Source organism: Phodopus roborovskii, unplaced genomic scaffold (genome assembly GCF_943737965.1).
Source record: "Phodopus roborovskii unplaced genomic scaffold, PHOROB, whole genome shotgun sequence".
NCBI classification, from domain to species: domain Eukaryota; kingdom Metazoa; phylum Chordata; class Mammalia; order Rodentia; family Cricetidae; genus Phodopus; species Phodopus roborovskii.
The window spans coordinates 3,692,928-3,760,960 of NW_026126563.1; the positions used below are offsets into that span (position 1 = coordinate 3,692,928).

General features: G+C 47.6%; 2 protein-coding genes across 3 annotated transcripts in view; one reads left to right on the forward strand and one right to left on the reverse strand.

Annotated features, from left to right (window-relative positions):
• Nucleotides 1-18,672: 18,672 nt before the first annotated feature.
• Dipk1c (divergent protein kinase domain 1C) lies at nt 18,673-36,986 on the reverse strand. The gene is made up of 4 exons (XM_051202106.1): nt 36,686-36,986; nt 28,083-28,742; nt 22,500-22,664; nt 18,673-18,892 (listed from the first exon to the last, which is right to left on the reverse strand). Exons 1-4 carry the CDS (start codon nt 36,872-36,874, stop codon nt 18,674-18,676), a joined length of 1,233 nt encoding a protein of 410 aa, XP_051058063.1. The 5' UTR covers nt 36,875-36,986; the 3' UTR covers nt 18,673.
• A 23,399-nt stretch (nt 36,987-60,385) lies between these two features.
• The window catches only part of Cndp2 (carnosine dipeptidase 2), a 16,493-nt gene continuing 8,845 nt past the window's right edge, over nt 60,386-68,033 (forward strand). The window contains exons 1-4 of one of the 2 annotated variants that reach the window (XM_051202029.1): nt 60,386-60,498; nt 63,632-63,721; nt 64,533-64,676; nt 67,913-68,033. The exon at nt 67,913-68,033 is cut by the window's right edge and continues 42 nt beyond it. In XM_051202029.1, coding sequence (XP_051057986.1) covers nt 63,662-63,721; nt 64,533-64,676; nt 67,913-68,033 — 325 coding nt within the window. In that variant the 5' untranslated portion in view covers nt 60,386-60,498; nt 63,632-63,661. Of the gene's footprint in view, nt 60,499-63,569; nt 63,722-64,532; nt 64,677-67,912 lie in introns of those variants that run through there. The other variant, XM_051202028.1, reaches the window with a different exon arrangement.

Sequence of the window (68,033 nt, forward strand, 5' to 3'; positions counted from 1 at the left end):
AGAGGTGATCCCTCAATTGAGTTTTCAACTTCCCAGATGACTAACCTGTGTCAGGTTGACAAAAAAATTCAGCTAGGACATTACTCTTACTGTTGTTAACATTCCTATTACTGTTACATTATTGATACTGTTACTATTTTATTAGTTCTGTCCCTGCTTTTACTATTACTATTGGTATTATCAGTATTATTATTACTATCTATTATCATTACTAGGGATTTTTGTGTTTATGTAGCTTAAGTAGCTACATAAGCTATTGGAGCAACCTAAAAGTCATCTTTAGACTCTAGAAGCCTAGACGCAAAATGTTGGTTTTACGGAGTAGTCATGAAAAGGTGGTGATGGATACTATACACATTATATTATGTTATATGCCATGTGGATTTCTGAACCCCCCCCCCTAAAAATCATGCTTTTCCTCCCAGGTGCTTTCCCTGGTAGCAGGTGATCGATCCCTACCCTTCATCTTCCTGCCCTCCAAATCTCTTAAACTCAATTACTCTCTACCCCAAGGTTTGATATTTTGCACACGAAAGCCCAGCAATCTGCTGAAGAAGGCAAGGCCATCGAGTGTGATGTCAGTTAGTACCTTGACAATGGATGTAGACCTAACTAAGGCACAGGCCTCCAGGCACACCTGCAATGGACTGTCTAGGTCATGTTAGCCTCTGGCTGCATCTGTAAGGGGATTGTCACCCTTTTTAGGTCCACAAACGTGGAGGTTTTGAGCAAATTGGCAGTAGATTCTATGAACGGTATGTTCTGTAGGATAGGTGTAATGAGTACATTTCCAACTCATGATATAATCACATCATGATGGCTTTATCAAGACAAGAACAGCTGTATAATCTCATTTACATACTTTGAGTGGCAGTCCCTCCTTCCTTCTACCTCATCTAAGGGCCCTGACTGCCTGGTTCATCTTTGTGTCCCTGTCACCCAGCCTAGCACCTGGCTCCCCAGCACCTGGGGCTCGTTGTTGAATGACAATAATGAGTAAAGTTGAGTCCAGAACTCCCCATGCTCTTTCTGATTGCCTCCCTCTCCTGCACCCATGCAAAGTCAATGAAATCTCACAGCTCCCAGCCAGCTAAAAAGTGTGGCCGCACAAGGCCAGGCTCCACACAGCAGAAATCTCCTACGTTTGATCTGCACAAGGTAGTCAGCATGTCACCTCCTTTTTTTTTTTTTTTTTTTTTTTTTTTTCTTAGATAGGGTATAGGACAGGAGGGACCAACCTCGAGGCAAATTCATTTCTAGGTTTCATGTTTCTGTGGTTCTGCTCTGTGCTTCCCTTGGCTTTAAACCAAGCCTCTTGGGCAGTTATTTTTGGCTCATTCAGAAATGGCTTCAAGCCAAGTTTTCATGTCCTGAATATTTGATGTGGGGCTTGTCTGCATGTAGCATTGATGGCGTTACTGCTGGTTTCTCGCTTTGTCCCTAACCCAGTTTCCTGCTCATATTCTGAGCAGTATGCTGGCCCGGTAGGGTACAGCGCAGAGATGAGTTCCTCGATAAAGAGAAATTTCTCAGCTCACAGATCTAGAAAATACTGTCTAGACTGTCCACAGTGTTTGATCTGTCCAGATTAGCAAAAGGCCTTTCAAATCCCTAATGGTGTGGCCGGCGGTGAGGCTGAAGACTCAGCTGTGTGTCCGCTTTCTGTCTCCTGTGGCTGCAGAGAGCTCATAATTGGGGCTGAAAATGCATCACCTTCTGTTTCTGGGCTGTGGCACTCTGTGTATTTGTTGGTATCTTGGACTTTTTTCCTCTGTTTGTTAATAAGAAAACAAGACACCGGAGGCTGGGGAGATGTGTAAGTGGATTTGCTGAGCAAGGACAGAGACCCGAGTTCTAATCCCAAGAAAACAAACAGCCAATGTGGACACCTATGCCTATAACCCAGCAGTGGGGAGTGAGAGACCTTCAGATCCCAGAAATTCTGACTTGCACACACACACATGCACATACAACACACACACCATACCACACAAATAAATAAAATTGGAGCATAGGCAAGTAACTTTCTATACTGCCTAGTTGTATGTCAACTCGACACAAGCTAGAGTTGTCTGAGAGAAGAAGGCTCCATAAGATCCAGCTGTAGACAAGCCTGTGGGGCATTTTCCTAATTAGTGATAGATGGGGGAGGCCCAGCCATTGTGTGTCATCCCTGGGCTGGTGGTCCTGGTTCTATAAGAAAGCAGGCTGAGCAAACCATGATGAGCAAGCCAGTAAGCAGCTCCCCTCCATGGCCTCTGCATCAGCTCCTGCCTCCAGGTTCCTGCCCTGTTTGAGTTCCTGTCCTGACTCCCTTCAGGGATGAACAATGATACACAAGTATGAGCCAAATAATTCCTTTCCTCCCCAACTTGCTTTTGTTCATGCCGTTTCACCGCAGCAATAGTAACCCTGACTAAGACACTAAGTCACCCAGCTATGCAGAGTTCAGATTAGGCTTAGATTGTAGAGGAGGGGCTGTGTGTGCTGTGTCATGAGCAGTGACCTAAAGTTAACATTTCATCATAGGAGGTCAATGGGGGAAACGGACTATCTAGGCCATTTGTTCCTTTTCCTGCTAGAAGGCATGAAGTTAAATCTCATATTGAGACCCATTTCTCCAGTGGAACATACATTTAGCTCAAGCTTAAAGGAAAGGCAAGTGGATTATACCCACTAACTGTACACACTTTTGAAGTGTGTTTTATTTTTTATTCTTTTCATTGTAGTAAAATATTCATGGTATAAAATTGCCATCTTAACCATCTCAAATGTAATTTAACGGTATTAAATTCAGCACGAAATGGCACCACCATCATGACTCTCACCCTGTACATCTCCTTTCAGCCTATAGAACTTAGACTCCATCCCCCACCTAGCACAGGCTAGCTCCTTACCCCTATCCCATGGCCAGCCCCAACAGCTGAAGTTCTACTTCCGTCTCTCACAACCTCTTTAACCAGAAGTGTTTCCAGCTTCCGGCTTTGAAATGCCAAGACTGGTATCAGGGAAAAATTAATTCCTCTGCAAGGTCATGTGCCACCTGAAGTCTTTCCCAGCCTCTGAGCCTCCTGCTGGTCTATGGGTCCTGCCTACTAAGCACAGGAACTCAGGAGGCAGGGAGAAGGAGAGGGGAGAAGGGAGGGAGGAGAAAGTGAGGAGTAAGGGAGGGAGGGAAAGAGGGAGAGGGGGGGAGGGAGGGGGGAGAGGTGGGAAAGAAAGGCATACTCCCTCCACCTCATAATCTGAGAAATGAACTCATAAAATTTCAATGGAAAGAGATTTCAAGTCATGACATTTTTGTGGAAGAGAAAACTGGGAGTGGATATGATCAAGATATGCAGCATACACAGACACTGTCAAAGGATAAAGAGAAACACTCTTTAAAAGAATGTCCGATTCCAATTAAAACATACAGAGTTAGTTGGTCCTGGGAGTTAGGATATGGGATGGGTGGCCTGGCCAGGGACATTGGAATGGCTGCCTGCTTAGCTGAACAGGTCTGTGCAGACTTTCCCACCCTCCATTCTGGGACTCTGGCAGGGTTTCCCATCTGTTCAAAGCCTCCCATTCACTGGACCACAATGCCTCACTTGATCTAACTGATGACCCAAAAAGCTTCAAGTAGCTCTCCATGGGTGGCCAACTAATTATGGAGGGTGTCTAGTTACAGCTGCCCATACTGGGTGAGTTTTCTATCCCATAATGGCTCTGGGAAGGAGTGGTAGGAGGTGTTGTCCTGATTAGGAACTTTCTCTAATAGGCTCTCTGGAGAGGAGAGGGGCAAGGCCCGTCCGTCCCCACCATGGGCAGTACAAGCAAGAGGAGGAAAACAGAAAGAGAAGCAACAGAGGAGGGTGGCTGAGCACCTCTACTAGGTTCTGCCGCCATTGGGCTGTTCAGCCTGCACACTTCCTGTCTTGGGGGAACAGTGCAAACTGGGAAGGGTTTCATCCACACCAGAAGATGACAGAAACAGAGAGTTTATTAGACATACTACAGTATATCCTGAGTATGCGAGGCAGGTAACAAAACCTGCACAGAGACATTCTCGGGGTGCTAGTATGGAGGAAGTGTCTACGCTGGCACTGGAGTGTTCCGGTATCACTGTGCTCTGGTTGTTTAGGCGTTACCATGTGGCACTCCTGTGCGAGCTCCTATCTGGACGGTTAGGTAGACATGCTTTTATGGAACGTGCAGTATGAGCTGTTTCTTCTTCTTAGAACTGGTTATCTGTAGAAGGCAGCACAAGAACCCAGAGAGCACACGATGGTCAAAGCCTGCCCCAGGGACAGTCTTGAAGATGGCAAGATGGCTCATTGGATGAAGGTACCAAGACTGATGGCCTAAGTTTTGTCCCCAGAACCTGCATGACAGAGAGAACCAACTCCCTCATATTGTCCTCCAGCCTCCATCCATACACCCATTGTGACGAGGGTGTGTGTGGGGGGGGGATGTGTGTGTGGTATGTAATAATGAATGTGATTTGTAATGATTAGAAATGCAATCACTACACCTTACGACAGACTGTATAAGGGTTTGTTAACTATTTCTGGTTCTGCCCAGAGGTTAACAGCAGCCATCCTGGCCATCCATCCTAGGATAGCATCCACACTCGCCACGTCCATGTGTGCCGTCAAAAGGTCCCCGGGCCAGAGGGGTACCCTGCCTGAGGCCTGGGAGGCAGACAGTGAACAGAGTCTTCTTGTCTTGTCAGGAGGCCACCATGTGCACTGCCCTCTGCTCAGGACCGCAGGCGCCACATACTGAGCAGCTGCTTTAACCCACACATGGCTCCGTTGCCGGGTTCCTCGTGACAGGGAGCCCAGGCTAGCCTCCCAGCTATCCCCGTGAGACTAGACCTCCCTGAACAGTACCCCACATGCGCCCCAGCTTTGTGTTTTGTGACAGGGTTGCTCTCTAAGCCTTATCTTAACCCAACAGCCCTGCCCTGGTTCCTCCCTGCCTGCGGTGCAACTCTATCCCAGAGGACCCTCATCTCTGTGCTCCCCTCCTCGGAGAGGAAACCCAGAAGGGGTTTCTCTGCTCCTTCCAGCGGATGTCTTCAGGGACCTGAAAGAACAAAGGAACTGAAATGATGACCTGTGACCCCTGCCTCCCTCAGCCCGTGAGCGACGAAAGGAGCTTCCTTTGCTGCTTCTATTGCCTTGAGAGCCCTGTGCCTGAGGCTCGCGTCTCATTTGGCTCTACCGTCTTCCAAGCCAGTAACAAAGTGGTTCTGTCCCCTGGTTTCCCCTAAAAGGGCTCCTTCCTGAAGAGGGCTCACGGTGCTTCCACAGACAGACTGGCAGAGGCAAGCAGCAGGGCTCCCTCCACCATGCTCCCCATCTGTGCTCCCCACAGGAGCTCCTCCTTGAGTGTTGAAGCTGAGCATTCTCCTGCCATCTACCTAAGAGCTCTCCACTAAAACTGGCTGTTCTGCTCTGCACAGGTGAAAATGCTCGCACCAACAGGAAAGGCGGCACGTGCCAGCACGACACGGGATTCCAGGGATGTGAGCACAGAGCTGATGCAGGCTCCTTTGAGGAAAAGGAGGAAACACGCACATCCATCCCTCTGCTGCATTACTAAATGTTACGTCTGACCTGTAGGCAGGTCACACCTGTACCAGGCTTTTTCTTTTGGGCCATCAACCGTCTCCCAAGTCATGACATGGAGACTTATTACTAGTTATGAATCATCAACCTTAGCTTATGCTTGTTTCTTGCTAGCTCTTATAACTTGAATTACCCTGTTTCTTTTCATCTGCGTTTTTCCCCAGAGCTTTTTAACCTTTCTTTCTGTATATCCAACTTTCCTGCTTCCTCCACTGGCTGGCTTACAGCTGCCAGGCTTCAGGCCCCAGGAATATTCCTCTCTTTCTCCCTCATTCTCTTCACTCCTTCTTCTTGATTCCTGCATATTCTTTCTGCCCACCAGCCCTGCCTAGCCCTCTCCATCCTAGCGATTGGCCATGTAGCTTTTTATTAGACTAATCAGGTGCTTTAGGCAGGCAAAGTGCAACAGCAACACATCTTTACATAACTAAACAAATGTAACACACCTTTGCATCATTAGCAGCGGCAGCAGAAACAAATGTAGCACACCTTTACACAGCTGAAGTAATATTCCCCAGCTTGAACAAATGTAACACATCTTTACACAGTTAAGAAATACACAACAGAGGCCTACCTGGTTTCTTGCATTTCTGTCATCCCAGAACTTGGGAGGCCCCTGGAATACAAGCCCCCATAAAGTCAGGGGCCTTGGTCTAGTTGTGGTGGTTTCCTCTTCTCTAGAGCAGCAGTTCGCAGCGTATGGATCAAGACCCCCGCAGGTCACATATGTAAGATATCCTGCATGCAGATACTTACAGTGCAATACACGGCAGTAGCGAAATTACAGTTACAAAGTAGCAATGAAATACTTTTACAGTTGGTTGGGGGTCACCACAGTGTGAGGAACTAAGTATTAAAGGGTTGCAACATCCTGCAGGTTGAGAAGGAGATGAGGAGGCCACCAGGCTGTGATGTTTGATCAAGGTCTGCTTTAAAAAGGCCAGAACGTGGCAGTCGAGAGGGTGCCTGCTGTGTAAGCATGGGAACCTCACTTCAAGCCCTCAGAATCCCCACACAAAAGCTCCCTGGTAACAGCTGAGACCTGGGAGTACATGTTCACCACCTCCTCCTACTTGCCACCCCAGTGCTGGTCACTCTGGTTTGGATCTGCTCTCTGAGGTCATCTGCAGAGGCATCACTCAAGTGGCATACGGTCCAGACTCGGGGACTCTTGTCTCCTTGTGAATGTGACTGAGCCCTACGCCACCTACACTCTGGGGCAGTGCCCAGACAGTTTATCTAAAACATTAGCAGCCCATGGCTGGGCACCAAAGACAATACACATAGGGGGCTCTGCCAAGAGAAATGGCTCTTCTAGGGCAAGAGGGTGTAATCACTGTCAAAACACAGGCACAGCTTGGGGGGGGGGGTTCACATAAGAACACAACAAGGAACATGAGCAAACAAAGAAGAAATCTATGTCAGATTTCTCAGATGCCATCCATCCTGTCTCGAAGGAATTCCCACCCGCAGTCAGACTGTGAAGCTCTGCAGTGTGGTCTTGTTGTCGTCTACCTATCGTGATCATGCTCATTTTTTCTACCAATTAATTAAAAAGCGGGGGAAATTCTCAGACACAGCAGGCAGCCACAGGCAACAGATTCATTAAAAGTGAAGATGCATACACAGCAAGACACACAGAGAGGAAGACGCCCCAAAGGCCATGGAGAACCAAAGGTTTTAAGTGGCTTTGGTGGCCCGGGATGGAACCCTCTCCCCTAACTTTAAATTTTGTACTGTTCAGCTTAAAGAAAGCGTGGCATGCTTAGAACCAGGTTCAACATGGCTTGCCAGCTAGGACCAATCAACCAGAAGGGAGACCACACCTTTATCTCAAGTCAGGAGGACAAGGAAAAAGCTGGAAGTTTGCCACTATTGTCTATCTTTGGTCCCTTTCCCTGTCTGTCTGTCTGTCTCTTCAGGGATCTATCCAGCTCCTAGCTCTCAGTCAGTGTGTAAATGCAAACAAAGATTATCAAGGAAAAACAGAACGACCCAGCAAGGCCTAATTATTATGAAGAGCTCACAGTCGTGTGTATGCTGGAAAGAAGTTGTACGTTGGAGGAGAAGAATCTACAGTACATGGACATTCTTTCCAGCCAGAAATCCCCAAATAATTGGTCTTGCACCATTGGAAAAACTTCTGAGGCACAAGCAGCATTTAAAACAGGCACCACCACCCCACACACGCACCTGCTAAAGGACCTAAGGGTTAGCTCCCACCAATTTCAACGTGAGTCCTGGCTGCCTTCTTCTTTGTGAGTGTGTGTGGGAGGGGGCACTCGCATGTGTGTGTGTGTGCATCCATGTGGGTGGAGTGTCTTCCTTACTCGGGTCTCTCACTGAAACCGTAGTATTTGGCTGGAGGGACTGGCCAGCGAGTCCCAGCCCCTCTGTCTCTGCCTCCCCAGTGCTGGGATCACAGCCATGTACCCCACACCCAGCCCCTCTCTGCTGTGCCCTTTTCTCACGGCTGCAGGACTCTGGGCCGAGATGAAGATCCTCATGTCCTTGTGTTCAGCACAGGGGAGAACTATCAACAAGATTAGAGTGGCCATTTTAAGTAGGAAAGTCAGGCTTGGGGATGTTAACCGAATTTTTATGTAGTGTGATCACTCTCCTCTCTCTGGTCACAGAGCTTGCTAGTTAGAAATACTGTCACATTCAATAACTGTGTGTGAGCAGCAGCTGAGACAGGCACCACACTGGATGCTAGAGACATTAAGTGATAAGATTGAGATGGCCCAGAAAGGACAGCATGACTCTAGAATAACAGACTCTAGAATAATAGGCGGCCACATCTGCCTCACAGACAAGGGACGTACCTTGTATAGCCTGCCAGTCTGCAGCCTTCAAGGCTAGCTGTGCCCTGGATATTTTCATTACACATCCCGCTGACATCCAAGCCCGTTGCAAATCGTCCACATTTAAGAGCAGATGAGGGGTTGGGGCAGCCAGGACAGGAGCTGTCTTCCAGGGGACCGCTGACACATGTCACTTTTCTGCCTTTTCCTTTCCAACAAGAATGCGAGTTGTTCTCTGAGACCCTGATTTTCTGCGTGGCTTTACCCTCCCTGGAGTTTCGTCTTGGCTACCCGAGTCACATGGATTCTTTTCCCTTTGGGAAAGCTTGCAAGGGAGAGAATGCATTCCCACACTCAGAGGGGACCCAGAACTGCATTTCCAAGCATTGGCAGCTCCAAGGGGTTTTAGTCTTAAATGACTGTATTTGGTGTGAAAGATAAACACATTACCCCGCCCTTGCTTTAAGGAAAAGGACTCCTGTTTGTAAAAGCAAGCTAGTTTTAAGTACCTTTCTATTAACAGTCTTGATGCACTTTCTAAAAGCTTTCTTTCCTCTGCGCCTTCCATCCAGCCCTTGTCAAGGCTTGTAGTGATTTGTTATCTGTGAGGCTGTGTTTTAATATCTGCAGCTGTGAGCCCCAGAAACGCCCCCCGGGTTCACGTTGGAGAGCCTTTCCTTCACAGGACAGGAAAGTTTCTCACAACAGTGTGACTTTTGCTTAAAGGGGGAAACAAGCATGTGAACACTGTTTCCTTTGGAATCCGGGTTGCCTCAGTGTAGACATGACCTTTGGGGCTTGGGTGACACCCACAGGCCTCAATGCCTGTCACTCCGGGACTCTGGATTAGACACAGAGACGGTGAACCAGGCAGAAGGAGGCTCCACCTTTCTCTCAGGTGACAGCCCTGTGCACTTTGCTTTCTCACACTGGGGCGTCCACTGATTCAGAGGATGGCGCAGCCTCTCTCCTCAGGCGAGGGCTCAGTGGCCTCCTCACTTTTCGGTGCTCTCACGGAGCCAGTAAAATTCCCTGCAGTCTGCACAGCTCACCCTGCTTATGTTAGGAGGTAAACGTCCATGGTGTGCTGTGTTACTCATTCAGACTGAGGTGTGCTGCCTGCTGACCAATGACCTCCGCAACGATGCCTGTGTTCGAATCCCTGAATCCCATGAGCGGGGACTTCCAGGGCAAGAGACACTTCGTAGACGTGATTGTGGATTCTTCTCTTATGTTCAACAAATGCTTACTGTCCTTGATATGCCAGCCCGGTCTACAGGCAAGCATGAATCCCTGCAGTGAAGATTTCTTTCCAAGTGGGAAAAAAGACAATGAAAATACCGCTCGTACTAAGAAAAAAGTAAAGCAGGGAATGATAGGGAGGTCCTGAGCTGTGTGAGAAAGCAGGCTGAGCAGGACATGGGAAGCAAGCCAGTGAGCAGTGTCCTCCACTGCCTCTGCTTCAGCTCCTGCCTCCAGGTTCCTGCCTTGAATCCCTGCCCTGGCTTCCTTCAGTTATGGACTGTGGACTATGTAAATAAACCCATTCCTCCCCCAGTTTGCTTTGGTCAGTGTTTCATCACAGCAATAGAAACCTAACTAAGGTACTACATTTATCCCTAACAGACTCCAGAGCCCTCCGGCCCTGAAAACTGGGGCCAGGCACAATTTTTCACATGGAGCAGCTCCACCTGAGAGGCTGCAATTGATCATGAGGTGTCAGACCAGAGTTGCCATCCACAGTTTTTGCACCCTGGGGCCTGGGAAAGACACGCCATCTCTGGTGAAAGGGTCCAGCGCTGCCATGAGAGTGTGCTTGCCCACTCTCTGTTCCTGTCCATTTTTACATGTTTAGCTTTCCTTTCCCAACCAATTCCTTTGTTTAATCCTCAATAAACCTCCTTGTATTGATTCCCATTTATCTCTTGCAAGGAATTTAAAGGCTTAATGTCAATATCAATTTCCGAAGCAGGTTAGCAATTGAGAAGAGAGCTTTCTTTGGATCGGTACTCCCTCTCAACTTGAAACTGAGCAATTAATAATGATTTGGCAAATGATTTCTCTGCAAAGAAGCGGGTGCCAGTAGGATAGAAAACTGGTCATGCTTTCCTCCACCAGGTTTTTGTGCAGACGTCACAAGTGCTTGAAGGGGCAAAAAGCTGCCCTTGAAGCTGTGTCCCACGAGCTGTGGATGGCATTACCGCTTTGCCAGGAACTAATGAAGCCCACTTGGTAAGGAGCCTATGCCTCCTCCTGCCTCTGTGTATCAACACCTCATCGCCCTCTCGCTGACTGCAAATCGACAACTCCGCTGTCCATCTGGGTGACTTAGAAGAAATTCACAGTTGCTAGCGGACTTGCTGGCAATCCCACCTTAGTTGATCGAGGAAGTCTTAGGCGGCTTCTGTTCCAAATGTGAGGGCCAGTGACTCCTCCTGCATCTCTCAGCTCACATGGCAACACCTTCCTAGCTTTAGGGACAGCTCCAGCAGAGGATGGCAGGGGCTTGTGATGACACACCACCACACACGGAGATAAGTAGATTTTCCTGAAAGGTTAGAAGAGAAGACAGGAATTTAGGGCAAATGGGACGGGCTGTCTTTCCAGGAGCCATGCAGAGCTTCCTTTGCAGAGCCAGCAAGCACTAGAGAGCGGCCAAGACCTTAACAGTGTCAGTTGCTCCCACCTGGAGACCATCAGGTGTTTTCTATACCCTTTCTGCTGCTGGGGTCCTCCTCAGGGCATACACCTAGGGTGCCAGGGTAATCTCAGCTGTGTGAGCTCCCCTACATGCCTGTGGCCTCTTCCTCTATCCCAGATGTTTATTTCCACGAAAACATCAAGCTGGCACTGACTAATTAAAAAAAAAGCACATCCACACACACTCACATTCTCTCTCATTCACACATGATCACACACTCAAACACACTCACATTCTCTCTCTTATTCACACATGATCACATACTCAAACACACTCATATGAGCTTCAACACTTTAATACACATTCATACATGCACACATACACTCTCAACCACCACCCACATTCATGTACATGCTCTTACACACACACACATACGTGCACACACACTCACGTGTGTGCACACACTCACACATGCGTGCACACACACGCACACACACCATGAAACATACTATACACTAGTAACCAACTTTAAAAGAACAGTTACAGCTCACCTCATATTCCGAACTAAAGTAACTGCAGCGTGTGAGATTTTTTTTAAAGAAACAACTCCCGTGGGAAGGAGAGATGGAGAGTGGGTATAATATGGAGGGTAGGTGATGTGTAGACAGATACAAAGAGGTGGATAGCTAGTGATGGGTGAAGAATAGATGGGTGGTGTCCAGCCCGTCGATGGAGAAAGAGTTAATAGTTACTCTCTCCAAAGCTGACATCCTCCAGCCTTTCTGTCAGAGCAGGCACCCAAGGATCCCTGCTTCCATCTTTCATCTTTCCAAACATCTGTTCTTCCCAGCAGTGAGAAGATGGCTTCACTGACAACTTCACTAGGGATCTCAGATCTATGTGTTCCAAGGAAAATCCACACTAGGATTTATTATGGTCCCATCTGGACCCTGGGGAGCAGCAGAGGGAGCAGCTGCTTTCTGAGGCCCTTGCCAAGGACCTGAAAATCAGCACACCCTTGACCTCACGTAGAAGCTTCTCTATTCCCCTACCCCAACACAAAGTTTCCAAGTCACCATCTGGCACTTCCTGTCTTCCCTGGTCCCTCCCATTTGGCCCCTGGTAGGGAGCTCACAGCCCTGGGAAGGTTTGAGAACACAGCAGAAGATGGGTCCAAGGACAAAAGGTAGAGCCAGGACACAGATGTGCTTTTGCTCAAGCTCACATCCAACAGACCTCACACCAGCTCAGACTGGATGCACGCTCACGCCACTCCTTAGTACAGACTGGATAGAGGTCACATTGCAGTCGCAGCTGTCCTCAGAGTCCAGAAACCAACACATTGTCTCAAGAGTCCAATGAGCCAAAAGCAAGCCGCAAAGACCCCAGCAACGATCTCCGTGGACGAGCGTCAGAAAGACCACCTCTTGCTTTCTTTGCCTGACACGCCCGCTTCTTCTGCCTGTTTCTTACAAGCCTGAGAACGAGCCTGCAGAAATCCCATGTCCCTGATCAGTCTCTGTAAGAGCAACCAAGCCTGCGCCATCTTTGAAAGTGGGGGAGGGATCATGTCATGTGTTTCTACTTACACTTAGCTCATATTTAAGATGCAGCCCTGTTAGTCTGTTTTTAAATTACATTTATTCATTTATTTATTCTGTGTGAAAATGGATGGAGTCGTGTGCAATATGTCGTACATGTTGGTACCTTGTGAGATCTTGTGAGAGTCAGTTTTCTCCTTCCTCGGGGTGGATCCCGGGGACCAGACTCTGGTCATTAGGCTCGGTGTCTAGTAAAAGGAGAACATAAAACTGCACAATGGGACCTTGAGGGCGGGCTCAGCCATGAAGAGCCCTTGCTGCTCCTGCAGAAGACTTGGGCCCCGTCCTTGGCACACACACAGTATTCCCAATTGCCTGAAATCCAGCTCTGTGGAACCTCGTGCCCCCCCCTGGCCTCTGGGAGCACTGCACACATGTGATATACATACACACACCCAGGTACACACATAGACACATAAACAAATTAGTCCTTTTGAAAAAGAAAAAAGTAACTCCTTAAAGCAATAGCAGAAGGCAAATTAAAAATCCTACCAGACGACATATTTGGGTAAGTTGGGTAAACAGCACCCCCGCTATTACACAGCCTTGAGAATGAGCGAGCGCTTGGTTCAAATATGGGGTTTTCTTCCACAGACGAGCACAGTGAGCCGCAGAGGCTTTGCTTCTGAGGGGTCACTCGCTCCAGGCTGTTCACAGACCGCACAGGTAAGGTGCCCACTCACACGTGGGGCAGGGTTCTTGGCTTCCCACACGGGGCAGTTTGACACTGATGACTAGGGCAAAAATAACCTTGACTTTTATAGACTAGGAATCTTTTTTCCCAAGGCCGTGGCCTATAATTTTATTAAACGGAATGGTTCAAAATAAGTTTCCCTGGGAAGCTGAGAACAGAGAGAGGCCAGAAAGTCCCTGATTTAGTTCCAACATAGCCCCTCTGCCGCTGCCTGCGAGTTCAACCCCGCACCCCTCTCCTGGAACACCCGAAGTCATGCTTGGATGTGGGCAGCCAGCTACACTTAGCTTGTTGAAGAAGCCCACATCTTCAGGAATGGCAGCCCCATCTTTCAGTTCTGGAGGTTGGAAAGCTTGGGAAGGTTCCAGAACTTCTCTCTGCCCACCATTAGCCCGGTCAGTAGACTCTCTCCAGAAGTTGTCCATTCATCAGGCATGCCTGGGAGGCCTGTTAAAGCCTTCAGCTCCATTCCCCACAGAGCTCCAAACCCTATCTCCTGGCATTTCATAAAAGCCCTGTGCCCAGAGGAACCCTTAGAGCTCCCTCACAGTCCTCTCTCTGCTCCTCACTGGTCACATGCAGCCCCCTCCCCCATTCCTCTCATGTCCTAATGGGCCAGCTTCATGACCTTTGCCTAGATGTCTGGACACCCTCCTCTCCAACATCCCCAGCACACTCTACTGCTTCCTGGCCAATGGCCACCCATCTGTCCTACCCGCTTCTTTGCAGAGTCCTCGGAATGCCTTATCATACATCCCCTAATGCTAATACACAATTCGCTATGCATTATGCTTGTTAATCATTATCTGGCCCCCAGGTACCCAGCCCTGCATGTGAGATGTTCCCTCCTCAGAGCCAGAAAAGCCAGTGAGCTATCCTGGCCTGGGATGCACTTTCTCTTGGCCATCTTGGTTGTAAATATCCCCCCCCAAAACAGCCCAAAGTTCTGCACTCATAAAATAGTTCATCATTACACTATTCAAGAATTAAATTTGGCCATTTGCCTTCAAGAGTCTGCATAAATTACATTATTGTAACAGGAACACGGTGATGGTTTCCAGGCTCCGAGCTGCTTGGGGAAGATGTTGCTTTTGTAACATGCTCCATCTCCTGGGGTCCCGAGTCTCCAAACGTAGACTGAAGTACATAACTCTTACGGCCCAGGCAAGTGCTTAACTTTTTATTACCAGCTTTGCCCCTGTACCCTTCTCCTACATGCTCTCCTCTTCTAAACATTTGTGACATTCCTCGGTGCAGAATTAGGGAGGAGGGTTGGTGTTTCTTTCCACGATGAGCCCTCCCCTGGTTAGGCGGGGCTTTACCTCTGTGTAGCATCAGCTCCTGGGTGCTCAGGTGGTACATGGAGAGCAGCGAGTTGTAACATCCCGAGTGCGGTCTCCATCAGGCATCCTGAGTCCCCTCCTTGCCCCTGCCCTCTCCAAGGCCATCTTTCATATCCTGCTTGAGTGATTGAGATTTCTTGCCACTGGGAAACACGGGTCCTCTCCAATATTGCCCTGGCTGCACACTCTCTGATACCAGGCAGAATCTTTCTAAAATCCTGTGGTCTATAAATGTGTTCTATGTGTTGGGCTCCCAAGCATAGACTAGCTGGTCTGGTAGCCCAACCATGGTGCCCGGAAGCTGACACAGGTCCCTGTTTGGGTTGTGTCCCCTTCTGTCCTCTGTAGTACCAGAGCTGCTGAAGAGGAAGGTGACCGGGAATCTCAGTGGTTAGAGCCTCCAACAACCATGAAGAGGCTGCCCAGTCAGCTTCTCTGGGTCAGGACTCAGAACTGACAACACATGTTTGCTTATCAGCGCAGCTTTCCAAACTCTGGGTTTTCCTCCTGGAAAATTGTAAGGCTTGAGCAACGTTTTAAGAAAATAAATAAATATATAAGCTGGGCAGTGGTGGCACACCCCTTTAATCCAAGCACTCAGAAGGCAGAAGCAGGTGGATCTCTGTGAGTTGGAGGTCAATTCGGTCTACAAGGGCTAGTTCCAGGACAACCAGGGCTACACAGAGGAATTCTGTCTTGAAAAATCAAAAAAACAAAGGAAAAAAAGAAAATAAAAAAAATAGCCAAGCTCATAACTCAGCAGAAGGAATGTTTACAATAAGCGAGAACACTGATCAAAAGCGCCAATTTAAAGAATGGTGTAGCTTTCTCAAAATTATACAACCTCTGATTTCGCTGTTCACTGTGGTTTCATCTCTCAGCCTTCAAAGAAATGCCAGGACACTGGACAGGATGAAAGGAAGAGTGATTAAAGAGAAGAAATCGGCAGCAGCAGCGGCACCGGAGGGCTCAGAGCCCCGCACGAGCCTGAAGTCTGAGGCTAGACTAGATTGTATTCCTGTATGTTCTCTCAGAGTTGAGCTCAACGCCTGGAAAACGTGCTTTTTAAAGAGGGGAAACTGTGAGCCTGCCTCAGAGACAGGAGAAAGCAATGAGCTCTGCCAGCTCTGCCAGGGGGTCACATGCAGACACCGGTGTCCTCAGCGACAGAAGGGGACAGATACAGCAAGAGGCAGGGGACAGAGCTTCCTGGAGGAACCCGGAGCTACTGAAAGGGCCCTGCAGTGTTTCGAGGCTGTGTGATGTTTCAGTGGGACACAACACTGTCGTCATCCGGAACGGAACCAAGAGATCCAGCTACCAAAAAAGAAGGCAGGAGTAATCTCATAGTTTTTTAACTTAAATTTATTTCTTTCGTTGACACTGGCCTGGGTCCTGCTCCTTGTACTTTCCAGGGGAGTGACCTGTCCTTTAACAAATTGCTGAAGCCAAGCTTCATTAGAAATGCTACAGAAGAGCTGGGAAGAAGGCTCAGCTGGTAAAGGTGCAGGCTACCTGCATAAACTGTCTACACGGCTGTTCCAGGGTGTGGTTAAAGGGGAGGTTTTTACTGTAGATATGAGGGGGAGGACAGCTGTGTGTGTCTGTGTGTGTGTGTGTGTGCGTGTGTGTACGTGTGCGTGTGTGTGCATGCGTGCCTTGTGTGTGTGCACATGTGTGCGTGTGTGCACACGTGCATGTATGTGTTGTGCATGTGTGTGTGAGTGTGTGCGTGTGTGCATGCGTGCGTGTGAGTGTGGGCGTATGCGTGCGTGTGTCTGTGAGTGTGTGTGCGTGTGTCTGTGTGTGCGCATGTGTGTGCATGCATGCGTGTGTCTGTGTGTGTGAGTGTGTGCGTGTGTCTGTGCGCGTGTGTGTGTCTATGTGTGTGCCTGCGTGCGTGTGTGTGCACGTGTGTGCATGCGTGTGTGTGTGTGCATTCCAAGGCACTTTTCTCTCATGCACCCCCATCCCAGCTTCAGAACCAGTTAGCATTTGCTTGCTGACTGCAGAACACAACAGTTACATGCTGGTTTTAGAAAATTTCAGCCAAACTCCAGCACATCCAGCTGTTCAAGGAAGAGATTCCCAGTTGAGTTTTAGAACAGCCGCCCTTCCAGTACCTAGAGTGATGCCCTGGTCATTCATTCTGGGTATTCCAGAAGAACCAGCAAGTGGGGTGTAATCACAGGGTAGGACGGTCGGGAGACAAGCCTGCTGGACTTGCAAGAGGAGGCCTGCCTGGGAACTGTTAGTGCCTCAATTTATGTGAGGGGTTGAGAGTTCCACAGTGTTAGTAATGTTTGCATTCTCGTTGTTATGTGATATGGACAAAACATCCACTCAATGTCAGGCCCTGAGCTCCAGAAACTCAAGTAGCCTGTGATGTTCATGGGAGAAAACAGGAAAACTGTTCATATGTGTGTGTCATCCATAAGTCAACAGGCATGTGAGCCGGGAACCTCTCACCAAAAGACCATGTTAGTGCTAACCAGGATAAACTCTGAAATCTGATTTGTGACCAAAAGATTCAGAGTAAAACAAGCTGGTATTAATTAGGATAAAACTCTTGACGACTGTTCTGCCTTTTATGAGTATTGTTAAATATTTTCTTCTCATGAGTATGGTTGTTGCTCAGTTGGGTTATCAGGGGCCAGTCTCATTTGTCACATTAAAAATATTAAGTATGGGGTGAGTTCATAACTCAGTGGGATAGTGTTTCCCTAGCTTGTCCCCCTCTCCTGTGACTTGTAGATATCTGGGTCATTGAGAAACCAGAGGTTCCTGATCTGAGCAGAAGTAAGATCCTGCTGGGTGCCAGGTTTGCTAGCTGCACAGAGCACTCACTGTCGGGGAGCAAAGAGGGGTTTGTCCTGCTTTGTGTGAGTCCTGCCATTACAGATGACCTTCTTCAAGTCCACCAAAGAGCACCTGGCACCACAGCATAGCCTGGTGCCCATAGTCTCCAGTCAGTCAGTACAAACCATCCATTCCCCAGCTGTTTGTGGCCAGAGCTCACCCCAGCCAGCACTCCACTTAACTGTCTACCTGATGGCAAGACACACTGCGTTCTGCAGACACGTGGTCCCTGCTCAGAAGGAAGATGCGCTGTGATGCCTGGTAAAGTGCTCCCCCTAAAATCCCACAAAATGAAAAGCACTAAAAGGTGCTACCCCACATACCCTCCAGTGCAAATCATGCTCCCAAAGACACAGCGTTTTATTGCATTTAATTACAGGAGAAAAGTGACGCTTCTCTGCCAGCAAGATTCCTAGGGGACACATTTAGAAAGCCACCCCTCCACACAGGCTCTATGTGCCAACACACTCACTTCATATGTGTACACCCGTGTATGCATACAGCCCTGCATGTACTCACATTGATTCATCCATGCGCACAGATTCACAGGCAGACTGACTCATTCATCTACACACACACACACACAGGAACACTCATAATTGTGAAACTATGCGCGCAACCCACTCATGAACACACAACCCATGTGTATTTATACATGTAGACATACTCATATATACACAGTACACATTCATATATACAGACAAGTTCACACACTCTGGGTGTACACATATGCGCACATTTATCTGCAAATGCACTCATCTGTATGCTCACACATTAGCTTGCTAATGGCTAACGGGAGCCTTCTGTCGCTAATGGCGAGGTGCGCTTACTCTCCTCAGAGGTTTGCACACTAGCAACTGCACAAGTCAAGCCCTCCAAATCCCCTCCATTTTGCTCATGTCTGAGGAAGTGTCAGGACAGAAGTCAGCACCAAATAAGACGGAACCAAGCTGGGCAGGAGAAAGGCTGGTCCACATCACAGCCAGGGAAGGGGAAGTCAATTGCACACATCAGGAGACCACGTCAACGGTGCAGACAACACATTTGCATGGCAGCTACAGAAGAAATCACTCAAAGGTCACTTCCCCTGTGCACCGGTGATGGCTAAGGCAGCTACTTCTCCACCTCCCGTAGCTCTCTCAGAGTGGCCTGCAGGAGCCATCGAAGCTTCCAGAACACACTGGAGGAGGCAGTCCTGGAGTTTCCCGAGCGGCCCCCGTGGTGAGCACACTCCTGAACAGCCTGTTGTAGCTGCAGCCGCAGCTGCGGGGAGACAGCGGGGCTCCTGTGAGCTGAGGAGAACCAGTGTCGAAATATTTTATCACAGATGACCTGAGGGGGGAAAGCGAGAGGTTAATTCATGGAAGCAAGCCATTCTTGGCATCTCCTAGGTCTCAGGGACACCCTTTCCTTGCCTCGTTTGGGGAACCCTTACAGAGAGAACCGTAACACTGAGCAGGAGTTTCCTGAAAGAGCCAGAGGCTTCCTCCCTCTGAAGCAGAAAATTCCATTTCCAGCCCCAAAGCAGAGGGAGAAAATTCTGGGTGATGCTTCAAAAAAAAGATTAAACCTATTTCCAAAGAAAAGCAGGAACCAATCACAGGCAGCTATTGCCATGTCAGAAGTAGGTCCCTCTGCAGATCTGGAGGGACCGGAACCCTCCAGATCTCCAAAAAGGAACCCCTGCAGAGCCAAAAGCAGGGGCTGTCAAGTAAGGAGTTGGCCCATGCTCGCTTTGCCCCTCACAGGAAGGACTGTCCCACTCACAAGGGCAATCATAACGACAACAGTTGCCTACAGCAGTGTCCTGAGACTCCACAGAACACCAGTAAAAAGTAGCCTGCAAATAGCCTTTATCTTGACAGTCTTTTGGAGGCCCAGGAGGAAACGGATATTCCAGGGGAAGCTGGACAGGCACAGGGCCCTGTAAGAAGCTTTTGAACTACTTGATTTTAGGGAAAGAAGAACAAAGAAAAAGCCACTGTTGCATAGGCTTTACTGCTAATAAACAGGCCACGGAATCCAGTGAAGAATCAGGGCTCCTCAGACTGGTCACATATTATTTGCCTACAGGTTTCGAGGTTCCCAACCCCTCAGTGGGAGCACTGCCTGGGAGCACGGAGAAGTGCTTAACTTTACTTTCTGTCAGGTTCATTTACCAAACTCCTTTATACAAAGCCAGTTCAAGGACAGCTGGGGCTGTTACAGGGAGAAGACTTGTTTCAAAAAACAAACAAACAAACAAAAAAAAAAACCAGACCTTTGATTTATACGTCCCAATCCTTCCAAAAAGGAAGAAAGAAAGGAAGAAAGAAAGTCCTCTTCTGACTAGCAATCACCCTTTTCCTGTGCAAACTTTAAATTTCTAGAAAGTTATACCTAGCGTTGGTCCTCCCCAGCAGTCACAGGCAGGAGCTGCTGAGTAACAAGTAAGCCCAACACGGGGCTCCCCTGACAGGGCATGGCTCCTCGGAATGCTCTAAGAAACTGAATCTGAACTTAGCAGTCCAGCAAACGGATTACATCTGAAGTGTGCCTCAGAGATCCATCTGCTGAAGGCTTGCCCACCAGCCTGCGTGCTATTAGGATGCGGTGGAGGCCATGAAGAGATATGAATGAGTGAGGTCATCAGTGTTAGCCTTGCAAGGGATCCTGGGATGGAGGTCTCTTTCCCTCTTAGCAAGGGAGCCTGGGATGGGGGTCTCTTCTCTCCCTCTTAGCAAGGGAGCCTGGGATGGAGGTCTCTCGCCCTTAGCAAGAGAGCCTGGGATGGAGGTCTCTCGCCCTTAGCAAGGGAGCCTGGGATGGAGGTCTCTCGCCCTTAGCAAGGGAGCCTGGGATGGAGGTCTCTCGCCCTTAGCAAGGGAGCCTGGGATGGGGGTCTCTCTCTTTCTCCTCTCCCTCTCTGCTTCCCACCCACTATGAGATTAAATAGCTGTTCTCTGCCACACAGCCAGCATGCTGTGGCCCATGGACTGAACCCTCTGGAATCGTGACCAAACATTTCCTTCATTATAAGCCCATTGAATTGGGCGTTTCGCCACAGTGACCGAAAGCTGACTAATACAACAAAGTGTCTTTCCAATAAAATACTATTTAGAGGACATGAGTGTGGAGTCATTCATCTACCTCCCTGAAGCTTCAACTATCAATTAGTAGAATTTTAATGAGTATTCCCAGCTGGCAAAAGCATACTGCTGTTGAGTTTTGATTAGCAAAAGTTCAATTACATCTTTTAATGATGATCCTTCAGCTGTTCTGTCCTCTCCGGCCAGTTTTTCTTTGGTTCAAGGTTCCACTTGCTTCTCAACCAATCTGTAAGAGCCCACTGTGTCCTGATGATATAAACTTAGTTATCTCTCTTTGTTTATTTTTTTAATATGTGCGGTGTGTGTGTGTGTGTGTGTGTGTGTGTGTGTGTGTGTGTGTGTGTGGTGTGTGTGGTGTGTGTGGTGTGTATGTGGTGTGTGTGTGTGTGTGTGGTGTGTGTGTATGAGTGTGTGTGTGTGTGTGTGTAGGTCAGAGGACAGTTCCCAGGAGTCAATTCTCTCCATTATGTGAGTTTCAGGAGTCAAAACCATAGAGTTGGGCTTGGCAAGTGACTTTACTACCCAGGGAGTCATTTTTGTCAGTCCGTAGCTTCTCTTAATGCAAGACATGTGGATAAGATCAAAGACGGTGGGACTCAGGTGAAAACCATATTGTCTTCGTGGCTCAAAGGCAGAGGTATCCCGGGTTCACCAAGGGGTAGGTCTGCGTGGAAGGGCACCCCAAAAGCCCACATCATCAGAGAGCCTTCTGGAGGTGGAAACACCCGGTTATTCTGACACTTAATGCATCAGTCTGCATAGACTCTGGCAGTAGAACCAGGGCTTTGGCCTGGCCTCGGTGGGTCCACCTGATTGATAGCCAAGCTACCTCAGTCTCTCGGTCTCTCGTCCCTGGCATGAAAGCCCACACTGTGCTTTTCTGAGCCCCCGGCTTAAACGGTTTTGCCCCCTTGGGAGGATGGACTAGAGGGAGGCGTGGCTGGGGGAGTAGACTGAATGACAGATTAATTAATAGGTAGAATTTATTAGGCAAGGGCACAGAAAAGAGGCCGCAGCAGTGGGGTGAGCCACCCTCGGAAGCAGCTTGGACATCCCTCTGGTTGACCTCAGCACTGGGCACTTGGGGGCCCAAGTTCACACATCCATTTGAAAGCTTCAGATGAGGGTAGAAGGGGACAGTTCTGCCAAAGAGCAGGAATGGTTTCCAACTGATGGGAGAGAAGCTCAACCCTGGGCTTGGAGTCTCCCTACCTCTGCCCTCTGACTGACAAAGCTACAGGCAATTCCTGCCTGTAGCCATCTGCTCATTTCTGACCTCTTGGATCCACATCTTTCTTCTCCCTGTGACAGCCCCTGCTGCCTGTCCACGATTGTGTCTGCCCAGCCTTACCTGTTGGCCTCCCACTGCCTTGCATCGTGGGTCTTAGCCTGCCTGGACTCTCCTTCTCTTCGTGTGAGAATTTACAGACATTGGCCATTTTGCTGAGAACATCCCTCCTCACCGATCACCAGGGTTGATGAGGCTGATCTGTCCCCTAGGCAAGTGTCCCCTTCCTACTTCACCACCCCATGTGCATCCTGCTTGCAGCTGTGATCTGGCCAACCTTCCCAGAGAGAAGGAAGACCATTCTTCGGCCGACAGCATGCAAGTAGCTGCATCCCTCTACTAGAACTTGCAAACAACCTTTTAGAGGCATCCTCAGGTAGAGCTGCAGGGGGACCTCCCCCCAGCAGACCCCGCCGGCCACTTGAGCAACCACCACCCAGATAGTAAGAAACAAAGAAGTAATGAATGGTTAAGAGCTCCCTCATCCCGCCCTGGTGGGATGCAATGAGCCCAGAGGCATGCAGAGGCAGACATCATCTCCTCAGCTCTCAGGGCCATTCACCTGCAGGTTGCTGTTGACACGCTGGGCTCCACACTTGTTCACTCGCAAATCACACTTGGAAAAACAGTCGAAGAAGTTGCAGTCTTCGTCCCCTGTGCAGTTTTGCTCAAGGATTTCCTTCATCTTGGGCTCAAAAAATGCCATGTCTACGTCGATAGCGACCACCTGAAATCAGAGACACATGGCAATAATGATGGCATGGGCACCAATCAAATAATAGCAGGGGCCCCCTTTCCTGTCCTCATGTGGAAGGTGACCGTGGAGCCCACCTGTCAGGCCGTGCCCTGAGAAATGGCTTATGTCCCCCAGAGCATTCCTAAGTGCTTCCTTTGGCACAGCTGGTAACATAGAAACCATCCCAAAGTTTTACTGTGAAACATCCCTTGATGTCACTAACTTCAGCCTAGGATTTGGGACAGTAACCATCCATATCACCTTCATCTTTGGACCCTCTCTGGACGTTAAAGGCAGCATACCTTAAAATGAATTTTCTTTGTTGCTTTTTAAAGGTTTTTTATTTTGTACTTATGTGTATGTGTGTGCTTATGTGCATGTATGCCACCTGTGTGCAAGTACCTGGGAGGCTAAAAGGGGACGCTGGCCCTCCTGATGCTGGGTTACAGGTCGTTCTGTGTTGCCTGACCTGGGCTCTGGGAGCCGAAATCAGGCCCTCCAGAAGAGATTGGCACCCTCAACCACTAAGCCATCTGTCCAGCATCCTCTTCTCTTTCTTTTCTGACTATGACATTTGCTAACGAGAATAACGAAAACAATCGGAGACGCTCCTCCAAAAAATACTGATATTTGAGAATAAAACCGCAAAGTGTTGTCACAGAAAGATACAGGTAAAATACTGGTGAGTTAATTTAAAGAGTTTGGGGAAGGGAAAACTCTGAAAGTCAAAAATGACAGAGCTGAAAAGGCAACTCAGTAACTCAGAGTTCAATCCCCAGAACTCACATCTAAATGTAAACAAGTAAAACACACTGCAATTCCAGAGCTGTGGAAGCAAAAACAAATAGATCCCCCGGGGGCTCAGTGGCCAAATCTACGGTATAAAATGATGATGATGATGATGATGATATAATGTTAAAGGTGCACAGCTCCTCAGGAATGACACTGTCCTACACACACACACACACACACACACACACACACACACACACACGTGAACAACACAACACATAAGACAAAAGTAAGGATCGTAACATCAGAGACTTTGAAACAATAATCCTCGGTCACAATGATTAACAACGAGCTTTCCATCTGCCCAAGGGCAAATACACAGTAGTGGGCCAGACGTCCTTGAGTCCTTGCAGACATGTTCAGCTTAAGGCTGTGCTGGCTTCTGTGAAAGACTGTAGGACTGACTGTAGGGTGACAGTCACTGTTGGGCATCAGACACAGCCCCAACCATCCACTTATTTATGTTTGTTTTGACTATGCTACGTTTCGCATTTCTTCACACCTCTCATGGTGGGGATTGTGAATGCAATGAGAGACAGATAATTGGGCCCCAAAACTAGGAGCAGTCACAAGCTGCTCTGTTTATGGCACATCTGGTACCCAAGTCACCTGACCAGCGGGGCGTGGGAAAATGGCAGTGGAAATGAGAACCATCTTGTATAAACCCAGACCAAACAGCATCAACCCCGAATTCCACTGTCAGAGTAAGAACTCTGGGACTGCTGGAATTTCAAGTTTATCCTTCTGGCTTCCAACCAAATAGGCTTCAAAAACCAAAAGGGAATAACATAAATTATGCAGATTTCCCTTCAACACCTGGATTTCCACACCCCCCACCTCCCAAATAAGTGAGCTCAAATCTGCTAGAATCTGGAGTCAGCCCAAGTTCAACAGCTGATTGCTTCAAGATAAGAAGCCGTTGTATAACGGGGCATCTTTGATGGAACTGGTGTCCCGAGCCCTCACAGGCCATTGTGAAAATGTCAGCCACCCCTCCCGCCCTGCCCTGTAGCATCTCAGAGAGGGCTCCTTTGCTGGTATTATTTGGCTTCGGGAGGCGTGATCACTGATTCTATTCTCTTGTTTTGCTTTGTTTTGTTTTGTTTTGTTTTTTTCACTCAGTGTCGATGCTGGAAGTGCACTGGCTTCCCAGGGATTGTCAATGAAGCAGCAGAAAAGACATCATATTATTTTCAAACGTGTACAGAATGATCAGAATAAAGCAAAGAGGATTTCTCCCTCTCTCACAGTCTCTGCCTAATAATGAACTCAGGCATGGCAAGCAATTGGTCTTTGTTTGTTTGTCTGGGGGGGGGATTGAATTTTTTATAACATCTTTTTATTTAGTCTTTGACAATTGCATGCATTTGTACTGTGTGTCTTGATCATATAAACCCCTCTTCTCCCTTCTTACACCCCCCCCACATACACCCTCCAACATTTCCCCTTTCCACCTGGTGTCCTCTCCTTTTGTTGCTATTTTGGGGGAGATACTGGGGAACCCAGGGGCATCAGAGAAGCCTGGTAAGCATTCTACCGCTGAGCCACACCCTAGTCCTAATTAAAAGTGGGTGTTTTCCTTTTTTTCTTTCTCGATGCTAAGAGTCAAACCCAGATCGGCGTGCGTGCCAGGTTTGAGTTTACCATTGAGTTACATCCCAAGACTATACAACTTATCCATCTTTCCTGTCTCATTTCTGGTCAAAATTAATAACAAATATCATCATTTAGCTTGGTTAAAAACTAAGTATGAATAAGAACTAGGGGCTGGAGAGACGGCCTGCCAGTTAAGAGCAACTGTTACCCTTTCAGAAAACCCAGGTTTGGTTCCCATCACCACATAGTGGCTCACAAGTATCCATAACTCCAGTTCCAAGAAATCTGATGCCTTCTTCTGACCTCTATGGGCACCAGGAACATACATGGTTCACACACATACCTGCAGGCAAAACACTCATAGACGTCAAATGAACCAGAAAAGATTTTAAGCGGTGCACAGGCATATATCAGCCAAAACATCCATACACATAAGTTAATAAAACAACTCATTTTTTAAATTAATGATAACAGCGCTAATGAACCCACTGCCTTTATAGTTTATTGCCAGGGCAAGAACCATGCTCTCCCTGGATTTCTGGCCTTCTCCCCAGCCTCTGTGTTCCTCCTCAGCCCCATTTGTGAAACTGTCCCTCTCCTTTCCCAGTGAGAGTCAGACCTACTTTTTATTTTATGCTATGTAGCCTAGAATGAACGGCAGCTCCTGTGTACCTAAAGTATGAACAGCAGCAACAGAAGCAGGAAGCCCTCCTTCATCTCTCTCCACATCAGGAGGATTGCTGACTTCATCTTGCACAAAATGACCCAAGTGGTGTCCTCTGCTCAAACCTCCTCTGGGCACTGCGCTGGAAACACTGTCGACAACCCTCTCTTGAGCAGAGAGCGCCTCACTGCTTCCAAGTCCTGCCTGTGTGATTCCAGTTACCCTCCTTTCCGCTTGTTCATTTGCAATTACCGAATAGCACCCGAAGGCCTGCACAGGGAGACCTGGAATCTTCCATTCTTGTGCTTCATCTATAACAACCCCTCCCTCTCCTCAGGGCAGAGGCTCAGCCAGAACCTACTTTCTGGAAGCAGGATGCAGGGGGTTCCCAAACTTGAACTCAGACCAGAGCCACCAAGAAGATGCCTGGTCTGTTAGCTTGCTTGCAGGTTTTTGAGGCAGGAGCTCATCATGTAGGCCAGGCTGGCCTTGAATTCACCATCTTCCTAGGTCTTCGTAAGTATTGGATTGGATCACAGGTGCTGCCTCGGCCCTCTCCAGAGTCTCAGATTTGGTATATCTGAGGTGCGGTGCAAGAATTTACATTTCAGAGCTGGTAAAATGGATGAGCAGGCAAAAAGGCACTTGTCACCAAACCTAGGACCTGAATTCAACCTACATGGCATTGAAGACAAAATGGACTACAAGTTGACATTGAACCCTCTGCATGTGCTGTGATATTCATGATTCCCACACACAAAAGAAACAAGTAAATGGAATTTGAAGTTGCTAGCAAGTTATCAGATAAGGATAATCAGTAATAAATCTTCAGGGAGGAGTGGAGACTCATGTATACTTCACAAGCTCCTCCCTCTTCTCCACTGTGCATCACAAATGGAGCCAATATTGTTCTCTGACGCAGGTAATCACAGCTATTGAGAGCTCAAGGGGACAATGGCCGTCATGCCCAAAGGACAGCATTCTACATATTCCAATATCCCTAAGGCCCAGGTGGTTATGTACCCATCTCAGGTGGCTATGACCCCAGAACTCACAATGGCTATAGCCATGCTTTAAATGACTTTTTTGGAAGAGGGGACACCTGGCTGTCTTTCTGCTGCATGCTTCTGCGCCCTAAGCTGGGAAGCCTGGGCCGGAACGGCAATGGGCTCCCGAGCAGCAGCTGGTGGGATGCCATACTAGGGCCTTCCTCTGAGAGGCACTGGGGAACGGACAACAAGGACATGGTGCAAAACTGAGCATCCTCAGAGTGACCTGCTGGAGCCTCCCAGAGCCTTTTGAAAGCCACCAGAACTCCCTCCAGCTCCATCATCTTTTCCCATTTAAAGCTTCCCCTGTATTTTCATCCCCCTCCAAGGCATTTGGAGGACACAGTGAAGGCAAGGACAAAAACTTGACTATACATGACGGTGAAGGCAAATTTAGTTTCCTAGATTTCAACCCGCTTTAAGAAGGTCCACACCGATCCCGTGCTGCCTGCCATGAAATCCCATGGCCCAGCAATAACTTGTTTGGCCCTCAATGCCCTAACCAGGATGAAGATCCTTGCTCCACTATGAGTCTGCCCCCACAACGAGCATCACCAAGTCGCTGCAGGAGTGAGTAACCAAACAACAGCCCTCCCGACTGCCTAGCTTTGCCCACTGCGGCCAGCACCTGTCCAGGGAGGCAATGAGGCCACGCTTAAGAAGCTCAGCAATACTTTCTAGCCCCGAGGGGAAGGAGTCTGTTACTGTCTTATAAAACATTCATGTCTCTCTCGCCACTTCTTATCCGCCACTCCGATCTCTGGTGCCGTGGCAGAGCCCCATTGTTGAGGATAAAAGTGCACCTTCCTTCTGCAAGAGCTGCAGGGTCGGACATCCCCCCTCTCCTGGGGTCTTCCCTGTTCGCAAGCACCAGAACTGCGCATGCCTCTCTAGAGGTGGCATTGCGGACCTGAAACTGACTAGAATCTCTCCTGAAGAGCAACGTTTGAAGGCACTGACTATCTGGGCATGCTGGTGATGTGGACACAAAATGCCTGGAAGAACGGGCTGTTCTCCCCTCCATCTGCAGTGCAGGAACTACGGTCCGCAGACCACACAGATCCTGGACCAGCACTAACTAGCCATCAGAGCTGCCCTCGAGAAAACGAGGCACTTCCTGCCTGGCCTCTGCCTCCGGCTGGCTCCTTCCTTCCCTGAAGCAGATACATCTATTTAAATCCTGACAAGGATGTGGGGAGTGACCCGGAGCCACAAGGCTGCCCAAAGTTACACTGGCTCCTTTCTGAGCCAGCACCGCATTCCCTCCCACACAGGCCAGAGCAAACGCCGCAGCCTGCGTCCACTTACCGTGAAGTCCCTCTTGATGGCAAAGTTCTCAGGCTTGACATCACAGAGGTGGAGGCGGTGGGAGAAGCCACTGTCGAAGTGGCTCACCATGTCCAGGAAGCTGAGAGCGATGTGGCTAATAGCCTGTGCCTGGCCAGCATCATCCAGAGGGAAAAGAGCCCTGTGGTGGGGGCTACCGGCTGCCAAGTACTCTACTGCATAAAAGTGGCCACAGGATCCCAGCACGGGCAGGATGTGGCGGCTCAGATCTGGCAGCAGGCTAAAGTACACGTATTCCTCTTGCTGGAGCAGTGACCACGCACTGGCCAGCTGTTGCCGCCAGCCAGGGCCCTGCCTGGCAGGCCACAGGGGACCTATGCTGTTGTTGGGCAGCTCCAAGCCTAGCGTGTTCTTGACCTCCCCAGCCACCATCAGGAGCAGCTCAGCCTCGGCGATGCCCGGGGCTCCCGGCCCCACTTCCTCCTCCAGCAGGTTGAGGGTTGGGAAGCTGGAGAAAGCCTCCCTCTTGGATTTGAGGACCACAGTCCGTCCCCTCCACTGGGCCTGCAGCACCTTCTTGCCACGCTCGTAATACAGGCAGCGTTGGTACAGCAGCTTCCCCGCCACGCACAGGTCCTCGCACAGGGCACCGGTGACCCAGCCACCATGGTAGTCCCGGCACTGGAACAAAGGGAACAGCGGGTCACGACAGGGCAGGGAGAGGGGGCAAGGGACATTGCCATTCTGCACTCAAAGGCTTTGCAATTAGCAGAGGAGAGAAAATGGCCCGGGCAAGAGTGTTGGAGGCCACTGGGTGGTGGGTTTTCGAGTAACCACCTGGACCTGTGAGTCCCCAGCCAGCCCTCTGCTAGAAATTCTGATTAAATATTGCATCTGCAGGGAACACGTGCAGACTATTTCATTTACACTACAGGATAGCAAGTACTTTGCAGGGGTCATAAGAAACCCAAGGTGACTCAAAGTACAGGGAAAGGTGTACACAGCTACCACACAGACACTGGGCTGTCGCAGAAGGGTCCGGAGCCCCTGGGTTGAGTTTGAAGAGAAGCCTGTCATGATTATCTCACTCAACAGAACTGAGGACCTGGCCTTCAGAGCCATGCATCTGGAGTCCAGGAGCTCATCCTCTGTGATGGACCTGTGTGGGCCCGAGGAAACCTGAACCCTGAAGACCCAGGCCATGACCCTCGACTTTGACTGCACATTGGGGGCTCAAAAAGAGCCTTTTAACGCTCTCATACCAGAACAGTTAGGTTGGATGAGGCCTCAGAGCCTCACCGGCCCCTTGGACTGACCACAGTTCTTTCTGTCCCTTCCAACAGGCTCACACCTGTGCTTGCTAGGCTGGAACATGAGGTGGTGTACTCTACGTGTGTACCTTCTAACATGCCTCAGGATGTCAAGATCGCATGCCTCCTGGCTGTCGGGGCGGACAGAAGGAGCCAGCAGGACTATCTTGTGATGCTCTGGAAGCAAGGAGACAGTCTACAATCATAGTGAGGGAGATACCCAGGAGCCTCAGATGGGGAAGTTCCTTCTACACTGCATGAGGCTCCAGGACAGAGCCAGCAGAGATGGGGGAATGCGGTGACGTTCCCTACCACACCACAGCTCCCTAGGAAGACTGTCCCTCACCAAAGAGGAAGGGGCAGGGAAGGGCACAACTCTGTTCTTTCATCTTTACCACCCGTGGCTCTGGACTCTGTGCGTTACAGGGTGAACATAGTTTCTAAGCCCCCAAACGAATCCCACACGTTTCCGAATACCAGCTGCTCTTCTCTCCCAAAGTGTCTACAGCATATGAACCCACATGGGCCTTACTCCCAGGAGCTAAGGCCATATAAGGAATAAGATCACTCTCACGGTGTCTTCTCACTCTGCTTTGTTTATTATCAGGTCTGAATGATCTCTGTGGACACTGCACTGTGGCACCATGAAAAATCACTGGACCCATAGCTGTCAGCCCGAAGTCTGCCCTCGCCCTGCAGTGTTCCCAGCATGCCACCTACCTGGTCAGGGCCCCGGACCCCTCCCCTCTCCTACCTTTCAGAGCTGGGCGGGTTGTTTCGCATTAGTCAGCTTTATTGTTCCTGACTCCATTGCAAGATGTGCCTTAAAGTCAGGAAAATAAACTTCCAGTGCTTAGATGCAAATAACTTCAAAACCAAAAACTGTCTGGAAACCACACGCTTTCGTGACTCATTTGGGCCACATGTGGTGTCAAGCGTGGCTGAAATGATGAGGCAAATGCTTGCCTCTCTGACGGTACATCTGCCTGAGGACCCCTGACCACATCCCTGCAGCACCCTGCAAAAAAGTGGGAATTCCAAACCCTACGGAACCACAGAGCAGTCGATAAGAAAGTGTGGGCTTTAATGGATGCTGAAGACAAAGTGTTCTCAAAGAACACATCCACGCTTAGGTGCCTGATTTGTCAGGCTACTTTGGGACAGTAACTTCACAATAGTGGGAAAATGTGAAGTCTCAAGGTCTGAACTGCTGTCCCCACTGGCTTCCTGCTGAGATTCCTCTCCTGCTATGGTGGCTTTTAGAATGCTCACACAGACTGAGGGTGTCACTCGACAAACTCCAGGTTACTAGCCTTCTTATAACAGAGTTCTGCAGACGTCTGGGATCCTGGGGCCACTGTGGCCCGCAGATCACCCTGCTGCTCTTGTGGAGGACCTGGGTTCAGACCCTAGAGCCCACATGGCACCTCTCAACCATGTGACTTAAATTCCCACTTCCCATTCAGGCATCAGGCACACACATGGAAGATGTACATAAATGTAGTCAAAGCTCATATACATGAAATAAATAAATAAAATTTTAAAATGGAAAGTAAGTGCTGGGCCTGATCTCCCAGCTAGAGAATGGCACCACATGCCCAGAGTTTTGTTGTTGTTGTTCTTGTCTTTGATGATGGTGGTGGTGGTGATGGTCATGGTAGACATGGTGGTAATGGTGTATATGTGCATGTGTGCCTATGTGTGTGTGTGTGTGTGTGTGTGTGCGTGCGTGCGTGTGTGTGTGTGTGTGTGTGTGTGTGTGTGTGTGTGTGATTTCACATTGCTATAATGAACCAGCTAAGAAAATGCAACAGTTTTTTTTTAATAGTTCCTTTCAAATTAAACAAGAGAAGATGTGTGCCATCCAAAAGTGTCTTGGATCAATTCCCACAGGCATTCCCCTGGTGCTACTGTATGAGTAACTTAATTGAAAAATGCTCTTGCATGAAGCACAGGGCAGAAAGGAGAAAGAAAGAGCAGCGTGTGTGGTAAGGGAGCTGAGCACCTGAGCCGGGGAGCTGCAGAACCTCCCAGTGCTGCAAAGGTGCAGGAGGAGCCAGGTCCTGCCTATGCCCTCACGGGGCCACAGAGCTGGTCTCCTTTGCTCATGAATAAAGTGTGTGGCAGGGCAGCTGACCACCGGGACCCCACTCTTCTTTCTAAACTGCGGCCATCATCGCCACAAACCATGAGTCACACCAGTCAAGACTGGTCTGGAGCAAGGCCTGGAGGCTTCCTTCCCACCTTGCCACAAACAAATTAGCACAGACAACTTTCCAAGTTAACCCGTTTGTGACTGAGCACTCACGGGCCTCCTTCCCACCCCAGCTCTGAGACTTAGTTCGTAACAGAAAGCTCCAGAGTAACATCAGAGCCCAGCATGGACAGATGGACAGGATGGGAACACAGCAGTCTAGCTTTGACTTTGCCCTGTGCAGCCTGTTTCTAAGTATGTGCAATGAGGACAATTGTCCAGGGTCACGGGAGATGTCACAAGGTCCGATAGTCAGACCTTGTGAATGTTCCTTGCGAATGAGACAGTGAGGTCAGGGCTCCTTCTTGGAGAAGATGGGCTGACCTCAGCACTAACAGTGCTGGATACTAACCAAGTATCCAGAGAATCAGAAAGGATGCTTCAGAATGAAGAGCAGTTAAAGCATGGGCCTGAGCCAGGCTGCAATAGTCGATCAAAAATGCTGTTCCAGGACTTGGAAGGTGATTGATGAGCAAAGTGCTTGTTGCGAAACCATGAGGACCTGGGTTTAGATCCCCATTAGAAGTGAGAGCACTCATCTGTAGCCTGGTACTCCCACAGCTGGGAGGAGGCAGAAACAGGAGAGTCTCTGGTACTCACGCTAGTAAACAATGAAGAGACCCTGTTTGAACACAGTGGAAAGTGAGAGTCAACACCCAAGACTGCACTCTGATCTCCACACATGCTCTGTGGGATGCACGTACACACGCGCGCGCACACACACTCATACATACACATTCACATGTACATGTACACACACATAATCATACATACACACATGTACATATTCAATATACTTACACATGTACACACACATACACATGCATATGCATACAGTCATACACATATATACACATGCACACACTCATACATACACACATGTACACATCCAATACACATGTACACACACATACACATACACACACATATACATGCAGACACTCATACACATGCACACACATGCACACAAATACACACACATACACATATACAAGCACACTCACAGGAAAGTCTAGCACTGGGAACCTGGAGCAGAAGGGTTGTCCTAAGCTTGAGGCCAGCCTGGTCTATAGTGAGACATTGTCTTAAACAAACCCCACCTCCAGAAAAGTCATTTTCCTGCCCCATCTCACGGACAAGCTTCCCAACTGACTTCTATCAAATTCTCAGAACGCTTCCTCAGTCCTGCTCTCTCTCTCTCTCTCTCTCTCTCTCTCTCTCTCTCTCTCTGCTCCCAGCTCTCATTAAACAACGTTGTGAGTGTTGTCTCTGTTGGGCCCATCAGCGTATTGCTTTATATACAAATCTGTTTCAGCAAATGACACAAAACAATTGAAATGCCCAGTAAATTCACCCCAGCAGATTGGAGGGTGATTTCCGAACAGGAGTCAGGAGATTCTGTGAATGACTGGGTTTGTAACAGTATAAGGGTGGGAGGGCTGGTGGTCATGCCAGCTGGAGATTAGCACTTGCTGGGAAGCATAGTGTCAGCAAGGATGTGAAGCGGGGTGACCAAAGGCCTCCAAGCCTTCTCAAGGGCCATTAGAATGTGCCCTAGCTCACACATGAGTGCGTTTACACAGACTGGGCCACTGTAACTTTGTGTCTGATGCATGCTTTGAACACAAGCCCATTTCTTGCAGAGAAGCTTCTGCTACTTTGTGTCTGATGCTTGCTTCCCTTAGCTCCCACCTGTCTTCTATAGATGCTGAACTCTCCTGACTGTGGCTGGCTAGTTACTAGTGCTAAACTATGCTTTGGCATGACTGCGTCTGTTGGATACAGAGAAAGACAGTCCAGCAAGTAAGAAACCAATAAGCTCAACATAGAAATTGCAAGCTTAAAGAGCCATTTTTATTTTATTTTATTAGTAGCCTATCCCATTTTTTCAACAAAAGTTGTTTAAGTCTGTACTAAAATTTGGACTATTTCTCTCCCTCCCCATCTCTACGATTCCAAGCATGGACCACCCTGCCTGACTTTTTAAGTGGGTTCTGGGAACAAAACTCACATTCACATACTTGCAAGAACACTGCTTTGTCAACTGAGCCATCTCCCTGACACCTCGGATGGCACAGCTCTATGGTAACAAATTCATACCAAATCTATATTTCTTGTGGATGTGCCCAAACACACAGCATCACATCCCTCCCCCTCCAGCTCCTCCCATGTTTCCTTCTCAAATTTATGACCTCTTCTTAAATATTATAATATATACATATATATATAGCATGCAATACATACATACATACAATATATATACATATATATATATCATATATATACAGCTTACTGAGTCCATTTGGCATTGCTCATATGTACATGTCCAGGGCTGACCACTTGAGATCGGATCACCTGAGGCTGACAGGAAACACCAAGTTCCTACATAATTGACTGAATTCAGCTCTCATGAGAATAGGCCTTCCCCCAAGAAGCTGCACTGAGTGTTGCAGATTCTCTCTGCAAGAAGTCCCCCACCCACACACACACACACACACCCCACTCATGCAAACCCTCCTCTACAAATGTGGCTGAACATTTGTAGAAAGGGCTGCTCACTACTGTCAAATCTTTCTGGGCAAAGGCCCAGGCTGCTGTGCCTCTGGGACTTGTGCAGTCTCTGTCATCACACAAAAAAAGATAAGCCTGCCCTGTTGGGGGGGGGGGGATTCTTAACATAGGCATCAGAACTAAATCCCACAGCACCCATACTACAGTCTATGGGGAGATCCTCGAGGCTTTGAAAACAGCAGCTATGGGGGAAAAAAAAAAGCCACACACATGGAGAAAGGGAATACGCTGGGAATCCAAAGGACTCGGGGCTTGAACCAAGTCCAGCTGAAGGACTCTTGTCTTTGCAAGTGTAGGAGACCCTAGGAGGATTTCCAGACCCTCGCCCCATCCCTCTTTACTACCTGCCTGTTGCATTCTGCATTCTGCAGGTATGGTATCCCCACCGGCCAGCCATGTCACCTGCTACTCTGGAGCCTGGAAACAGCATGGCAGACAGACTCACCAGGACTCTGGGCTCTGCCAAAGAGAACCTCCCTTTGGCTCTAATGTCTTGTGTGCTCTGGGTACTCGGAGTGAAAGCTAATGAGAGTCTGGAGGCCAGTCAGAAAAATAACAACCAGTTTTATTATGTAGGATGAAAGCCAGGCACAATGCAAAGAGCCTGGGGAGCCAGAGCACAGAGGCCCGATTCAGATCCCGTCCTCAGAAGCCACAGTGCCAACCTCTGCTTGGCAGCTGCCTGGCTGGGATAGCATTTTAGTCTGTCCTAATTTAGGGTCTTAGGTAAAAGTTGAGTCAGGGTACTTTCTCAGTTTGGCCTCAGCAAATTCAGAATGAAACCACACAACAGTAAAGAGAGCTGTGTGCTGTGAGAAGAACTCATCCAAGGCATCAGCAATGTCCCCCACAGCAGTTCAGCTGGGACTCCAGCAAACTGTGTGGAAATAGATTTGAGAAATTGGCAAGAGTCAAGATTGAGAGCTGTCAAAGACAGAATCAATCTTCTCAGCTCCCTGTCAGGGTAAAAATGATCCCTGCATCGAAGACATATTGGGAAAGCTTCTAAGCAGAATTGGTTTTAATTTACAGCCTGGAATGCTGGGAAAGTTATGACTACCAATTACTTAAATTATATCAGTCAATTTAATTTCCATTAGGCCTTTCTCAGCATGGCCAAAGCTAAATAAATAAATAATGGGCTTTGTTTCCTATTTTAATCTAAAAGATTATATTAAGTTTGTGAACAGGACCTGGGTCTTAGCCAAACTATTAAATGTTGTTGTGTTAGTCAGGCAGTTTGGCCAAAATGACATGGGAAGGAAGATCTCTACAAGCGCAGGGTTTTTAGACGGCTACCAGGAAAAATCAATGAGATCATACAACTTAAAACTTGATAGAACTTCAGTAAAGCAATGAGCGGTGGACAGAAGGTCTATCTACGACCCTGTGTCAAGGAAGCAGGTTAACACGGTAACAGGAGCACGATTTAGCTTGGAAACATGCTTTGGTTGCTTAATTTTTCCAATTTTCTTTGAAAGAGCGTTTTTTTTAAATACTTAATACGCTTTGAAATTCTCTCAGTCTGAAAACAAAACAACAAACAAAAACACGTCTATAAGCAAGTGTACTGAAATGAAAACACCCAAAGCGTTTCTTCGAGATTTCAAACCAAAAGAGCCGGTGGTCAGTATTTTAGGACGTGAATACCCACCGGGAGGGAAAAAGTACAGGCTCCTTTCTCCTCCTTTCCAAAGGACTAGGACTGAAGGTGGCTTGTGCTCAGGTCCCAAGCAGAATCCGGGGGTGGGGGTTGGGGTGAGCATTTTACTTCAGGGAGGAAGACCCGGGCTTCTGCTGATGCGATGTTTCTATGGACTACACAGACAGTCAGGCCAGGTTAAGGATCAGCTTGGTGAAAATCCGCTGGCCGTTTCGCTTTAGGGGACCACCGTTAACCAGGAGTAAGCTGGCTCCCTGGCTGGCTATGACTCTTAGCGTGTGTCTGCCTCCCTCCATGCCTCAGGACTCCAAACAGCCACAGGCCTGTCTTTGGGTCACCGGGAGAAGGAGCCCAAGCAGCAATCACAGGGTTCGAGCAGGTGGCCGCGATTAGGCAGCCCAGGTGGAAACACCGAAGGGCGGTGGCCTCTGGGGCGAGGTTGCCCAGGAAGGAGGCGTGTCCTTCAAACCTGACCGCCTGAACTGTCTGTAGGCACCGGGGACCAGGAATCTCCTGCAAACTTTCTTCTGGAGCCGAGGCTCGGGCTTTCCTGCCGGAATACTGTCCCGGGATGCAAGACCAATTCTGGAGGAAAGGGGAGGTTAGCTGTTCCGGATCCCCACAGCGGACCCATAGTCGTTTGCCTGGGTATTTCACGCACGCGTAGGGACCTCACTCCCCTTGGCGGGTGTCCCCCGGCCACCCCTTTCCTTGGTTGATATGGTCGCTACGATGCTGAAGCATCGCAGGTGACCCGGACCCGGGGAAGGTGTCTGGGAACCCGACACAGACGCGCGACAGTGGGCAATGCGGCGGCGGGACCTACCAGCGCGGCCAGGATGCGCCTGCTCTTCTCGTCTGTGCAGCGCTCCGAGAGGACGCTCGGGTGCACGCGGAGCAGCAGCGCGGCCGCCAGCACCCAGCCGGCGGTCCACGCGGCGAAGGCAAGGAGCGCGCCGCGCCGCCAGCGCCCGCATCGTGCAGCCCGGCCCCGCGCGCCCGCCGCCCGCGCCATCGCCAGCCCGGCGCTCCGGTCGCAGCTCCGCAGCTCAAAGGGCGGGGAAGGGAGGAGGGAGGGGCGGCGGGAGGGGAAACTGGCCTCGGGGCACAGCGTAGGGAGTCCCGGCACTGCGTGGCGATCCGTTCCCGGCTTCTGCGACCTCCCCACCCTGGCCACCTTTCCACTTTCTTTCCCGCTTTTCTTCCCCAAGACTAAGCCTCTCGCTTCTCCGCATGGCCTCGCATCATCCCTCTTTACTAGACTGCCGCCCTCTGTCTAGCCACAGCACACGCCCTTCCCCGAGCCCCCATGGACCCCATCCTCTCCTCATGCTCAGCACCACTAAGCTTAGCACGCCTCCCGGCTTCCTAAAGTGAGGTTTCGAGGTGTGGGGAGAAGGAATGGTAACAGCGAGGGACCACCGTCCGCAACACCCGGGCCGCCCCTTCCAGGGAGCGTGGAATCAAACTGCAGCCATCCGGACTGTGCGTGCGGCACTTCTCCCAGTACAGAGGGACGAGCTGTCAGCGTTAACACAGCTGAGAACGGCTCACCAAACTTGTTTTCACCAGCTTCGGTCTGTGTTGCGCCATTGACGTACCCGGAGTCTCACTCTGCAGACGCTTCTCTAGCAAAAAGGGAGTGCACAGTGGGTGGCAAGCTCAGAGTCCTGCTCGGTATTGTCAGCTTGAAGGACGCTGAAAGAGAGAGGGCCTCTGGCTCAGGCATTCATCACAGACAAAAGCGGGGTTGCTGGAAGCCCCATCCCAGACGCCCTCCCTCTGCCCTGTGCCCTAACTTCTCAGGCTCCATTTCTACCCGGATTAAGCATTCTCTAATGACCCCCAGGGAACTAGCGACCTAACTTAGCCTATTCTGCAAGTATGTAGTTAAACGTTGCCTTGTGGCTGGCTCTGGAATTTTAAAACAAATTGAATGCTCAGCTTTAAGACGCACTTTACTTCAGATATGCCACAAATAAGCATCCCTTGAGCACAGCAGGCTCTGGGGATGCGTGGACCACCCAGTGGGTCACTCCGCTTCCCCAGCACACAGGTGACCATGAGAATGCTCTCCGAGGCTGCACTGTGGAAAGGTCTCTTCACGAGTACAGAAACAAGAGTCCAGGCTTCAGCCCCTCCTTAGTCCTTTAGGGAAGGGACAAGAGTAGGAAGGGGAATGCGATAAAGTGGTGGCATGTGTGCAATCCCGCCATCAGGGAGACGAGGAAGGGGGATAGGGAACTTTGGAGCAGACCATATATCGAGGACGGCCCCCTTCTGTTGCAAAGAAAAAGCAGAAAAATTGTCACCCCTTTTCTTAGGGGGAAGACGAATCGTAAGACTCAGGAAGTTTCCCAAACTTACAAGACTCAGGAGTCACCTCCCTGTGACCACATAACCGATAAACAATTGTTGGGACAGAGGAAACAGAGACATGGTTTTTAAAAATAAACTTTTAAATTTTTTTTTTGTATTTTGGGATATTATGAATATGTCTTTCCCTTTTCTCTTTCTCCCTCCAAACTCTTCCATATACCTTTCCTTACTCTCTTTCAAATTTGGTGCCTCCTTCTTCATTCACTGTTGTTACGCACGGTATGTTACGCACACATGTATTCCTAAATGCCCTGCTCTTTCTGTATAATGTTACTTGTCTGTATGTTTTCAGGGCTGACCATTTCATATTGGATTACCAGTTGGTGTGCTGTTTCCTGGGGAAGACTGTTTCTCCAAATCTTTATTTTTAAACTAAGAAATAAAAACTACGAGGAATAGAGCATTGCATGGCGGTACACACCTTTAATCCCAGCATTTAGGAGGCAGAGACAGGCAAATCTCTTTAAGTTCCAGGCCTGCCTGGTCTACATATCAAGTTCAAGGCAGCCAAGGCTACATAGTAAAAACCTGTCTCAGCAAACAAAAACAGCAACAAAAAAACTAGGGAAAATAGGAAGCAAACCTTGACATTAAAGTTAATATTGAAATTAAGTTTTACTTTGTAATAAGATACATTACTAAGCAAACTTATCATTTTATGAAGCATACAACATAAATGTAACTCTGCACTAAACAAGTCCGTTTAACATTTAACATTGAACACAGCAGTTCAATTGTTCTTTAGAGCCTTAGACCAAAGGCCCTACACAGAAGCACCATACTGCAAAAGCCAGAAAAGATGAGGTCCTTCAGCGTTCAGTTCACTGTGTGCTTTTCCTGGGTGCATAGATTCTCTATAATCCAAAATGGCTGATGAAGACTGGTGATGGAGGTCTATGGAATAGAAAAAAAGTGTACGATTTAGGCAGTAAAGTGTATGTGCGGAGGGGTGACAATTTGATTTGAACAAGTTCCGATGCAATCTAAGCTACTCCCCCCCCCACCCCGTCCCTTACACAGTAAACACTGGAGTCATAATATTGATAAATGGAACAATGAGTCTTCCTTCCCATCACAGTGACAGAATTCCTTTGGCAGACCTTGATGAAGTTGTTTCCATTGCCTTGAAGGCAAAGCACATTTAGCTCGGTATCACCAAAGAGCCAAAAGTAGACAAGAAGTAGCAGACAAGAAGCATCCCAAGATACCCCCAGATTGCAGAGTTCAGTGTTCATGGTCCACATCAGAGTCTATCATCTTGTTAGTTTCATCACTGTGACAAATACTAAAGAAAAACCAATTGAAAGAAGAACTTCTGGTCCGTGGTATCAGCCCACAATGATCTGGCTCTGTGGCTCCGTGGGCCAGACTGTTTCAGTAGCAAGTGGCTGCTCAGCACATGGCAGCCAAGAAACAAAATGGGAGATAAGATTAACCCCCAGTGATCTACCTCCTCCAGTCAGTCCCTACATCCTACCTTCTGTCACCTCCCAGTGCCTCCATCAAAACATCAATTAATCAATGGGTTAATCCATGGACCTGCCCATGACCTAGCCATTTCTCAAGGATTAGAGCTATCAGTTAGGGACTGGGCCTTCAACACATGAACCCTTGGGGGTATTCCTCATACACAAGCCATACTAAGGGCTCCCTGATGCTAGCTAGCAAAATGAACACATTCTGCTACTGAGATGCTCCATATCCCTGGCACGGCCTTGAAATGTCATGGACACTGACCTGGAGGTCCTCAGTGGTGGGGCTGTGTCTTACTCTGTTCTATAGTTCTCCATGCAGTACCCAATGTGAAATCCACCCTGACATGCCTGATGCATAGGAAAGTGGGATATGGGGCTATCGTTTCCTCCGGAAGATCAGAAATCTTTGAACACCCTGAAGAATTTTTCTCAGGAAAGTGCTTCTTTCTAACACATAAATATCTCCATCTGATTTCTGGAGGCTGAGCTCAACAGTACAGATACATTGCAGGGTGAGGAGGAATATGTTTGAACATGTCCTCTGGGTTCTGAACTTGTCCCTTGACAGATGAGCTTGTCACTCAGGGCAGGAGATGAACATGTTGCATGTTGCATGTTGGCCGTTACTGGAAGAGAGTGCAATTCTGCAATTTTCTCGGCACCTGAGGTCATTGATCCTCATTCTGCTGAATTCTATGAACTTACAGTCCTAAAAAGTTCTTGACAACAGGGACTCTCACTTTTGACTACAAGGTGTTTTATTTAATTGTGGTCATTGCTACTGGAGGCTTGCACAGACTGAGGGAGCAGCATTACCCATGCTGGGTGAAGGCCTTCTCTGTTCTCTGTGTGATTGATTGTCCATGGAAAGGACTCTGCTGGAAGCCCATTTGCTCACTGCTCAGTTCAGTGCTCTCTCTCTCTCTCTTTCTCTCTCCCTCCATTCATGTATATGGACAATCCACTTTTAATTACTATGACAAAGGTATTGAAGAAAATCGATGCAAAGAAGGAACCCCCATACACTGTGTTTGGAGTGCCAGCTAGTCTACCCACTGTGGAAGTCAGTACCGAGGTTTCTCAAAAGCCTAAAACTAGATCTACAACATGGTCCAACATTGCCTCTCCTGGGCAAGTACCCGAAGGGCCCCAAGTCAACACAACTCAGAAAGTTTAATTGTGACCACTAGGGCCAGAGGTTTCACTGTGGCCACTGGCTGCTGCTTTTGGTCCCCAGTGAGATAGTACATCAAGGTGACAACATGATATGGAGCAAAGCTGCTCACTTCACATGGCCAGGAAGCACAGAGAGAGGAAGGAAGAACTAGGGACCAAGGTTGCCTTTCGAGGCCACACGCATAGAGATTTACTTCTGCAGATTGGCCCCACATCTTTGTTTCTACTATTTCCAAATGTTTTCAAATTATGGATCCATCAATCCATTGATCGGGCCAGAGTACTGGGGGTCCAGTGGTTTGCAGAAAGCAGCACCTCGGAGCATTGCACCAGGGAACCAAGCACAAGAGTCCTAGGTGTATCAACTAAGTGATCACGTTGTATCCATATTACTGCTGCCTATCACCTAAGTGATCACATTGTATCCATATTACTGCTGCCTATCATCTAAGTGATCACATTGTATCCATGTCACTGCTGCCTATCATCTAAGTGATCACATTGTATCCATATATATTACTGCTGCCTATCATCTAAGTGATCACATTGTATCCATGTCACTGCTGCCGACAGAGGTATCTTGCCCCAGGCCAAGAACATTTCCAATAGTTACCATTTTACCAGATATTTGAAAGAGTTTGGATAGAGCAGGGTTTTAACTTATGCTGGTTGCTCTGTCCTCTTGTTATGGCAGCAGTGGCTACCACACACACGGAGGACAGAAGAGAAACAAGTTTCTGGCCACCTTGAAGGGAACCAGAGTCCAGAGAACATCAGAGCTGGTAATACTGTCACACCTCAGGCATTAGAAATGCCTCATTCAGGGATTGTTTTCCCCAGCTCTTACTTTGCTTTCCATGAAGTAAAATGTGCTCAATTTTAAAGATGAGATTTTTGTTTGATTGTTCAAGACTTGTCTTGGTGAAGTTCCACGCTATGGAGCCTGGGAGATCTGTATACCAGGGGACAGGTTTCTAAGAGGTGAGGGAAAAGTGGAGATGCTGCCCTGGCAAAGACAGTGAGAGTCTAGAACCATCTGATGCATAAACCCCGACACCTGCTCTGTAGTGACTTAGAGCATGAACAAAGCTTAGCATAGGGCTGTTTTTGTCGTATAGCTGATAATAGCAACAGCACTGGAAGTAACCTAAATGAGCACAGTAAGGGTTGAATAAACCTTTGTCATCCATCTGCCAAAAGATACAGCATAAAAATTGTGACAGAGTGTGTTTCTAGGAAAACATTGCAGGAGAAATCTGTCGTTTCTATTTTTTTTCTATACCCAGAGTTTCCTGAGAAAACCATACTTGTTCCCTGGCTGCCCTTGCGTTTGTTCACTCCACAAAGGTGAGGGCTTCGCATCTACCAACCACACGACTGCCCAAGGCAGCCTCAGCACAAGAAGCCAGTCAGTCAGAGCCAGAGAGCTGCTATCCTCAAGTTTTGTGAAACTGTTGGTGCAAGGCAGGCTGTGTTTGGTTTTATTATATTTTTTTGCAGCTGTTTTGTACAACTAGGCCATATGACAGATGCCTTTTGTGCTGGTCTCCTTTCCCTCGGCTTTCCTGAGGTTCCTCTGTGTTGTAACATGTATCAGCACTCCATTTCTTTTCTATTACAGTTGAGTCCATTGTAATTACACAACTCTTAGTGTTTAGCTCTTTGTCAGCTCATGATGAACATCTGAATGCTTTCACAGTTTGGCTTTTGCACATGGTGCTGTTACGGAAGTTATTTCTTCGTGTGGGTGTATGATTTTATTTCTCCTAGATTCTAGAATTCTTAGGTCTTATGGTGCATTTATATTTCAGTTGTATGTGCATCTATGTGTGCTTGAAGGGGGTATATGTGCATGTGTGTGTGTGACAGAGAAGTGTATGGTATATGTGTGAGAGACACATATGTGCACACGTGTGTATGAGGGGAGCATGTGTGAATGTGTATGAGGGGGCATATGTGTGTGTGGTGCTATATGTGCACATGTGTGTGAGGAGGGACTATATGTGTACACATATGTGGGAGAACTTTGGTCTCAGAGCACAAGCATCATTGCTGAAGGCCCAGAAGCTGCGAAAGTGCAGGAATTTTCTGCCCGACTCCTCATGAAGCCACTGCTCTTCTGTTTAGCTGATGGCTTCGTTGTTTCCTGAGCTTAACCAGAGTTCCTTTCACCAAGTGAGCCACTGTGCTCCTCCTCTTTGGGCTTAGCTGGGGTTGATGAGACTCTGGGGTTTTCTAATCACCCACAGTTGCCCTGCAATTTCTGTGACTAAACTTTAGGAAATATGTAACCTTTCCTTGGCCTCCCTCTGTAACAGGTTCAGTTGCAAATTCCAACTGCAATCTTCAGTTCAACCCAACCACGGCCGCTCCTGCAGATTCCCTCCCTTCCAGCAAAACAGAGATATAACTCATCCTCATGCTAACCTTTGTGCATGGGTGTCTTCCTGTAAGCACTCGTCGGAGAGTCACATCAGACCCGCTAGATTCACAGAAGAGCGATGTACGGAGGGGAAGAAATGTGTCATGCCTTGGCATTGAGATGCTTATGCAAGCAACCTTCGGAAAAAGTGACACCCCAGAATTGTCATTTCTCATTTGGCAACGGCATGAAAGTCATTGCCAAGGTCTGAGCTCAGCCATAAAACATGCCTGAAGAAGTCTGCAGCCTTGACTGGCTGCCGGTGGGAACTGGCCCTCCAGCGCCCTCTGGGCCTAGGATGTGAAAATCAGAAAATCCTGAATATTTTGCCTGTAGCTGCTTCATCAAATAAGTGGACTTAGAAATGAAAGAATTGGGTTCCCCTTACTGAGGGAGGAGGTGGCTGTTTTGTAAGGCATCTCTAAACTCCCTTCCCGGGCAGCTGCACTGTGTCCCATTCCCAGCGGAGGTAGCAGGCTCTCCCACGGGCTCTCCCACGGCTCCCCCCCCCCGTTGCTGCATTTGGAGGGGAGCGGTCTGGCATCTGGAGCTCCCATGGGTAGAGTCTCTTACTGTGGTAACTTGCAGCTCTCTGACAACACATGTTGGTGGATCTGTAATGGGCATCGTCAGCATGAGCTCAGGGGACAAAGACAGCAGGAAAACAAGAGATCTGTGGAAAGTATTTTAAATCGTTTGTTTTGAATATTTTATAAAAAGTGATGATGAAATTGTCCCCTAAATCATTTAGACTTCCTCAGATCCACAGAAAGTCCCCAGAAGAACACTGTACCATGAAGATGGTAAACTTGTGGAAGACAGCATCCTCAAAGAGGAAGGGAGGTGAAGTCTGCTTCAGCAGACTCTATGGCAGGCCTGTTGGTACACACTTGTAATAGCAGCCTTAGGATGCTGAGAGGCTCATGAGTTCGATAATAACCTGAGCCACACAGAGAAATGCTGTCTCAAAACAAAACAGACCTGGTGGCTGAGGGGAGGAGAGGGGGGGTTGGGATTGTAGCTTAGTGACAGAGTGCTTCTTCATCTTCTAGCAAGTGCCAGTTCCTGGGTTTGATCACAAGCATGGGTGGGTAGGAGCGCAAAAGAGAAGGAGAGAAGGGAGAGTAGAAATAGGAGAAGGAAGGAGACAGGAGATCAGGGGACAGGAGATCAGGAGATAGGAGGTCAGGGGACAGGAGGGGAGGGCCTGAAAAAACAAGATGGACAGATCCTGAGGTATATAATATCAGTGGAAGATGACCTCCAGCCTCCATGTGTAGACACAGGTGCACACACACACACACACACACACACACACACCTCTTGTCAACTGAAAGATGGCTCAACAGCTATGAGCACTTGCTGTTCTAACAAAGGATTCAGATTTAGTTCCCAGAACTCTCAGCAGATGGATCATAGTTGAACTGAAACTCTAGTTCAAGGAAATCTGAAGCCTTCAGATGGCCTCTGTGGGCATTTGCATACATGTGGTGCACACACAGACAAGAACACACACACACATAGCTAAAAGTAAATCATTTTCTTTTAAGTTATGCTGGGCATGATAGCACACATCTTGAATCCCAACACTCAGGAGGCAAAGGCAGATGGCTCTGTGAGTTCAAGGCCAGCCTAGTCTATATCAAGAGCTCCAGAACAACCAGAGCTACATGGTGAGACCCTGTCTCAAAGAAACAAAAGGAAGAGTTGTAAGTGCTCTTGGTCCCGTGCTGGCCTCGCTGGTCTTAGATATCCCTGCTGCCCTGAGAGCATGTCTGCACACTGCCGTTGCTCATAACCGTCTGCTCCAACCTTGCAGCTCTTTACGGCTTCTTTTGACCCCCCCCCTTTTTTATGGAGGACTAGGAAAGCCATCCCAGCCATTCCCTAAGTCCATGAGCACTGTGTTAAATCTTCTAAAAGATCCTGGAACTGACACAATGAATAAAGGACTAAAAAAAAAAAAAAAATCATCACTGAAAGATGAACTGTGAAAACAGTTCATAATAGATTAATGACATTATATATTTTCCTTTGCCAACATTAATATTTAATGATAAAGCAAACGCCTGAAAGAGATACAACTTCCCATTATAAAACACCCGATTGCATCGTATGCATAAATAATATGAGATTTACCATGCTATCACTTTAAGTAGCAGTGGCAGTCAATACGCTCACGCTCTGGTAGCTGGCTGCCATCCATCTGTCCCCTCCTCCCAGATGCAAACTCTGACCTCATTAGGAACTAAGTCCCATTCTCACACCCACATCCCCTGGTAACTTCTATTCTACTTTTTCCTCTGCGATGTTGACTATGGAGACATATGAAACAAGGTCTCTTGAAATAAAACTGTATCTAGGTTAAATATTCCACAGACCAATTGACTGATTGGAACGTTGAGACTGTGGAGAACTGGGGGGGACGACGTTGACCACGTGATAGCTTTAGTTCTTTTAATAGACATGTATCCCCAGTCTCTGTGTTTGATCTAAGGGCCTTCTGATGACCATGTAACATCTTTGGAATGTATCAATTAGTAACTAGTGGACCGCTAATTTTCATAGCCCCCCCCCAAGCTAAAACACTCTCAGATAGCCTCTGAGACTTATAGAGCAGAGGTATCGCTGTACGTGACCAACCCACCTGATGTCCCTGCCAGTATGCTTGGCACTCGTCAATTTGCTAGTGACTTTTGTTCTGAGAGTTTGAAAGTTCACGCAGCTCCTTATTTGGTGTGATGTGACTCCACAAATCTGGGACGCGGTTGCAGAATGAACTGACTCTCATTCTGTTTGTAGCAGGACCTGTTTCGTGTTGGTACAAGCTAAGTTATAGCTTAGATCTTAAGTCTCATCCAAAGCTGCGCGTGCTCGAGGCTTAGCCCCCCCCCCCACCTCGAAACTACAGAGGCTGTGGGACCCGTAAGAGTCAAGGCCTTGTGGGAAGTATTTAGCCAATGGGGCTGTGCCCTCTGGAGGTTGGGGTCTCTCTCTGGGTTTGCTCCCAGATGTGCACAACTAACGTGGGAATCAGCTATCCGTGGAGGAAGTATGGTAAGGATTCATGGCGAATCATAAGAAGCCATGCTCCCCGAGAAGGAGAAACAAATGGCGATTCCATCAATAGACAGAGAAACAAGCACAATGGAGAGACAGAGAGAAAGAGAGAGAGAGAGGAGACTGGATAAAGGTGACCCAACTCACAACCACTTCTGTGTCGGATGAGCAATGCATGATTGCCTTCCTGTTGCGGGGGTGGGGCGGGGGGGAAGGGTTAATGAGAAAGAGGTAAGCGCCTTCTCTTTGTTTGAAAAGAATGACCCCTGTAGATCACATATCTGAAAGTCTGGTCTGGACAGTTTAGGAAGAGTTACGAAATGTCACCACGTTGGAGGAAGTGTGCCACTGAGAGTGAGCTTTGGGGTTTCAAAGGGTTACACTAAGCCCAGCCCCCCATCTCTATCTGCCTGTCTCTGTCTCTGTCTCTGTCTCTGTCTCTCTCTCTCTCTCTCTCTCTCTCTCTCTCTCTCTCTCTCTCTCTCTCTCTCTCTCTCCTGCGAGGGCTATGGGACCTGCTCCAGCCCCTACCCAGGGTTCCAAAGGTGGAATGCTTCTCAGGAGTGAGGAGTTTAAGGGTTTCTGCAGTAACTTCACACACAACCGGAGTCATGCTTTTTATTTCCTGTGCTCTTTATTATTTTGTTTCTGCTCTAATAATCCTGTCCTACTTCTAACTTCTCTATAATTCTTCTATTCTAAAAGCTTCTCTCCTGCAGGAGCCTTGATGTGATAAAGAAGTTTCTCTCACTGATCAAAATCGCATTTCTACAGGAAGCGAGAAGGATCTGAGCCATTCACCATGATGAAACAAGGGTCCAAGGCCATAGAAGCAAAACTGACCAGTCAGGGAGGGCACAGTGCCCAATGACAATGTTAAGACACAGATCTACGGTCAGTAGACTGGCAAGTGAAGAATTAGTGTGCTTTTCTTAGTAACCTTAGTAGACATCTGTGACTCTGACCTTGTAAAAGCTGTAAAGGGTTCTTTTTACAAAAAGCCTTTAGTCTAGTTTGAGCTTGCTGTGAAAGTGAGCTAACTGTAGTCTGAGTAAGAGAACAAGGCAGGCTGTTAAGAGTTAACACTAGTTAATACCTGCTGCATCTCTCAAGGCTGGGCTTGTGATATCCTCCTCCCCATTTCTGCCAGCCTTTAACCTGCAGTAGCTCTCGGCTACTGCTCCAGAGCCATAACTTTACTGCACTTACATCTTTAATTTTTTTTTTTTTTTTGGAAACTCTCTTGCAAACTGTTTAACAGTAGAACTAGGCATGTATATTTTGTTCCTGTAACTAAATCAAATACTTGATTTGTACAACATAAGCAAACATACAACCACTGTAGAGAGCTTTAAGGAATCTGGGGAAGGGGGCGGGGATTGTGATTGCTGATCATGGAAATGCCTCCATCACTCCCAAGGGTCTTTCTTTTCCCCATAACAAGTGCAGAGATTAGCCTTTACATCTTCATCTATCTATCCATCTACCTACCTACCAACCCACCTACCCACCCACCTACCTGCCTGCCTACCTATCAGTTTTTCAATACAGTGTATCTCTCTGTAGCCCTGGCTGTCCCAGAACTTGCTCTGTAGACCAGGCTGGACTCAAACTCGGTCTCTCTCTAGGGCCAGGTTCTAGCTAAGCTGGCTCAGCTGATGGACCAGTAAAGCCCTAGAGATCTGCCAGGCTCTGCCAGCCACAGGCTTAAAACTGTGTGCCAGGAAACCCGGCTTGTATGTGCCTTCTGGGGAATCTGGCTCAGGCCCTCATGCATGGCAAGCATTTTACATACTTCAGCCATCTTCCCTGCCCTCTCCCCCCACTACTCTTACAGTGGCCCTCCCTCCCTGCCCCCTTCACCCCTGCATCCCATACATTTTACCACACTATGCATTTGCTGCAGTTCATCTCCAAGTATTTTATAAATTCCCTTGTGAGCTTTAAAATTTTTGCCCATTGTTTGTGCAAGAGTATATGCTTCCATTTCTGCATTCTTGTGAATTCTCCAAACTTCCTTCCCTTATTTATTTTAATTCTATTGCATGGTGGTCTGAAGAGACTGTGTATGAATTCTTTTAACTCATTGTGGCTTGCTCTGTGGCTCAGGATATGGTGTGTTTGAGAGAACGGACTTGAGAAAAAATCATCTCATGCTCTTACTGAAGTCTTCTGTGTGCCCTTGGGTTTATAGCGATGTTCAAGACTTCTTTTCTCTTACCCCAGTCTCCCATCCAGTCGTGCTCTCCATTGAGAGTGCAACATTAAATAAAGTCTCTGTTACTATTGAATTGCCTCTTTGCCTTCAATAATGTAATCAGGGGCCCTCTTGTTATATATATATATATATATACATATATATATATATATATGTGTGTGTGTGTGTGTGTGTGTGTGTGTGTGTGTTTATGTTTGTCTTTCCGAAGGCTTACCATTATAAATGTCTGTAGTAAAACAGTTTCATGAAGTCTATTATTTTGTTTTACTATAGTTAGTCCATTTCCCTTTTGGATATTATTTATGCTGTATATTTTCTCCTTTCTTTTCTCTCCACCCTTTCACATCTTTGAATTTAAGGTATGTGTCCTGTAGCTATGTTACAGTAAGGAATGGAATCTACCTCTGGGTGGAGATATGCTGTTCATTGTCTCTTCCCTTGAAAGTAAGTCCATTTGGGCCATTCAATTACCTGGCCAAGGGACCACCCCTCAGGGAGGTGGGTCACATTAAGCCACCCTGATGGGAGAAATACTTACCTGAAGATGGATTCTGTTCTGCCTAGTCCCACAGTCATTTAGTCCCAAATAAACACACAGAGACTTCAATAAAATATAAACTGTTTGGCCAATGGCTTAGGCTTCTTACTAGCTAGCTCTCTTTTAATTATTAACCCATTTCTATTAAACTATGTATTGCCATAAGGCTGTGGCTTACCTGTAATCCTGCATGTTCCCCCTTTGGCAGCATGCTCTCTCTCTCTCTCTCTCTCTCTCTCTCTCTCTCTCTCTCTCTCTCTGCTTCTCTTTACCTTCCTCTCCCCAGAATTTTCCTCTTCTGGCAGCCATGCCTATACTTCCTGCCTGGCTACTGACCAATCAGTGTCTTATTCATCAACCAATAAGAGAAACAAGGACATCCCCCATCACTTATCCCTTTAACGAGGTTATATAGATTATGTGCTTTTCCTTCCCAGAAAACCTGCTACAGAACCACCACCATGGAGAGGCTTCTCCCAGAAAAGCATGACCCCATCTTCTCTTTCTAAGCATGCTTCCCTACACTAGGGCATCCTCCATTCTCTACAGCTACACCCTGCCCCCCCCACCGTGTGTGTGTGTGTGTGTGTGTGTGTGTGTGTGTGTGTGTGTGTGTGTGTCCTGAAGCCAGCACGCACTTTGGTGCGCTAACAGGCACCATAGTTAGCAATTTGTCCCGATTTTCTTCTGGACTAGACAGGTTTCACTATGTAGCTCTGTCTATTCTGGAACTCACTGTGTAGACCAGGCTGGCCTTTATCTCACAGAGATCCGCCTGCCTCTGCTTCCCAAGTGCTGTGGTTAAAGGTGTTTTTATTTGGGGAGCATTTTATTTTCCTGTCGGAATGCATCACTCAACCCCGGGCTCTGTGTCTTCCTGTCCTGTCTTTGCCCCTTTTCAATAACATTGGGTTCATACAGGACATTCTGGGACAACTAACTTAACCCAGGAAGATACTAACAAATTTTTAAAGGGGTATTAACCAGGTGTGGTAGCTCAAACATTTAATTCCAATACTCAGAAGGCAGAGGCAGACAGGTCTATGCAAGTTTGAGGTGAGGCCAGGTAGGACTACACAGAGAGATACTATCTCAAATAAATAAATAAACAGACGGACAAATAAATAAATGGGGTTGAGAGGGAGTTGGGTTAGAGGGCACCAAAGGGAGTTGAAGAAAGGTAACTGTGGGTGGATATGATCAATATACATTGTAGGAGCTGGAGAAATGGCTCTTGTTGAGGACTCAGGTTCAGTTCCCAGCACCCACGTGGTGGCTCACCACCATCCATAACTCCAGGCCCAGGGGACCAAATGTCCTCTTCTGACCCCACCAGCAACATGGATGCATATGGTACACAGACCTGCAAGCGAAACACTCATACACATAACATAAAAATAAGTGAAGCCTGATAACATAAGTACACAATACTATATAAATAATACATATTACATAACAGTATTACACATAGTATATTATACATATATGGAATAAAATAAGTAAAACCTAATAATATATAATTACATAATACATACATAGTATATGTATACTACAAATATATAAAACTTATGTATGTATACATACATATATATATATATAATGCATGAAACTTTTAAGGAATGAAAAGCATCTTAAAATATTAGAGGCTAGAGATATAGCTCAGTGATTAAATCACTTACTGGTCTTGCAGGGGACCAGGGTTTGGCTCCCAGGATCCACATGGTGGCTGACAACCATCCATGACTCCAGTTCTAGGTGATCCAATGCCAGCCCCAGGAAAGGGAAACCTCAGTGTGTGATTCCTATGTTCAGGGCTTACCCTTCATGCTTGGTTTCTTCTTAATGGCTTACTATCACTGCAAATGCACAGAGCCCTTGAAATGTGCAGGGACATTGGGTGGTTTCAATTTCCTTTTTGTTTATCAAGAGTTTTATTGCTATTCACATTCTGAAACAGGATAGTGGGTTTATTTTCTCCCTTTCCTATATTAAAAAAAAAAACGCTGAAAAAGTAGTTTCCAAATGCCAATAAAAAGTTTCCAAATGATAAATGTTTTTAAATCCCCAAACACACTCTTCCCTTCTCCAATAAGAAAAAGAAATATAGGACTGGGTGGCTCAGGAAGTAGAGTGCTTGCTGAACAAATGTGAGGCCCAGCACCCACAGAAAAGGCCCAGTGTGCCAGGCGGTGGGGGCACAAATCGGGAGGCAGAGGCAGTTGGATCTCTGTGAGTTCAAGGCCAGCCTGGTCTACAGAGTGAGTGCCAAGACAGCCAAGGCTACACAGAGAAACCCTGTCTCAAACAAACCAACAAAACAAACAAAAAGCTGGAGAGATGGCTCAGAGGTTAAGAGCACTGACTGCTCTTCCAGAGGACCTGAGTTCAATTCCCAGCAACCTCAAGGTGGCATCTATAGTGGGATTTGGTGCCCTCTTCTGGCCGGCAGGCACTCATGCAGGCGCTAAATAATAAATACATCTTAAATACATCTTTTAAAAAGGCCCAGTGTGGCTCAGCACACATGTAAACCTAGGGCTGTGCTGGAGGCAGGAGGGTCAGGGAGGTGTCAGGCTCCCAGCCTAGCTCAGATCCAGTGTCTCTGAGGAATACAGGCAGAGTGGAAGTCAGAACACCTGACCTTTCCTCTGGCCTCACAGGTGTGTCCACTTGAGCATGGATGTGTACGTATAACACACACACACACACACACACACACACACACACACACACGAAAAAGTGAGAGGTGTCTAGCTAGGCATGTGTGTTAGCACAAGCCTGTAACCCCAGCACTCAGATCCTGGAAACAGAAAGATCAAACTGAGGTTGAGGCTAATCTGGTCCGTATAGTGAATCCCAGGCCACTCCGGGATACACAGAGAGGCTGTCTCAAAAGGACAGAACCCAGCAGAAAAGAAAAGGAAGACTATCTCACCTCATACTTAACAATAAACTGCCCCAACTTAGACTAAATAAAGATATTTCAAGAAAAAAAAAGTCACAGAATGTCTCATGCAATATCCGAAGGTGGTTCTGCAAAAATTCACCACAGACTTTGGCTAAGGAGTGCAATTTTTGGTGGGAGCACGTATTTTTTCAATCTGAAGTACGCTGCAACAAAAGTAATTAACTCAGAATCTGGTTCCTCTTGACATAACTGATGCAAGGTGAGTTTAAAGAATTGCGTGCGTGCGTGCGTTCGTGTGTGTGTGTGTGTGTGTGAGTGTGTGTTGTGTGTGTGTGTCTTTAACGTGTGTTTGCTTTTTCTGGATGAATTAGTAAACATAGAGTTCAGCATCAGGCATCAGGAGATACCAAGAAAGAGGGAGGGGGAAGGAGGGAGGGAGGGAAGGAGGAAGGGCATTTCCACGGGGGGGGGGGGGGGACCAACTTCCTCCCCCTAGGCCTCTCCTCCCAAAGTTTCCACAGCTCAGCAGAATAGTCCCACCACCACCTGGAGAACAGCCTTTCAATACAGGAGCCTGGAGGGACTTTTCACAGTCTAACTCCAACAGGTGATAAATCCCAATTAGCATTGTTCCTTGTGAGGTTCCAAAATTAGTTGGAAATTGTTACAATTCCAAGCCCAAACACAGGAGCCCAGCAGAGCAGAGCAGAGCGGACTGAGGGACAGAGCTCCGGGGTTGGGAGGGATAACAGGCCCTTGTAAACAAGCTGATCACCCCTGCCAGGCAAGCATGGAAGCCGAACCCAGCAAGCAAACCCAACAAACAACTCATGGCCTCAACACCGGCCCCTGCTCAGGTGCCTCTGTCAGCCCTAAGGCCCCTAGGGGTCCTTTTAGATCCCCATCACAGCTTGACTTTAGCTCCCTTCCCACACACAGAAGTACTCTAACTACAAACGATGCTTTCACTTCCTCTTTTACTTTTCATCTCGGGGAAAGATGAAAAGCTCTGTGAAGCTGCTCTTGGAAATGCCAATTGGGAGCAAAGCTACTTTTTGGAAATGCTGGGAAACATTCTTTGAACATTGCTTGCATTTTTTTTTTCAGAAAGAAACAAAAATTCACAAGTCCATATATATGACTTTCAGGGACCTCAAGGTGACATTTGAACAACAGTGGACAGATGTACCTCTCCCCAGTCTCACACACACACACACACACACACACACACACACACACACACACACACACCAATGTCTGTCTGCCAAGAATGGACTTGCTAATGACAGTAAGAGCAAGCGGGCACAGAGAGCAAGCTTCCTTCCTCCGTGTACTTTTCACGGGCTGCCAGCAGAAGGTGTGGCCCAGGTTAAAGCTGGGTCTTCCCACCTCACAGATCTGGATGGCGAGCGTCTCTTCCCACTTCATATAATTTAACAAGAAAAAAAATAAAATCCCTCACAGGTGTGCCCAGCCACTTGGGTTTTAGTCAGTCCTAGTCGTAGTCAAGTTACCACCACCCTGATTCTTGAATCTAACCCCTTTGCCTGAAGGAGAGAGCCTCCCTTCAGTTTTCCTTTATACTCAGATTCACCTCGTTCAGCCAGCCTCTCACAGCAGCACCAAACCTCCTTCTCCTGAGCCTCATGAGGCCTTTTCTCTGTGTCCTGATTGACTTCACGGTGTGCCAGATATGGGACATTGTGGGGGTGAGGAGTTCCCTTTTCCATTAACGATCTCCATTTAGGCAAACTTGAGATTACTGGCTGGCTTCAACACAGAAAGGAATTTTAGAAACATCCAAAAAGCAGAGTCTGGGCTTGGGTTCTTTTGTTTCTTTGTTTGTTTGGTTGGTTGATTTTTTGTTTTGTTTTTTACTTAAGATAGGCCACAGACAGAGGGGGGAACATGCTCAAGCGTTAATACAGACTTCTGAAGGGAGAACAGCTCGTTGTCTCTGCATTGGAGCCCAGGTCTCCCTGACTTACTCTACTAAAAGCCTAAGTTACAAGATCTAAAGGTTAAAGACTTTTCTTTTGTAAACAAAGTTACAAGATGGATTTATGAGGGGTGTTGTTTCAATCTAGGAACAGAGGGATCTACTAAAACTCAAGATGTCTCTGAGAAGCAGTTAGTTTACTGTCTTGGACATTTTTAGGAAAACATTCGCTGTCTCTCTTAGGTGATTTTGGTTTCATCCGGGCTTCTGAAGCTTCCTGCTTCTATCAGCAAAAGGGCCAGTCAGACCCCAGGATGAAGGGCGGCTTTTCCTTCCAGCACCACCATAACTGCCCCCATCTTTCTGTTGTTCAATGCATGCATTTAATCCCAGCCGCTCAGCGTGCTGAATTTAGGAGGTCGCTTAAATCCTTCCCTTCAAAACAAGCCTGGGCTGTACTGTCAGAGTGTAGAAAGCAGAGGAAGGAGAGAAGCTGACGGAGGGAAAAGAGAAACAAAGTCTGGAAAAGGCTGCCCACTTTCTGTAGGGCCGGGACATCCACATCTATTTTGGCAGTCTCTGATGTCTCTTTTCTCTTAATGGTCATCCTTAAAGCTGTATTAAGTATTTTTTCTGAAGGATGAAAAATTTTAATGATGTAATTTCAAAAGATGACAATGTTACAGAAGTTATCAAGAGATTTTTTTATTACATTTTAATTATTTAATACAATATGATGTGTATCAGCAAAGAGAGAGTGTGTGTTATTAAACTGAAATATCTTTGTCATAATAAGTAGATTTCTGTGACAACTGTTGGGGGACTCCAGAAAAAAGACAAAATAGAAGAATTCTCAGTAGGAGCCTCTTCCTGCTAATGAGAGTGTGAAATGTTTGCTCTTAGGAAAAGTCAATACTAGCATGTTTGAAGGATTCTTTGGCCAAATACCAATTTTAGATTAAATTTTCTGTGTCATTGAGATGGTGATACTAAAACAAACCAACAAAATCTAATAAATTTATCGTGTTGGATTTTGAGATTTGAGAATATCTGATTTGCTTCTTTTTTGCTTGAATGTCTCAGATCATAATTAAAGAAGGAAAGGGGGAAATGTTTTTAATATTCTGCAGTTTGGTCAGTAGTTGTTGGAATACATTGCTGGCTGGTTAGAGGTCGAGGTCTGCCATGGCTTGGCAGTTTTCTATGAGCTTGGCAATACGGAGAGCTCGATCTGGAGAATGTACCTGGGCCTGAAGAACTGACCTTATCTCTTAACCAGATGGCTGACTCATCTTTAGCTTGACCCTTGGCACAGACCCCTGCTAAGAAGACTTGCACTAGGAGCTCTGCTATAGGAGACTACTACCATTTATCAGCCTTGTGATAGGAGCGTGCCACTTAATGCAAATAAGGGTTTGTCCCCCGGCTCGCCGACCATATATATTCCTTATACAATGGAATAAAGTTGAGCTGGCTCATTGAGATCTGTCTCCCAGAGGCCTCCCTGGCTCCACCCCAAATGGGCGTGGTCAGTGCCACAGAAGGAGACAAAGTGAATATCCTACTCTGCCTCCCTTCATCCATGCCTATGTACTGAGTGAAAGCTTTCTGTTTCCCCTCTTCCTTCCTCCCCTCTTGGACTGAAAGCCAACAGGCAGAGAGGGGAAGAGGACCCCTGCCCCCACAAGTATCCAGTAAAGGGGTAAGGGATAAAGATAAATAAATGTGTAATTTCTTTCCTCGGGCCGTTTCCTAACTTCTATGTTATACCCAGACTTTTCTTCCCTCCACTGTCTTCCTTTGATTAATTTTAACTAATACCCTGCAAAGTTCTTGGTGTGTGTGTGTGTGTGTAACTATGAGTACCTGCGTAGGCCAAAAGGAAGTTTTGCATCCACTGGAGCTGGAGTTACAGTGGGTTGTGAGCTATCCTGTATGGGTGCTAGGAATCAAATCTTAGGAATTTGCAAGAACAGTAAGGCAATCATCCCTCTGGCCTCAAACTCACAGAGATCCACCTGCCCCTGCCTTCCAAGTGCTGGGATTAGAGAATGCCATGTCTGGATCAGCATATTCACTTTTTAAAACTGTATGCTACTCTGGGTGTGATGCACTATGGAGGTAGAGGTAGCAGAATCCGGAGCTCAAGATAGCTGCATAATGAGAGTTTATGCTGGGGTTGTAAGTAAATAAAAGGAAAAAAAAAAAAAAAACCAAAAAGGCTAAATGTAAATAAATATAGAAAACCCAAAGACCCTTGATGGTCCTGAGGCAACTTCCCAAATCCTGCATGGCTTAACCCTGACTTTCGCTTACATGGGAAAAATAAATCCTTATATGTGTGAATTATTTTATTGCTCAAGAATGCTAACAATCAACCGAACTATTTGAAAAATTGGCACGGGTACACGTGTTTCATCTAGGCCTGAAGCAAACCTATAATTTGTTAATAAATAAATAAACAAAATAATGATGATGATACTATTGCACAATTAATAGATGGCAATAACAAACACATATTTTCTTACAACAGGAAACCAAAAGGCAGCCACTTTGTGACATTTTCTTTGTTGCAGTGGCCCGGCTCAAAACACAGAGTATCCCCCTGCAGTGCATAGGGAACCTGCAGTATCCCGTGTGTACCTTGTGTAGGCAGACTGCTCCCCATGAGACTATGGGAGGTTCAGTGGCTCTCATTAGGTCCCAGGAAACACGAGTGTTTGAGGCTGGGGCACTAGATGGGCTGGCACCGTGGGAATGAACAGAGAGCCAGGGACAGTGTGCTCTCCACTGGCTGCTCCCGGGAAGGTGCCAGAGAGGCAGGTGGCCCGACCATCTCCATGTCCAGTTAGGCTGGCTCATCAGAATCCAGTGAGGTTCTGGAGATGATGGCACTGAACTCAGATTGCAGCAACTGGACGCGTGCGCAAATCGATCAACAATCAGTAGTTCTGCGAAGCTTGCATTCCCTATAGGGAATAAGGTGCATGGTTCCTCTTCCCTAGGCACCCAGACCCTTGCCTCCCATACACACACCTCTCTCCTTTTCTTCTCTCTTGCTGCTCCTGTTTTCTCTAAATTCAGCAAAGACAACATGCAGACCTAATGCCTCACGCTCTTGTCCCTGTTCAACCTGCAGTGGCCTGCAGCGCCACCTGGTGAGCACTCAGAGACACGACCACTCGCCCTCTCCTTGCTGTTTGGGGCGGAGCTCAGGTTGGAAACCAGGGACCGTGAGCTTCCCTAACGTGGCTGGAGTTTTGAGTTCAGGGTCCAGTTGTTCACATTCCACAGGGTCCTGAGAGCACGCAGACAGCAGAGGGCGCACGCTCCGCGTCGGAATGAGGAGTTACCCGGATGAAGCCCCTGTTTGCTCCTGGTGAGCTTTTTTCTCCTTGCAAACGCAGAATTGCAAATCCAGCACTTGACTTTTTGGAAGACGCGAGCGCCTTACTTAGTGCCTTAGCCAAGATCAAAAGCATGTTTTGCACATTGCAAAGGTTTGGATCTAGAAAATTCTATCTTCTGGAGACATACTTCCTTATAAAATGCCCAACGCTAGGGATACGTTTTGGGGGTTCTTAACTTTTATTCGGGTTCATAGGAAAAATATTTTCACCAGCTTTTGACAGAGGAGGATGAAGTCACATAAATGCACATTTATTTTCAACCCAGCCTCAAGCCTTCTGCTAGCATTGGTTTACGTCGGCTTCTTTGCTGATTTAGTTAGTCCCAAGTGCATGTCAGCATACCTAGCAAGAATGAGCTAGGATTCAGCCCTGTCTGCCTCACTGCGGCTGGGCACGTTGGTGCCTGTAACCCTAAACCTAGAAAAAATGAGGCTGGAGGATCTGGAGTTTGATGTGGTCCTGTTGGTGCTGCTGAGGGGCCCAGGACCCAGCCGGTCAGAGAAACTGGGGAGGAGACGTGGGGAAGGTGAACAACTGGACGGGCACACAGGATCTTTACCTGAGGGCCAAAGCTTAGTTCTTCACGGTTTCCCTCCGCTGCTTGGTCTTCCTATGTTGTTCTTTTCTGTTCTGTTCTTCTACCCTGGTGTGTTTTTTCTTCTTTCTTCCTTTCTTTCATCCTTCCTTCCTTCCTTCTTCCCTCCCTCCCTCCCTTTCTGTCTTTTCTTTCTCTTTCTGTCTTCTCCTCTTCCTCTCTTCTCCTCTCCTCCTTCTTTCTCCTTTTCTCCAGATGTTTTCCCCTTACTTCTTTTCCAGTGTTTTTCCTTCTATATCTTTTCTTCTTTATCTCTTATTTTCCTTCTTCCTCTTATACCTCCTAATGAAAAAAAGATTACCTCATAACCACAAGTTACATATTATCCAAAAACAAGTTAAAGTCTTTGCGTTAGAAGAAATCATGTTTTCCTTAGGTGCCCACAAGTCGTTCTCAGCCCCCACCCTCAAATCACTTCTTTGGCTTCATGCTTCAACATACCTTTTCTCTTCTCAACAATAATTACATTTACAGAGAGCTGTACAAAAGTTCTTAAAACCTCGGCAGATGTGATCAAAGCATCCAAAGATTTTACTGTTAGTATCTATAAGTTGTTTGCCAAAATGTGAACGAGTTGGGGATTAATAATCATAATCATAATTTAACCCAGAACAGTTTTTTTTTTTTTTAAACACAGGATCTCATGAAACCCAGTCTGGTTTTGGTTCTCTGTGTATTTTTTTTTAAAGATTTTTTTTTGTTTGCTTGATTGATCGATTGATCTTTTGAGACAGGATTTCTCTGTGTAGTTCTGGCTGTCCTGGAATTCACTCTGTAACCTTCAAACTCACTGAGCTCCTTCTGCCTCTGCCTCTGCCTCCTGAGTTCTGGGTTTAAAGGTGTGCCCCACCACTGCCCGGTAGAATTCCCTATGCATTAGGTTCTCCTGCCTCTGCTTCTCAAATCCTTACATTACAGGCGTGAACACTATGCCCGGTTCAAAGAGGGAAAAGTAGGTAGATAAAATAAATGCTAACTTAAAGTTTATAGACACACACTGGAGAGAAGGCTCCACAGACCACTTGCTGCTCTTTCAGAGAACCCATGTCCCCAGCATCCACATCAGCTGACCTTCTATAATCCCCACTCCAGGGATTGCAGAACAGGTCTGGTTCACACACACACACACACACACACCTACACATAATTAAAAAAAAAAAAAAAACACAATGAAAACTATTTTTTTTAAATGTGTAGATATTTTAGATTGGGCATGGTGGCCCATTCCAGTTTTCCCAGCACTTTGGGAAGTGGAGGCAGGAAGATCAGAGATGTAAGCCCAGCTGCATAGCACCTTTAAGGCCAGCCTGGGTTACAAGCAAACAACAAATTACATAAAGTGGGTCTGTGTTTGCTAGAGTGCTTGAAGCACTGAGTTCAATCTGATAATAAAATAAGCTATTATTGCATGTAACAATAATAATTAAAGGGGGGTAAGGTCATGAATTGGAGAGACCACACAACATGGAGGGGATGATGGGGGAGAAATGAAGGGGACAAAATGATCTAATTATATTTTAATCAAATAAAAATTTAAATACACACACACATATATACACACACATATAACTGTAGGAAAGTATGACAGAGTCATCAGTTAAAAGATCAACAATATAAACCATTACATTTGACAAAATTCCGCAGGGATGTCGAGGAGAAAACTCGTGCCAATTTTAAGGAGAAAAGGGGTCATTTTATTTTAGAATATTTGCAGTGTGTGAGACTATATTCCTTGCAACTCTGAATGTAGAAAGGTCTGGAGAGAAGATGGCTCAGAGGTTCAGAACCCTTGTTGCTCTTGCAGAGGAACCGGCTTGAATTTTCAGGACCCGTATGGCAGCTCACAGCCATCTCATAATTCCAGTTCTGGGGAATCTGATGCCCTCTTCTGGCATCCTCAGACATGAGGCAGACGAGTGGTCACATACATATATTCAGGCAAAAGCCTTGTGTGTGTGTGTGTGTGTGTGTGTGTGTGTGTGTGTGTGTGTGTGTGTGTAATGTATGCCATTATGCCACACACACACACACACACACACACACACACACACGGATGGGAGGGGCTGGCACGATGCCACGAACTGGTGATCCAGCACTTGTCTACGCTTCGTAAACAAAGGGACGAAGTGGAGTGCGTGCAGCCTGGAATGTCCACCCCCTGGCTTACTGCAGGAACAGGGGAGCAGTTGGAAACACAGGATCCCTGGGGAGAGGGGCGCGTGATCCTGTCTTCGAGGGTGAGCTCCTCCTTTTGGGGTTTTAACGTAGCACTGAAGGCGACCTCTAGGGGGCTCGTTCCGGAGCGGAGGAGGGGCGTGGCCCCCGCCCGCTCGGCTGAGTCCGCGCTCCGCATTGGCTCGGAGGCAGGAGGGCGTGGCGTCGGGGGCGGGGCTATCCCCAGGAGGCCGGGCATTGGCTGTTGCGGAGGGGAGCGTCGGCGGGGCGGGGCCGGGCCCGCCCCAGGCCCCCGGGCATTGGCTGGTGCTGCGGCCGGGGACACGTGGTGCGGAACCGGCGCGGTAAGCGGCCGCCGTGTGGGCCTCCCTTCCCGGGAGGGCGCCGCGGGCCGGGGAAGGCTGGGCGCAGGGCCGGGCAGGGCGGGAGGCACCTTGGTCTGCGAGAAAGTGAAGGGCCCGGGGCGCGCAGGTGGGAGCGGCGGAGGCCGGGAGGTCCCGGATCCCCAGTGCGCTGTCAGCCCAGGCCTGAGTCACCCCAGGCCCCGGCGCGGACCCGCAGTTCCGGAGGGACGTAGCCCGGCGCCCAGGCCTCCCTGGCCGCAAGAGCCGGTTCTGATCGGCCGATCCCCCCCTGCCCCCATAAATGTCAGGACCCCCTGGTTCGCCCTGCAGGGCCGATGGGCTGTGCGCCCAGGCCAGCCTGCCTGGCGACTTGGGGCCGATGGGTCGCAGGGAGCAAAGGGCTAGGCAGCCCTCACGCCTGCACTTTGAGGACGTTGCCTGGCTCCAGACCCGCGCCTTGGGTGCGAAGGCCCTGGGCAGGGTCCCGCTGGACCTTGCCCGTAGGGTGGATCCGCAGGAGAGAGGTCTCCCCTGGCCAGCTTGCTGGTGCGAGCAGGCCGCTCGTTCCATGCACCAGTTACAGCTTACTCATTTGTAAAGCGGAGTAGATGTTTGGTCCACCGTACTAACCCTTGAGAACCTGGGGTCACCAATATTCTCCAGAGTCTTGTCATCATCCCTGTCGTGGGACCCTGTTTGTACTTGCTCCTGGAGAACCTGAGGCTGACTGTGGTAGTGAAGCTGTTGCCGCATTTGGCAGGAAGTTTGCTCCTGTTTGTTCAAACCCACCAAGCCACTCACTGAATGGTTTGCAATTGATGACCTTGTCGTTGGGGGAGGTGAAGCAGGAGTCGTCAGAAACTAGTGGGACGGAGAGGGGAGGTGAACCTGCTTAACTTTCTTCTGCGCCTGCAGTTTAAAGGCAGGGTTGCTTTGATGTGAACCCCTTTAGGCTAGTTGAAGCCTCACTCCTGCCCTGGGTGTTACATCTTTGGGTAACAATCGCAACAAAGTTGTTAAGTTTAACCGTGAGAATGTGATGCTGCACCATGGTGCTCCTGCCCCAGTGAAAAGTTCCCAGCGTACCAGATGGTTCTGCAGGCTAAGGTTTCACCGGGCAAACAGGTACCTTCCCTGTGCATAGTTAGTGACAGATGGGCGGAACTTAACCACTGATAAACACCTGGGCAATATCTCTTGGCGGAGTCACCCTTTCATGTGAGCCTCTGCGAGATGGTGGTGGGTCTAGAAATATTTCTTCCACTGTGCCAGGTTGTAAGAAGGAGGAAAAGATCGTGAGGGCATTGGGGACTTAGCAGAACGATGTCCCACCATTGCAGCAGTCCTGAGATTTCATGTTGCTCAGTGTGCTGTGTGGCTGCCACCCTTTGTGTCACAGCAAATCAACTCTCTCCTCTGTGTAGAAACGGCCCCTGCACCAAGACCACAGTCAGTGCTGTTCACCATGTATTGTGTGCGGCCATTTCTGTGGGACACACTTGAGACCATGCACTTGAGACGTGGTGTCACTGCAGGGTGAATTTTCTCAGCACACCTGAGCTCCGTTTCACCCGTGCTTGATAAAGCCCAAGCCAGTTGCAAATCTCAGTTCCTGAGTCATTTGTGCTTCACCCTGAGCCCCATTTTAAAAGCAGTTCCACAACGCTCTGTCTCCTGCCTCTGTAGAAAGCAGGAAGTTCTGGGGACTCAGGCATGGGAAGGAGGCTGGAGTTGTGGCTCAGTTTGGTAGAGTGTCAAGCATAGATGAAGCTCTGGGTTCCATCCTCAGTACCACAGGAACTGAGTGTGGTGGTACAGGCCTGATATTCTAGCGTGTGGATGTGGAACAGGAGGGTCAGAAGTTCAAGGACAACCGCAACAACATAAGATCCTTTTTGTTTAAAAAACTGAGGGGGGTGGGCAGAGAGTGCAGACATTGAGTATATTTGTGGGGAACCTAAGATACATCCACACTGTATAGTGTGCAAACTGGGGCATACAGCTGCTCAGACGGTGGCCACGTCTTTGTGATGAAAACCCTGCACATCCCTTCCAGCAAGGACACAACTGCTCTATCTATATGGCCACCCTCACATGAGGTGGGAGCTTTCAATCTTTGGCCCTTAAACAGTGGCTCAGGTTATCAGTTGTCCTCAGATGAATTCATCTTGCTTTCTGGATCCCAAAGCTGGGTATAGGTTTGCAATTGAAGAGGCGGAATGTGTGTGGTTTGCTTGCTTTTTGAGACAGGGTTGCACTGTGTATCCCTGGCTGACCTGGAATTCACAATGTATAGACCAGACTGGCCTCATACTTTCAGAGATCCATCTGCCTTTATCACCCTTGTCCTGGGATTAAAGGCATTTGCCACCACACCCAGCCTGTGACATTTTTATTGAGATCTTTGAAATGATTATTTCCTCTAGCAATAGAAGATTAATAGTTCACTTTGTGCTTACTTAAGAGTATAAACTGTAGCTGGTTGGTGGAGTGCTTGCCTAGCATGCAGGAAATCCTGGCTTTGATCCCAGCACCACATAAACCAGGCTTGGTGGTTTGGACATTAATCCAGCATTCAGAAGGTAGAGGGAAGAGGGTAGGATATTTCAGGCTAGCTCAGGCCAAAAGGGGCCCTGTCTCAAAAAAATTGTTTTTAAATGTAACATTAAAAAAAAAAAAAAATGCCAGCTAGGCATAGCAGCACATGCTTTTAATCCTGGCACTCAGAAAGCAGGTAAATTTCTGTGTGAGCATGGCCTGGTCTACAAAGAAAGTTCCAGGGCAGCTGTTGTGTGACCTTGTCTCAAAAATAAAATAAAATAAAATGCAAAATAAATCCGCATGATTGGAAAGTATCCACTTATTATTTTCTTCAGATTATCTGCCACTGGGGTTCTCCTCTTTGGACACAAGTTTTTCTGGAGCTTTTCTTTTAGAGCAAGGAAGCGGAAAGTCATTCTAAGCCCCTGGCTGTTTCCCAGCCACTTCCTGGAGAGTCGGTGATAAGTTCACAATGCAATGCTGACTGGAGCTGGAGGGTGTGGGAACACTTTCAGTTCTCACTCAGCTGCTCTGGCCACTGCCCTTCAGTCCCAGCTGCAAGCTGGTCTGATTCATTGCTCTCTCTGCTCAGAATCTGCGAAGTCTGAAGTCTGCCTGAAAGATGTCAGCCCTCAAAGCCATCTTCCAGTACATCGATGAAAACCAGGACCGCTATGTCAAGGTGAGGGGCTGTCTCTTCTAAGTGAATAGTGAGACCTGCTTCAATGTTGTCAAGTCAGAGAGATTTTCAAGAGGCTAAAATGAGTTATGCCATTTTGGTCAAGTATTAAGATTTCATGTTTCTTCATTGCATGATGGTGAAAGTCAGGCTTTCATTGTTTGACAGTTTATTATCTGTCTCTACAAATAATTCTCACTTGTTATTTTCCTCTAGTCTCATCTATAGTTTCTTGTGATAGTTACAGACTTTTTTTTTTTAAAGCAGCTTGAGTCCAGCATGTTCTAAGTGATTCCATGATGTTATATTTAAACTGTTGCAAGGTTTTTATCTGAAAGAATTAAGGCTTCGGTTTACTTTTGGAAGAACTACTTTAGATGAAACATTTTGACTTACATCTCGGCTGCTGTTGGGGAGACAAGTTAACTAACTTGGATGGTGAGGTTGTAGTGTGTTTCCTTCTGTTGCAGTTTTGGGAGACAAGTTAACTAACTTGGATGGTGAGGTTGTAGTGTGTTTCCTTCTGTTGCAGTTTTGTTGGCTATAGATATATTCTTATGGAATTGTATGGTTTACAATCACATGCTTGGTAGTTAAAAGTGTGCATCCTGGCATCTTTCCTTCCTGCTTAGTTTTTGGGGTAGGAACAGTAGCTGTGTTCATTTTTAATGTAAATGTGCATCAGGCAAGCTGGGTCTGCTGTGCAAGGAAAGTAGAGTAGCTGTAGGTAGAGGTCCATTGATGAGCCCATCCCTGCCCTTAGCCCTTAAAGAGCAACATTTCTGAGCCCTTTCCTCTTACTCTCTACTAACAGAAACTTGCAGAATGGGTGGCCATCCAGAGCGTGTCCGCCTGGCCCGAGAAGAGAGGGGAGATCAAAAGGATGATGGAGGTGGCTGCTGCAGATGTCCAGATGCTCGGGGGCTCCGTGGAGCTGGTGGATATCGGCAAGCAGAAGGTATGATGAGCACACGGAACCTCAAGCGGCGGGTTCTTCCCAGGGGCTGGGAAAAAGTACTGGGTCTCGGGTGATCTTTGGCTGCAGATGGTCAACTCTAAGTCAAAGTAAGCTTGTGCTGGCACTTGTGTACATTCTAGTGAGTGCCTCGCTGAGGAGGAACTATAGACCAAGGGACTATAGGTCATGAGTAAGCTAAAATGACTTAATTCTTAAGGAGGGCTGAAATTCCTGTCCTAGAAATCCAGGCTTTCACACTGAGAAGTTATAATTATCTGAGCCACTTTATGAATACCAAAGCTTCCGGTACTGGGTTTCATATATATTACGGGTTTCATTTTAGTGTTTTTATGGGGGAAGATCTGTGGGTGGAGAGGGCATGGTAAGAACACCTTGTTTTCCTTCTAATTTTTGTTAGTGGTTTTGGTTTGAGACAGGATCTAACCATGTAGCCCTGGCAGGCTGGAGCCCACTGTGTAAACCACACAGAGCCTGGGACTCACAGAGATCCCTCTGCCTCCTTCCCCAAGCACTGGGATTTAAGGCATCCGCCACCAGCTTCTTTATCTAACTTTATGGTACATTTTTCAGCTACTTTAGTTTCACATGATTATTTAGGCTCATTTTCTTGTTATTGTTATTAGTTTTGTTTTGTTTTAGACAGAGTCTTCCTCCTTTGTAACCCAAGCTGGCCCAGGGCTCATGACAACTCGTCCTGTGCTTGGTGTCCCTAGTGCTGAGATTTTAGGCGTGAGCCACACTTGACTTCATTCTGTGTTTTTTCAAATCTTAGAAGTCTCTTATATTGCAAATGGGACAAGACTTGATTTATCTCGGGTCTTTTGTTTGATGACTTAGGTATGCAGTTGCAATGAACAGTTCTGGAATTTGTAGTTAGCTATTCAATTTATTGTGCATATTTTATCAGAGGGGGGTGGTGAGGCCATTGGAAGGCAAGTACCTTCCTGGCAAAAAACAGAATTCAAATCCAGGCTTTCAGACTCTTGGTCCAATACTTTTATCGAGATTTTTTTTTCTTCTTCTGATGACAATTTTAATAGTTAATGTACAAAATCAGCTTCCCAACAAATACCCACACACACACACAGGGGAATAAAGTAAGTTCATATTTTCTTTAAGTTTTTTATTTAGTCTTTTTAACTTGTAATTATTTATTTCTTAGGGAAGGTCTTACTGTATAGTCCAGTGTAGCCCCAGAGGCCAGGGTTGCAAGTGTTGACCCACCATGCTAACTCGTTTCATTTTGCCTGCCTGCAAAAAGACAAAATAACTAGGTGGGATAAATCACTTTTAAGAGTCCCTTTACAGTGTTTCTTTACAATTAATAAATTGGGGGTGGGGTGGGCACATTTAGGACAGCCAGGACCACACAGAGAAACCCTGTCTCAAAAGCAAACAAACACAATCACAATAAATAAATCACTCCATTGCCACGGATGTGGTTCTTTTTAAAGGCAGTCCATAAAAGAATACAGTGGCTCGTACACAGATAACACCCATCTTCATCAAGGAATTAAGAGTCTCCCCTGCTCAGGCCTCCAAGAACCAGCTGATGGAAAAGGCAGTGTGCCCTACGTGCCCAGAAGTTTAAGGCATGATTCTCTTCCTCTACAAGCCAACCTCATGAGATCTGATGTGCAGGCCCAGGTGCCTGCCTGTCTGTCAGGCACTCAGGCAGGGAAGGAGGATCTTTTGAGTTCAGAAAGAGGAATTCCAACCACCTGCTGAGTTCAGTTAGAAGCTGGAAGGTGGCAGAAGAGAATTTTCTCAGCCCTCCCCCACACTGTCCTTACCTGGTGTCATTTTTAGTTGCTGCACATTTTATCTATTAATCGTAAGTTGTTAGTCTAGCTTCATTATCAGACAGATAATCATGTGCATTGGGCTATGGTGGGAGTGACTTCAGGGCAGTCTGACTAACTACACGATCAATTAGTTTGTGCATTGTGTTTTTTATGGGAGACATTTTCATAATAGTTCTTTGTAGTGGCTTCTAGTGTAGTAGCACATGTAGTAGTGCGTGATGTTCCAGCTGGGACAGTCCCTTCCTCCTACGCTCAGACACTCTGTGTGTGTGTGTGTGTGTGTGTGTCTGTGTATGAGTGTGTGTGTGTGTCTGTGTGTGTGGTGTGTGAGTGAGTGTGTCTGTGTGTGTGTATGAGTGTGTGTGTGTGAGGTCTGTGTGTGTCTGTGTGAGTGTGTGTGTGTGTATGAGTGTGTGTGGTATGTGTGTGTGTGTGTGGTGTGTGTGTGTGTTGTCCTCCCCTGCCAACTACTTGTGTACTTGTTGTTACACAAGGTTTTCTGATAATGTAGGCGCTAGTAGAGGAGGCACATAGGCTGCAGAGCGTGAGCACATTCCACTTAAGCCACAGAGTCACAAGTGTTGGCCACTGATGATGTAAAGGTAGCAAAAGACTTAAGACTGATTGGTCTAGAATTCTACAGTTAGTGTCCCGGATGGCTGACAAGTCCAGGGGAGTGCCAACTACCATTTCATTTGCCAGACATTATGTGAATTCTCTTTCTTTATGTTTGGAAGATTTTTTTCTGTGTGTGTGTGTGTGTGTGTGTGTGTGTGTGTGTGTGTGTGTGTGTGGTGTATATATGTGTATAGCTGTGTGTATGGCCTGTGCTCACAAGTGTTTGTAAGCAACATGTCTGCTGATACCCAGAAAGGCTGGAAGAGATCACCAGATTCCCTGGTGTTGATGTCTGGTGTGGGCTCTGGGACCTGAACTCAGGTCCTCTGGAAGAGCAGGAAACTGCTGAGCTGTCTCCCTAGCTCTGAATTCCCTTAATGTCCTGGTTGATGGTCCATTCTGGTCATCCGTTGTCTACATACAGAATTTTAAAAATGTAACACTCAGTTACAGGTTGTAGTTTTTTAGCCATTATTTCAGAAATTAGTAAAGTTGTATCCCAGACCCAGGCTACATAATGTCTCATTATGTATATTGATTTTTTTTTTTTTTAAGCAGCCTTTAGCAACTACTTGTGGATGTGATTCAGTTCATGCTCACTGGGTTTCTGGAAAGGGACTCGGGAAATCATTGGATTTCGGGAGAGTAATTAATTCAGAACTGTTAAATGATAGGCTCTTAACACTCTATAGCAGAGGTTGGTGGATGAGAACAGTAAGGCCACCATCCCAGCTAGATTCAATGACAGCCGCCAGTTTATTAACCAGACTGTCCTCTACTGCTCCCGGTCAGCTCCCGGATGGCTCGGAGATCCCCCTTCCTCCCATTCTGTTGGGTAAACTGGGCAACGATCCCCAGAAGAAAACAGTGTGCATTTACGGGCATCTGGATGTGCAGCCTGCGGCCCTGGAGG

Coding starts and splice junctions, on each gene's coding strand:
- Dipk1c (XM_051202106.1), bottom strand. CDS start 36,874: ATGGCGCGGGCGGCGGGCGCGCGGGGCCGGGCTGCACGATGCGGGCGC. Junction 28,743..36,685: donor GGCGCATCCTGGCCGCGCTG/GTAGGTCCCGCC, acceptor CCTTTGTTCCAG/TGCCGGGACTACCATGGTGG. Junction 18,893..22,499: donor GTGTCAACAGCAACCTGCAG/GTGAATGGCCCT, acceptor TTCCCCCCTCAG/GTCATCTGTGATAAAATATT.